Below are 72,089 nucleotides of genomic sequence, written 5' to 3' on the forward strand. Positions count from 1 at the left end.
CCGTTCATGGGTGATCGACCGTTTGAGTTTTTATGTGGTGGTGAACTTGACATGATTGATTGCTTCTCCATCGCCCCCGCCGATGATCATCTATATATTGCAAGGGGGAGAATGCAATTTTGGAGGTCCCTGGGGTTGTTCGCGTCCGCGAGCGAAGTTATCCCATCCCCGATCGCTCAAAAATTCTTTCAGGTGTCCCTGATTTAGCATTTGCACTACCTCTTGTTGCAGTCCTATGCAATCTTTGATTTTGTGACCCCTTTATTAGTGAAATTCGCAGAAAGCATTTGACTTCTGAGTGCTAGGGTCAGACCTCATCTTTTGCGGACATTGCACCATTGTACCGAGTTTCTCTAGTGCATACACTATTTCTGAAGGAGAAACACAAAAATTGTGAGCAAATAGGAGCGGAGGTATACCTTTCTCATGTCGATATGGCACTGCATGTCGATGAAGAGCATCCGTGTGCCACGGTGGAGGCGGGACAGACGTCCTGACGTAGGGCTGATGCCTTTCTTGACCGAGATGGGGCCCCGACTGATCTCTTCGATCGACATTGCGATGATCGTTCCTTGCTTTAGTTTGAACTGATGTTAACCGTTGTGTCAGACCATTGAGGTCGTCCTTGTCGGCTCTTACCTCGGTGCAGTAGGCATTATGTATTTCTTCCCAAGTGGTTGGAGGTTATTTCATGAGCCTACTTAGCAATTTTCTGGTTGCTCTCGACCCGTTCCTGTTTAGTCCATTCTGGAAGGCTGCTACTGCCATTCCCTCTAACACATTCGGCAAGCCCATTCTTACCCTGTTGAACCGAGCTAAGAAGTCCCTGGGTCCCCCATCGTGTATCTATCTTATGGCAAATATGTCGTTTACCTTGGCTTCTACCTTTTTGTCTCCTGCATGGGCAGTGACAAATTTGTCTACCATTTCCTCGAACATTGCTATCGAATGTGCGAGTAGTTGAGAGTACCATGTCAGGGCTCCCCATGTTAGGGTTTCGCCGAACTTTTTCAATAGCACCGATGGTACCTGCTCTTTTGAAAGATCGTTACCTTTTACGACTGTGACGTAGTAGATGCTATGATCTTCTGGATCGGTAGTACCATCATATATCTTTAGGTAGGGCGGCATTCTGAAGGTCTTTGGAATGGCGTAGGGGGCCACTTCTTCATTGTATGGTTGCTTGATGGATCGACCAACGTCCCATTTTGGCAACAACTTAGGGGTGCCTGGTATTTTGTCAACCCTCTCCTGGTGTTCCTTCCTCTGGTCACTGAGTGCCTTATTCTCATTTTCCATCTCCTCCATTTTCTTTAAAATGGCTACAAACGTATCATTACCTGCGTCATCATCAACATGAGTTTTACCTGTACGGGAGGGCACCTTGCTCATCAGCATTTGTCGTGACATCTTCATGTGCAACATTCCTGTTATCCCTTTGGCCATGTTTATCAAGTATGTTGTTCAAAGTACTTGTTATCCATTCTTCTAGCAGTCTTCTCACTACCGGTGGTGCCTCTCCTGTTGTAGATGTGGAGGCTTCCTTCTCGCACGGAGCAGTTAAGCTTTCGTGCGAGGGAGGTGAAACGTCTCCCCTGTGTGTGGCATTTGGTGTCCCGTTTTCGTTATCTTCCCTGTTGTCTTCGTTAATGGTGTTCAGGAGGTTGGTTGTGATGCCTGCTATTGCTTTTTGCCTTGCATCTCCTTTTCTTGTCATTGTTAATTTGTGCAAAGCTAGTAAGAGGTGATTATCCCTTTCAAGGGTCTAGATGAGACTAAAATCTTAGCTAAAGAAATCCCCACAGACGGTGCAAAATTGTTTGACCAAACGATATTGAAACCTTTTTTATTAAATCAATTAATGAAGATGAAGAGGTAAATCTCAGCCAAATATAATAAAATCTAGATTAAAGGATGCAAGAGAGGAATAAGGTGAATGATGCTTCCTAGGCGGTCGGAACCAAATGATTACTCACAAATGTGATAACCTCAAATGTAGAAAAATATTGCAATGAATGCGATTGGCCAAGATAAAAGATGATGTATGGATTTCAGATCTGTAGTAAGCAAAGTTGTCTTGTTTGCATTTACTTTCCCCCCTCTTTACAAAGTGTTCTCCCTCTATTTATAAGGGACAATCCCCTTTTAAACCCTAAAAAGGTATAACATAAAGAATATTCGAAAATCATATTCTCACTGTCTCTTACTACGTTTACACTACTGCAGACATCGTACGCCCGCTAACCACTATTGGTCGTCACCCTTTATAACGACCAAAGGACGCTACATCGTAAGGACCTCGTTCCTCGCCGTACTTAATAGTGGTCGTGGTCGTCCAAATTTGGACCTATACAAGCCCGAGTTCAGGCGAGATCGAGTTTGATCCCAATGGCCAGACTCGAGCTCGAATACAGGGTGCAATACCTGGAGATAAGAATACGAGGAATATCAAAGCCGAGTATGCTCGACCCCGAAATAATGCCGTTGTGGATTTCTAACAGACTGAGTGATATTTCCGCCACGTCCCCAAAATCTTGGCATAAATACCGAAATAGGATTGTACGATTCCGTACTAGGTGGTTAGACAGCTGTACCAATAATATTCTTTACTGTAAATGGAAATGTACCTTATTTTAGGGCTCCCCTCCTATATAAAGGGGACTCCAATCATTTGTAAAGATCATCTAATCATTGACAAGAATATACTATCCTAGTTTTCTCTCTTACTGTTCATCAGAATTGTCCTTTCATCCTTATCGCTCTCTTTTTACTGTTCTTGGTTCATCTCGAGGTCACTGAGCTCGAGGTCGATATTGGTTAAGTAACACTGGTTTTATTTATTTATTTCCTTCATCTATACTTCATAGTTCTTGATTATTAATTGGTATTGGACTAAATCACATATCTTTAAAATCACAAATCAAATATAGTTGTTACTCGTATTTTCGAGGTAAACAGTCCGTGGGGCTAAAGATAATAGTAATTATTTCATTACTGATTCTCATTACACATGTTATTTTTACACTTTTTCTTGTCAAGATTTTTGATTCTCAGTATGAAATATGTCTAGCTCACAAAACGCACATGTTCGTGACAACGACGGTCTTCGAGAAAGCAACAACATAGGGGTTGGTGTACCACCAATAAACCCTGGGGAAGTGCCAAATATGGAACCAGTTGATGTTAGCTCATGCATTACTCTAAATGTAGATTAAGGCACAGACCCCGGAGGGAGTATACACAGGGAGGCTCGATTTGGTGGCCAAGGAGCACAAAGAATGGGAGATGGGGGAATCAGCCTCCAAGTGATATTCGAGATACTGCAAGCTCAACAGATCGCCATCGCTCAACTTCAAAGTAAGAATAAGAATCCAAGTGTAGCTGAACATGAAAACACTCGAAGTACTGAACCAGCGCCAGAGAGGTCGAACAGAAATGACTCGGGGACTGACCCCACCATTATGAGTTGGAGTACCCTACGCGAACACGAAGAAATGCGGGGTTGGCAGATTTTCCCTTCGTGAATGTGAAGGAGGGGTTCTTGACTAGAGGAAAGTTGGTCATCGCAAACACAATGTGTTGATCGCGAACATGAAGCATTGGGAAGGAAGGCCTTCGCGAACATGATGGTATTCTCGTGAACGCGAAAAAGGTTCTCTTGGGCAGAATATAAGATAGCTAATCGAGATTTGGATCATTTCATCTTATTTCTTCCATTGGAGCCAATTTTGAGGCAATTTTGAAGGAGTGTTTTTATCATCCATCAGAAGTTAAGTGATTTCTACACATTATGAGTTAAATACATGAATTATTTATGGATTTGAACATGAAAATTGGTAGAAATTATGATGTTTTTGAAGAAGATCTAGAAATGGTAAACTTGGATTTTCACCACAAAATAGGACATAAGATTAGGAATAAATTATATATTTGAGTTCGTGGTGCTTTGAGTAATAATTATCTATGAATTTTTTTGAAATCCGGACCCGTGGACCCGAGGGTTGATTTTGTTGACTTTTCAAGTGGAGTTGGGAATTGTTATACATTTGTAAATTATGAGTATTTGAGTATATTTTGATTGTTTTGCATGTTGTTTGACTAGTTTCGGATATCTTGGCATTGATTTGAGGAGTTAGAAAGGCATTGGAGCCGATTATCAAATTTTGGAGCGAGCTAAGTCTCCTGTCTAACCTTGTGAGAAGAAAATTACCACATAGGTATTATATTTGTTATGTGCTACATGTTGTGGGGGGATATGCACGTATGAGGTGATGAGTGTCCGTGCGTATGCTAGAATTTTTGATTAGGTTCGGGTAGACTTAGGCTCACGCCATGCTTTAATTGTAATATTTAACTTATTCGTGCATGTTTAAAAGTTTTAATTTACATTGTTTCCTGAGACTGGACTAGCGTACAGTATCAGACTTAATATGTTAGATACATGGCGAACTACTTGATTAGCAGTAAAGATTATACTTTCTTTTACGAATTTCTCCTGTGTTGTACTAATTTGTCTCAAAGTTTTTGAAATTTCATAACTCACACATATATTTGTGAGCGGGGGGCCAGTGACCCGTCGAGTTTCACTATTCACATAGGATCAGGTAGAACATCTTAGTAGTATTATTATGGGATCGAGTCGTTCATTTTGGCAGTATTATGAGATGCATTTATGGTTCGTGCCTGTTGACCCTCGATAGTGTACACGATTATGGGATCAGGATAAATGCCTTAGTAGTACTATTACGAGATCAGGTCGTAAGCCACGACAGAATATCGTACCATTATTCTTATGGGATCAAGTCGCTTGCCTCGGTAGAATTACGCGTAGTACTTGATAAGAAATCAATGTACCTGTGAGTTTTCGTAACATTGAGATGTGACAGTTTATTTAGTGTTGACCTCTTTGTATTCCATTTGAGGAAGTACCCAATATTTGAGGACTTTGTGTTCGCTTTTCAGTTGAGGATTGTATTATGTACTTTATCTGTTCCCACTGTTTTACCTGTCATGCCTCATACCTATTTATTTTTATTATATTTGATTTTTGTGACGACTAGTAAGTGTCGATGTCGACCCCTCGTCACTACTTCTTCGGGGTTAGGCTAGATGCTTACTGGGTACACGTTAATTTATGTACTAATGCTATACTTCTGCACTGATTGTGCATGTACTAAGATATGTTCATTTGGTAGTCATCTTGGTGCATAGGCGCAGCTATTGAGGGGACTTTATGGTGAGCTGCATTCTATATTACGCTCTACAACACATGGAGTCTCCATCATATTCATTTATTTTATCATGTCTATTTTATATTCTAGACAGATGTTGTAGCAGTGTTGTATTATTCTAGTAAATACTTATGCATTCGTGATACCAGGTTTTAGGTGTTTCTAGTGGATATTGGTAGTTGTATTAAATATTTTTGTACTATCACTTCATTTTATGATTTATGTATAATCAGAAATTTGATAAAGAAAAGTATGTCTCTATGAGTGCTAGATTTAATTCTATTTATTTAATGAAATTCTTGATTTTAAATTTTTAATATGGATAATTAAGTGGAGGTTCACACATTGGCTTGCCTAGTATCACGACCTATAATGAGATTTGGGTCATGACACACTCATTTATATCCGGAGGCGAACCAGTGGCAGAATCCATAACAGTTGCCCTTCATAAAGATTAGAAGATTTTAATCTAAAAAGTAAAATAAAAATAAGTAAAAAGGAAAGAAGTTGCATTTGAAATTTCACTTCTCCGGGAAGGTGAGATTGTTTTCACTTAAAATATTTCGGGTTGGTACTCTAACGAACCTCCCGTACCATATATGATTGAAATCTTCCTCTATGGCAATAAGGGCGTGGATGCCCCGACTCGCCAACGTTATCATCGACCCCTTGTAAAGCTTAGGGTAGTAAATTTATATAAGATGTTTGAAAGTAAATTTTTCTCGCACCTTTTTTGCAAGGAACTTCATGCATGCCACTGATCATCATACACCTAGTTCCAGTTGACCTACACAAACATTGTGCCCCTTGCGAAAGTCCTTCACTACTAGATCGATTGCCAGCTTAATCCTAGGGTGAATGGGTAAGTAAACACAAACGAGAAACCTTCCCAATATATGATTATGTTCTTATTTGCTTCAGATAGGATGATCTGAACCTTATGTTTTCAAGCACAGTCTTTCAGGATCGCCGGAAGGTGCTTTTCCAGTAAAGCTTTTTCGGAGCACTGCTCCAGGGAACACAAAGACCAATGAAATTGATTACCTTGGGGAGAAACTCTACAAGTTTCAGTTCGTTGTGCTGTTTCTTGCCTTTGTCATCCTTTCCCTTTCTTGACAGGGACTGGAACCAATTTTGCTAAGGGCGTGGCAGCCTGAACAAAGCTGCCTTCATCAATAGGGCTAATGAGCCCTATTCTGCCATCGTGGTGGATTTGGTGGCCATACCTTTACTATTAAGGGTGAACGACTCATTCACCATCATCTCCTCAACTGCTGTGGTGATTGCCCATAGAGAAGCAATGACTATGGTCTTGAGGGTGGAGGTTACTTCATGAGCTCAGACTAGGTACCTTGAGAAGGCTTTAGAAGTGGTGATATAAGGAAAAATGAGAAATGAAAAAGTTGAAGGTTTCTTAGAAACAACAATGGAGTTGCAAGATAAATTTAAGATAAGAAGTTCAAGTAGTAAGGGCAAAGGAAAGTATCGGCTCTTATAGGCAAGATCATCATGACCTTGGTAATTGCTGTGGTGTCAAAACCAGTTGAAGACTGCCACATGTTCAGAGCTTTAAATGAAAGTGATGGGAAATTATTTTAGATTCAAAATAGATGACGGTTGCGTGGTAAATTTTGCCTAAAAATTTCTTCTGGAATACGCCAAAGATCATACCAATTTTCAATAATTCTCAAGAATTATCCGAAAAATGGAGGGACTATCTGTATTGTTAAAATCTGACTTTGACATGTAGATAGTTCACATGGTGACACGATGCTTCTTGGGATAAGTTTTGTCCAAGGGATGAACGAACAACAGATGTTTGCCATGACAAGAATTATCTTCGACCTGGTAGCTCCTTTCTAGGGAGATGGGAGCAGTGCCCGATAAAAGCATTCCAAAGACGGCTTTAGGGATCCATTGATGAATCTATATTTCGGAGTCTTGCTTGGTCTTCAACTGCCTCCAAATTATTCATGTTCTTCTTATATTTATTATGCCTAATGTTTATCCCATAACCGGCGAGTATATCTATCACGCCCCAAACCTGGGGAGGTGTGGCTGGCACTCGGTGCCGTGCTGGCCTGAGCAAACCATTATGCAACTCTTTTTTTTCTTTATGAATATAAGGGTTCGACATGGCCACAATTCGTAATGTTCAACTATAGGTGGGCAGCACTGTATCACTAAACCATTTTTTTGAGCATAAATGCATATAGGCCGTCAAAGCCTCTAACATACTATACATAATAAAACTCTGTCTACAAAGCCTCTAAGATTTATCTGACATCAAATGGGACAGGGTACCGGTCTACCCGTAAGTCTGTAGCAAACTCTAACATGATGACTCATACACTCGGCTGCACTCCGAATGAGGTGGAGTCCTACCGATCCTTCGGTGAATGCCAATCTTGTCTACTATGATGGCTCATCAAACTGATTACTTATACCTGCAGGCATGACTGCAGCGTCCCCAATAAAAGGACGTCAGTACGAATAATGTACCGAGTATGTAAGGCAGAACTGAAACATAACAGTAAGTCAACATTAATTAAGGACATGGAAGAACCATGGAGTAAAGGACTCAACCTGTAAGTCTGGATAATTCTATAAATCATGAAATGCTTATAGTGTCATGAATATACTTATGATTGTCATGTAATGCATAGGTCTGTACGTACATAACATCATTAAGCCTCTGAGGGCATCCCATCATATCATTTCAGCCATTGTAGTCAATATCATCATCGTATACCAGCTGATCAGGTGGTGGTGCGTATATAACTCCATAACCTTTCCCATATATATATATATATATATTGTACGCGTATATAACGCCATATGATCATGGGTCAATGTACATGTATAAATGTAACGACCCGACCGGTCGTTTTAAGAATTAATGCCCTGATCCGCTTTTAACTGCATTCCTCGTGTTTGTTTCTGCTATTGTGAGTTGCCGGGAGGATTTGTTTGGAGTTTCGGAGAGTTTTGAGACACTTTGTCCCTAAATGAGAGTTTATATTTTAGAGTTTGGACCATAGTCGGAGAAGCGTGAAGACGACCTCGAAATGGAATTTCTTTGGTTTTGTTAGCTTCGTTTGGTGATTTTGGGCTTAGAGGCGTGTTCGGATTGTGTTTTGGAGGTCCGTAGCTTATTTAGCCTTGAAATGCCGAAAGTTGAATATTTGATGTTTCGGTTTGATAGTGAGATTTTGATCTAGGGGTTGGAATGGAATTCCGAGAGTTGGAATAGCTCCGTAGTATTGAATGTGACGTGTGTACAAAATTTCAGGTCATTCGGATGAGGTTTGATAGACTTTTTGATCAAAAGCGGAATTTGAAAGTTTTGGGAATCCTTAGGCTTGGATTGGAGAGTGATTTGTGGTTTTAGCATTGTTTGATGTGATTCGAGGGTGGGAATAAGTTTGTATGATGTTTAGGACTGGTTGGCATATTTTGTTGAGGTCTCGGGTGCCTCGGGTAAGTTTCGGGTGTTTAATGGAAGTTGAATTGGACTTAGGAGAAATTTGAAGTTGGCTGAACCTGTCATAAACACACCTGTGTGTGTGGGACCATAGGTGCGGCGCCGCAGAAGCGGCTTGGTGACCGCATAAGAAAAATTTGGCCCATACTCCAGAAGCCGCAGGTACGAGAAGTCGAACGCACCTGCAAGACCGCAGGTGCGGAATTTTGGTTTAATGAAAAGTCGCAGGTGCAACATGGTCTCCGCAGAAACGGGACCGCACCAGAATCGCAGATGCAATTCCACTGGTCAGAAATAGGGCAGAAACGAGGGTTTAGTCTCAAAACCTTAGAAATTGATTTGGGAGATCGGGATTGGTGATTTTGGGAGAGATTATCACCTGGGTATTTTGGGCAAGTAATTCTTACTCGATTTTGATTAATTTCCACGAATCTATGCTTAAATTCATCCTTTAAATTCGAATTTGGGGTGAAAATCTGGAGGAAAATTGGATAAGTTCTTAGGCCTAATTTTTGAGTTTTGATAAAGATTTTGATGTCGAATTGGAGTAATTTCTGTATATATGAACTCGTAAGAGTGTGAGGATTCTGAATTTATAAATTCTACCTGATTCCGAGACATGGGCCCAAGGGGCTTTATGGACGATTTTCCTAATTTCATGTATTAGCTTCGAATCAATTAGTTGAATTAGTTACTTGAAGTTATATTTACATTATGCAAATTACTTTGAATAGATTTGGGCCATTTGGAGTCAGATAATCGTGGCAAGAACATGGTATTGAGTTGATTGAGCGGGTTCGAGGTAAGTGGCTTGTCTAACCTTGTATAGGGGAACTCCCCGTAGGATTTGGTATTTTTGTTATATGAAATGCCTTGTACTTGAGGGACGAGTGCGTACATATGTTAATTGTTGAAAATACTATTTTTCCTTAAGTAACTATAACTGTGTTTTCTTCCCTGTTTATACTACTTGCAATTTAAGCCTACTGTTAGCTTAGGAAAGCATGTCTAATTGACTTAATTGCTTTACTTGCTCAAAATGCTTTATTTGAATTTTGTGTAGCATGCTAGGTTAGAAATACCTGTTTTACCTTGGTAAGAAATTTGGATTTGAATTGAATATTCCTCGTGTTGCTGCTTTGGGACTACAGATTTGTATTCCTTTAGATCCCCCTGCACATTTATATTGGAACTACGGGACTGCACTCGGGAGATTCCCTCAGTGCTGGGTATTTACATTAGGACTACAGATCGGTATTTCGGTAGATCCCTGCGCATTATGAGTTGGACTACGGGACGACACTAAGGAGATCCACTATATATTTACATTTGGGGTCTACAGGATGGTATCTTGGGAGATCCCCGGTTGTTATCTTTGTGTTGAGCTGTATTCCTTCTGTGATTATTTCATCTCTGTGTAGTTGTTGCTACTCTTATTACCTTGTGTTACTTTAATACTGCTTCTTTCCTTATATATTATTGTATATGACCGGTAGGGCCCTGACCTTCCTCGTTACTAATCGTCCGAGATTAGGCTTGATACTTACTGGGTAGTGTTGTGGTGTACTCATGCCCTTTCCTGCACATGTTTTTTGTGTGCATATCTAGGTACTTCGACATAGCTCTACTACCCTTGAGGCGAGGTGATTCTCCAGAGACTTCGAGGTATATCTACCGCATCCGCAGACCGAGGAGTCCCTTTCCATTCTCTCTTGTAGTGATATCCCTTCTATATTTTCTTTTGTTTTAGACATTCCGGAGTTAGAGCATTATGTCGTATTCATAGCTTGTGATTCATGTGATTTTAGGTTTTGGGAGTTGTTCAGTTTTGATATCTTGTATTGGTATATGCTGAGCGACATCTTATACACTGCTATATTTGTTTATCATTGGTTTTTATTAGTTTTATTCGTTTTTTATTTCTTTTCCGCAAATTGTTAGGCTTAACTAGTCGTAGAGACTAGGTGCCATCACGACAGTTCACGGAGGGTGAACTTGGGTCGTAAAAAGTTGGTATCAGAGCTCTAGGTTCATAGGAGTCATGAATGACAAGCCGGTTTATTAGAGTCTCATGGATCGGTACAGAGACATCTGTATTTATCTACAAGAGGCTATGTAACTGTTAGGAAAATTCCACTTCATTTGATTTCCTTGTCGTGCGAGATTTTTGATATCACAATTCTAAACTTCTGTTATTCTCTCATAGATGGTAAGGACACGTGCTACCAGAGATGATCAGGCACCCGCGCACCCTACTAGAGCCATCAGAGGTCGGGGCCGGGGTTGAGGCCAAGGACGCACACGCGGTGCAGCTAGAGCACCCGCGCGAGCTACCACCGAGGAGTTACCAGCAGTTCCTGCTGGGGCTCAGACGCATGATACGCCTACTGCTAGTACCACTCCAGCTCTCCAGGAGACTCTTTGCACAGTTCATAAACGTGTACACCACTCTATCTCAGGCACGATTGCTTCCCCTTGCTGCAACCACATCTCAAGTCGAGGGAGGAGCACAAACGCCTACCGCCCGCACTCCTGAGTAGTGAGTGCATGTTGATTAGGTCCCAGAGATTATTCCTGTACAGCCTGCAGCCCCAGATCAGCCCATGGATAGGGCAATGACTTTCGAGGATGAGCAGTAGAGGCTCGAGAGGTTCAAGAAGTACAAGCCTCTCGTATTCAGTGGTCTAGCATCATATAATGCTCTGGGATTTTTAGAGAAGTGATACCGTATCCTCCGTACCATGGGTATATTAGGATCGAGCGAGGTTTCCTTCACTACCTTCCAGCTTCGAGGAGCTGCCTATGAGTGGTGGCATACTTATGAGTTAGACAGTCCAGATGAGGCAGCTTCCCTGACTTGGACTGAGTTTTCAGATATGTTCATGAGATAGTATATTCCTCCGAGCCTCAGGGACATGTGGCATGCAGAGTTTGAGCATTTGCGCCAAGGTACTATGACTGTCTAAGAGTATGCTGTTCGTTTCACTAGCTTGGCTAGACATGCACCAGCTTTGGTTTCTATTGTTCGCGAGAGGGTTCGCCAGTTTATTGAGGGGTTCATTCCCAGCATCAGGTCTAGCATGGCTCGTGAGTTGGAGATGGATATTTCTTATCAGCAGGTGGTGAGCATTGCTAGGAGAGTGAAGGGTATGCATGCTCGGGATAAAGAGGAGAGGGGGGCGAAGAGGTCTCGAGAGTCGGGCCATTATTTTAGTACTCGTGCTCCAGCTGTAGTTCATCATGGTAGGGGTTATATAAGTCACCTTATTCATTTAGCTCTTCTAGTAGCCAGTGGCATTCCATCTCCTCCTATACATCGGGAGCCTTATTATGCACCTCTAGTATCTAGTGCGCCTCCTGCACGGGGTGCTTTCAATAGTCAATCCAGCAGACCTGGCCCGAGCCAGTCACAATACGTCCTCCCAAATCTTGTTTTGAGTATGGTGATACACTCCATATGGTGAGGGATTGTCCCAGAGTTAGGAGGGGTGCACCTCCACAGACTTCTCAACCACAACATGCCCCATAGAGTTCTCAGGCTATGATTACAACACCAGTTGCTACCCCACCTACTCAGCTAACTAGAGGTGGAGGTCGGGGAGGTAGAGGTTGCCTTAGAGGGGGAGGCCAGGCCAGATATTATGCCCTTCCTACCCGTATCGACGCTGTCGCTTCCGATTCTATCATCACAGGTATTGTCCTGGTTTGTCATAGAGATGCACCAGTTTTATTCGATCTAGGGTCCACTTATTCTTATGTGTCTTCTTATTTTTCCCCGCATTTGGGTGTATCACAAGATTCTTTGAGTTCCCATATTTATGTTTCTACTCCCATAGGAGATTCTCCTATTGTGGACCGCATTTATCGGTCGTGTTTGATTACTCTTAGTGGTTTAAAGACCAGAGCTGATTTATTATTGTTCAGCATGGTAGAGTTTGATGTTATCTTGGGCATGGACTGGTTGACGCCCCATTATTCTATTCTTGATTGTCACGCCAAAATTGTGATGCTGGCTATGCCAGGTATACCGTGAGTTGAGTGGAGGGGTACTTTAGATCACACTCCTAGTAGAGTTATTTCTTTCCTTAAGGCTCAGCGAATGGTTGAGAAGGGGTGTGACGCGTATCTAGCATATGTGAGAGATGTCAGTATTGATACCCCTACAGTTGATTCAGTCCCAGTAGAGTGAGATTTCTCTAATGTGTTTCCAGCTAATCTTTCGGGCATGCCTCTCGATAGAGATATTGATTTCGGCATTGATCTATTGCCGGGCACCCAACCCATTTCTATTCCTCCATACCGTATGGCTACTCCTGAGTTGACGGATCAGTTATAGGAATTGCTTGATAAGGGTTTTATTTGGCCCAGTGTATCACCTTGGGGTGCTCCTGTCTTGTTTGTGAAGAAAAAGGATGATTCTATGCGTATGTGCATTGATTATCGTTAGTTGAACAAAGTTACAGTGAAGAACCATAATTTTTTGCCTCGTATTGATGATTTGTTTGACCATCTACAGGTCGCACAAGTATTTTCTAAGATTGACTTACGTTCAGGTTACCATCAGTTTAAGATTCGGGAGCCAGATATCCCGAAGACTACTTTTAGGACTCGGTATGGTCATTACGAGTTCCTTGTTATGTCATTTGGGCTGACCAATGCCCCAGCAGCCTTCATGCATTTGATGCACAATGTGTTCTGGACAAATCTTGACTCGTTCGTCATTGTCTTTATTGATGATATTATGGTGTATTCCCGGAGTTGGGAAGATCATGAGTAGCACCTGAGGATAGTGCTTCAGACTTTAAAGGGAAAGAAGTTATATGCAAAGTATCTAAATATGAGTTTTGGTTGGATTCCGTGGAATTCTTGGGCCAAGTGATATCAAGTGAGGGTATTCAGGTGTATCCAAAGAAAGTGGAAGCAGTGCAGAGTTAGCCCAGACCATCCTCAGCTACAGAGATCCGCAGTTTTCTTGGATTGGCGGGTTATTACCATCGATTTGTTGAGGGGTTTTCATCTATTGCAACACCTATGATCAGGCTGACACATAAGGGTGCTCCATTCCAGTGGACGGAAGAGTGTGAGGCGAGCTTCCAGAAGCTCAAGATAGCTTTGACAATAGGGCCCCAGTTTTGATATTGCCTACAGGTTCGGGGTCTTATACTATCTATTGTGATGCCTCGAGAATTGGCCTTGGAGCAGTACTAATACAGGACGGTAGGGTGATTGCCTATGCGTCTAGACAGTTGAAGGTACATGAGAAGAATTATCCTGTCCATGATCTTGAGTTAGCTACTATTGTTCACGCCTTGAAGATCTGGCGTCATTATTTATACGGTGTGCCTTATGAGATTTATACTGATCACTAGAGTTTGCAGCATTTGTTCAAGCAGAAGGACCTTAATTTTCACCAGAGGAGGTGGTTAGATCTTCTAAAGGACTATGATATCACTATTTTATATCACTCGGGCAATGCCAATGTGGTGGCCAATACTTTGAGTCACCGGGCAGAGAGTTTGGGGAGTTTGGCTTATTTACCTGCAGTGGAGAGGCCTATGGCAATGGATGTTCAGGCTTTAGCCAGCCAGTTTGTGATATTGGATCTTTCAGAGCCCAGTCGGGTCCTTACTTGTGTGGTTTCTTGGTCTTCCTTGTTTGATCGTATCCGGGAGCGTCAGTTTGATGACCCTTATTTGCTTGTCCTCAAGGACAAGGTCCTATATGGCGATGCCAGAGATGTGACTATTGGGTATGACGGGGTATTGAGGATGCAGGGTTGGGTATGTGTACCCAATGTTGATGGGCTTCGGGAGTTGATTCTAGAGGAGGCCCATAGTTCGCAGTATTCCATCCATCCGAGTGGCGCGAAGATGTACCAGGATTTGAGACAGCACTACTGGTGGAGGTGGATGAAGAAAGATATACTTGGGTTTGTAGCTCGGTGCCTCAATTGTTAGTAGGTAAAGTATGAGCACCAGAAACCGGGTGGGTTGCTTCAACAGATAGAGATTCCGAAGTGAAAGTGGGAGATAATCACCATGGACTTCGTAGTTGGACTCCCACGGACTTTGAGGAAGTTTAATGCCATTTAGGCGATTGTGGATCGGCTGACCAAGTCCGCACACTTCATTCCTATGTGTACTACCTATCCTTTAGAGCGGTTGGCGGAGATTTATATCCGAGAGATTGTTCGTCTGCATGCTATTCTAGTTTCCATCATATTAAATAGAGGTACTCAGTTCACATCACGGTTCTGGAGAGCCGTATAGCATGAGTTGGATACTCGGGTGGAGCTGAGTACAACATTTCACCCCTAGACGGACGGACAGTCCGAGTGCACTATTCAGAATCTTGAGGATATGCTCCGTGCGTTTTTGATGAAGTTCGGAGGTTCTTGGGATCAGTTCTTGCCATTGGCGGAGTTTGCCTAAAACAACAGTTATCCGTCTAACATTCAGATGGCACCGTATGTAGCTTTATATGGTAGGCGGTGTAGATCCTCGGTGGGTTAGTTTGAGTCGGGTGAGGCTAGATTATTAGGCACAGACTTAGTTCAGGATGCTTTGGAGAAGGTTAAGGTGATTCAGGATAGACTCCGTACAACCTAGTCCAGACAGAAGAGTTATGCGGACCCGAAGGTTCGTGATATTTCCTATATGGTTGGAGAGCGGGTCTTGCTTCGGGTTTCGCCTATGAAGGGCGTTATGAGATTTGGGAGGAAAGGGAAGTTGAGTCCGAGGTTTATTGATCCTTTTGAGATATTGAGACGTGTTGGGGAGGTTGCTTATGAGCTTGCCTTACCTCCCAGCTTGGCAATAGTTCATCCGGTATTTCATGTTTCGAAGCTCCGGAGGTATCACGGTGATCCGTCGCACATGTTAGATTTCAGTTCAGTCTAGTTGGACAAAGATCTATCTTATGTTGAGAAGCCGGTGGCGATATTGGACATGCAGGTTCGAAAGCCGAGGTCAAAGAATATTGCATCAGTGAAGGTTTAGTAGCGGGGTTAGCCGGTCGAGGAGGCGACTTGGGAGACCAAGTAGGATATGCGTAGCCATTACCCTCATCTATTCAACACTTCAGGTATGTCTCTATGCTCGTTTTAGGATGAACGAATGTTTTAGAGGGGGGAGGATGTAACGACCCGGCCGGTCATTTTAAGAATTAACGCCCCGATCCCCTATTAACTACATTCATCGTGTTTGTTTCTACCATTGTGAGTTGCCGGAAGGATGTCACAACCCAGGTTCACCCTCCATGAACCATCGTGATGGCACCTAGTCTCTACGACTAGGTAAGCCTAACAATGCAGAAAATAAACCAATTTGCGGAAGAAACAATTTAAAACCCGAATTAGTGAAATAAAACAGTCTTTTAAAGTGCCGCTTGGTATACACATTATCAACTCTCAAAACTACTAACATTTCCCAAAACCCGGAATCTCATGAACACAAGCCTTTGAATAACTACAAGCCTCTAGCTCCGGAATATCTAACAATGAAACAAAAGTACAGAAGGGCTAATACAAAAGAGAGAGTATAAAGGGACTCTCCGGTCTATGGATGCAACAGATATACCTCGGAGTCTCTACAAGCGCCTCACCTCACGTGTGATAAGCCTGAATGGAGGTACCTGGATCTACACAGGAAAATCATGCACAGAAAGGGCATGAGTACACCACAACGGTACTCAGTAAGTGCCAAGCCTAACCTCGGTTGGAAAGTGATGAGGAAGGTCAGGGCCTTACTGAGATTAAATGAAATATCAGGTATAACAGAATAAGATAAGTAGTACAATTGAAAACTAACAGTAAGAGTTAATATATGATAATAGGGATAACAACAACAACTGAAACAGAGAATAAAAAACAATCACAATGAAATACCACTCTTCACAAAGATAATAACCGAGGATCTCTCAGTATCCCGAGGATCTCTTAGTACCCTCAATATATGCCAGGGATCTCTTGGTATCCCAAGGATCTCTTAGTACCCTCAATATATGTTAGGGATCTCTTGGTATCCCGATGATCTCCTAGTATCCTCAATATATGCTAGGGATCTCTTTATATCCCGAGGATATCCTACTCAGTATATGCTAGGGATATCTTGGTATCCCGAGGATTTCCTAGTATCCTCAATATATGCTAGGGATCTCTTGGTATCCCGAGGATCTCTTGGTATCCTCAATGTATGCTAGGGATCTCTTGGTATCCAGAGGATCTCTTGGTATCCTCAATATACGTGCTGGGGATCTCTCGGTATCCTGCACTTCGTCTCAAATCATAAATGTGTACAGGGGATCTCCCAGGATGCCGTCCCATAGTCCTAAAGTAAAACACACAACAATGGCACAAGGAATACTCAAATAACTCATCTTCATACCAAAGTAACACAGGCAATTCTAACCTAGCATGCTTCACGTAATACAAATAAGGCAGTTAACGCAAATAAAGCAATTAAGTCAATTAGACATGCTTCTCTAAGCTAACAACATGTTTAAATTTCAAGTAGTGTAAGTAGGCTAGGAAAAACACAATTTAAGCTATTTTAGTGAAAATAAGATTTTCAATAATTAGCACAAGTACGCACTCGTTACCTCACATACAAGGCATTTCAATTATCACAATACCAATCCTAAGGGTAAAGTCCCCCATACAAGGTTAGGCAATCCACTTACCTCGAACCAGCTCAAAATCAATCCGAAATCACTCTCTTGCCACTAGTACTCGACTCCAAATGGCCCAAATCTATTCAATTTAATTGCATAATGTAAATAACAATTCAAGTAACTGATTCGACAAATAAATTCTAAGCTAATACACGAAATTAGGTAAAATAACCAAAACACCCTTCGGGACCACGTCTCGGAATCATGTAAAATTTATATTTTCAGAATCCTCACACTCTCACGAGTTAAGTCATACCAAAAGTACCGAAATCGGACCTTAAAGGCTCCCTCAAATCATCACTTAAAGGTCTCTAATTAGTCAAGCCCTAACCCCCAAATTACCACTGATTTTCGTTGAATTTTCATGTTTATAATGATAAAAATCACCTCAATAACAAGTTTAGGTTCCAAGAATCTTACCTCCTCGAAGTTCCCTTGAATTCCCTCTGAAAAACCTCCCTAAAAGCTCACTTCCCGGATGAAAAATGGTGAAAGAATAGCTTAAATTCGCGAAGGCAACTATTTATATGTTCAGCCCAACAATCCCGCATCTGTGGTCCACGCAACGCATCTGCGATACCGCTTCTGCGGTTAGGGAACCGCTTATGTGGTTCTCACTTAAAACCTCTCCGCCGCACATGCGACCCAGAATCCGCATCTGCGGTCTCGTAAGTACGGTACATATGCCGTTTCTGTGGTTCCTGGCCCCTTCCTCATCTACCGCTTCTGCAGCTGCATTCCGCATCTGCGGGAGTTGCACCTGCGGTCTCTTAACCGCAAATGCGGTTATGACAACAGTCATAGCTTCAGCTGCAACTCCAAACTCCAAATCCGTCCGTCAACCATCTGGAATCATCCTGAGGCCCCCAGGACCTCAACCAGAAGAACAAACAAGTCCAACACCCTTGTCCAAACTTATACCAATCTTTAAAACACCTAAAACAACATCAAAATGACGAATTAACCACGAATTCAAGCCTAAGAACTCCAAAACTCTAAAAATGCGCTTTCGATCAAAAAGTCTATCAACCTCGTCCGAATGACTTGAAAGTTTGCACACACGTCACATTCAACACTACGGAGCTACTCCAACTTTTGGAATTTCATTCCGACCCTCGGATCAAAATCTCACTATTGAACCGGATACTTCAAAATTCGACTTTCGGCATTTCAAGCCTAAATTAGCTACGGACCTCCAAAACACAATCCAAACATGCTCCTAAACCCGAAATCTCCCAACGGGGCTAACGGAACCATCGGAATTCCATCCCGAGATAGTTTTTACACTGTTCCGACTACGGTCAAATTTCCAAAACTTAAGCTCTCATTTAGGGACTAAGTGTCCCAAAACTCTCTGAAACTCCAAATAATTCCTCTAGGCAACTCACAATAGAAGGAACAAACATGGGGAGAACAGTTAATGGGGGATCGGGGCGTAAATTCTTAAGACGACCAGCCGGGTTGTCACATCCTCCTACACTTAAACATTCGTTCATCCTCGAACGAGCATAGAGACATACCTGAAGTAGTGAAAAGATGAGGGTAACAGTACGCATACCCTGCTCGGTCTCCCAGGTTGCCTTCCCGACCGACTGACCCCGCCACTGAACCTTCACTGATGCAATGTTCTTTGACCTTAACTTTCTAACCTGTCTGTCCAATATTGCCACTGGCTCCTTAACATAGGATAGATACTTGTCCAACTGGACTGACCTGAAATCCAACACGTGCGACGGATCATCGTGATACCTTCGAAGCATCGAAACATGAAATACCGGATGAACTCCTGCCAAGCTGGGAGGTAAGGCAAGCTCATAAGCAACCTCCCCAACACGCCTTAATATCTCAAAAGGACCAATAACCCTCAGACCCAACTTCCCTTTCTTTCCTAATCTCATAACGCTCTTCATAGGCGATACCTGAAGCAGAACCCGCTCTCCAACCATATAAGAGACACCACGAACCTTTTGGTCCGCGCAACTCTTCTGTCTGGACTGGGATGTACGGAGTCTATCCCGAATCACCTTAACCTTCTCCAAAGCATCTTGAACCAAGTCTGTGCCCAATAATCTAGCCTCACCCGGGTCAAACCAACCCACCACAGATCTACACCGCCTACCATATAAAGCCTCATAAGGTGCCATCTGAATACTGGACTGATAGCTGTTGTTGTAAGCAAACTCCGCCAGTGGCAAGAACTAATCCCAATACCCTCCAAACTCAATCACACACACACAGAGAATACCCTCAAGAATCTGAATAGTGCGCTCGGACTGTCCGTCCGTCTGAGGGTGAAATGTTGTGCTCAACTCCACCCGAGTACCCAACTCATTCTAAACGACCCTCTAGAACCGTGATGTGAATTGAGTACCTCTATCCGAAATGATGGAAACTGGAATACCATGCAGACGAACAATCTCCCGGATATAAATCTCCTCCAGCCGCTCTAGAGAATAAGTAGTACACACAGAAATGAAGTGCGCGGACTTGGTCAGCCGATCCACAATCACCCAAATATTATCGAACTTTCTCAAAGTCCATGGGAGCCAATTACAAAGTCCATAATGATTTGCTCCCACTTCCACTCCGGAATCTCTATATGATGAAGCAACCCTTCCGGCCTCTGGTGCTCATAATTCACCTGCTGACAGTTGAGGTACCGAGCTACAAATCCAACTATATCTTTCTTCATCCACCTCCACCAATAATGTTGTCTCAAATCCTGATACATCTTCGCGGCACCCGGATGAATGGAATACCGCGAACTATGGGCCTCCTCTTGAATTAACTCCCGAAGCCCATCAATATTGGGTACACAAATCCGACCCTGCATCCTCAATACCCTGTCATCACCAATAGACACATCTCTGGCATCTCCGTGTAGAACTCTGTCCTTGAGGACAAACAAATGAGGGTCATCATATTGATGCTCCCTGATACGATCAAATAATAAAGACCGAGAAATCACACAAGCTAGAACACGACTGGCTCCGAAAGGTCCAATCTCATGAACTGGCTAGCTAAGGCCTGAACATCCACCGCCATAGGCCTCTCCGATACTGGTAAATAAGCCAAACTCCCCTAAATAGTGATATCATAGTCCTTTAGCAACTCTAACCACCTTCTCTGACACTAATTTAGATCCTTTTTCTTGAATAGGTGTTGCAAGCTTCAATGATCAGTATAAATCTCACAAGGCACACCATACAAATAATGACGCTAGATCTTCAAGGCGTGAACAATGGAATCCAACTAAATGTTGTGGACAAGATAATTATTTTCATGAACCTTCAATTGTCTGGATGCGTAGGCAATCACCCTACCGTCCTGCATCAAAACCACCCCAAGGCCAATCCTCGAGGCATCACAATAAACGCTATAAGACCCCGAACCTATAGGCAATATCAAAACTGGGGCTGTAGTCAAAGCTGTTTTGAGCTTCTGAAAGCTCGCCTCACACTCTTCCATCCACTGGAACGGAGCACCCCTTCTGGGTCATTCTAGTCATAGGGGCTGCAATCGATGAAAATCCATCCATAAAACGACGGTAGTAACCCGCCAAACCAAGGAAACTGCGGATCTCTATAGCTGAGGATAGTCTGGGCCAACTCTGCACTACCTCTATTTACCTCGGATCTACTCGTATACCCTCACTCGATACCACGTGACCCAAGAAATCCACGGAATCCAACCAAAACTCACATCTCGAGAACTTTGCATGTAACTTCTTTTCTCTCAAGGTTTGAAACACTGACCTCATGTGCTGCTCATGATCTTCCCGACTCCGGGAATATAGCAGAATATCGTCAATAAAGACAATGATGAACGAGTCAAGATACAGTTGGAACACACTGTGCATCAAATGAATAAAGGCTGTTGGGGCATTGGTCAGCCCAAATGACACAACAAAGAACGCGTAATGACTATATCGAGTCCTGAAAGCAGTTTTCGGGATATCTAGCTCCCGAATCTTCAACTGATGGTAACCTGAGTGCAAGTCAATCTTAGAAAATGCCCGTGCGCCCTAAAGTTAGTCAAACAGATCATCAATATGAGGCAAAAGATAACGGTTCTTCACTGTAACCTTGTTCAACTGGCGATAATCAATAAACATACGCATAGAACCATTCTTTTTCTTCACAAACAAGACAGGAGCACCCCAAGGTGATACACTAGGCCGAATGAAACCCTTATCAAGCAATTCCTGTAACTGATCCTTCAACTGCTTCAACTCAAGAGGAGCCATACGATACGAAGGAATAGAAATAGGCTGGGTGCCCGGCAATAGATCAATACCAAAATCAATATCTCTATCCGGCGGCATGCCCGAAAGATTAGCTAGAAACACATCGGGAAAATCTCGTACTACTGGTACTGAATCAACTAAAGGGGTATCAATACCGACATCTCTCACATAAGCTAAATACACGTCACACCCCTTCTCAACCATTCGCTGAGCCTTAAGGAAAGAAATAACTCTACTGGGAGTGTGATGTAAAGTGCCCCTCCACTCAACACGCGGTACACCTAGCATAGCTAGCGTCACGGTTTTGGCGTGACAATCAAGAATAGCATAATGGGCCAACAACCAGTCCATGCCCAAGATAATATGAAAATCTACCATGCCGAGCAACAAGAAATTGGCTCTGGTCTCAAAACCAGTAAGAGCAACCAAACATGACTGATACATGCGGTCCACAATAAGAGAATCTCCCACAAGAGTAGAAACATAAACAGGGGAGATCAAAGAATCCCGAGATACACCCAAATACGGAGCAAAATAAGAAGACATATAAGAATAAGTGGAGCTTGGATCGAATAGAACTGATGCACCTCTGTGACAATCCAGTACAATACCTATGATGACAGAATCAGAGGCAACAACATCGGTAAGGGCAGGAAGGGCATAATATCTGGCCTGGCCTTCCCCTCTAGCTGGTAAGCAGGTGGGGTAGCAACTGGTGCTGTGATCATAGCCTGAGAACTCTACAGAGCACGCTATGGCGGAGAAGTCTGTGGAGGTGCACTTCTACCAAGTCTAGGTCAATCCCTCACCACATGGCGTGTGTCACCACACTCAAAACAAGCATTGGGAGGACATGGCAGTGGGAACTATGCGGTACGGGTACTCCAAGACCCCTGAACACCTAAAACACTATGTGAAATCTAAGATGCAAACTGAGCTGACTGTCCCACAAAACCTCTAGCATGCCGTACTCTTCCTCCAAAATAGGTACCTGTGGATCTCTGTAGTCTACGAGGTTTCCTCACTTCCCTATACTCTCTCTCCTGACCTCGTCTATCCTCTACTTGGTGAGAGGTCCTCACCACCCACTGAACTGGGACTACAGGCTGTGTCGCTATGACACCTGGAACCCGACCAATGAGAACTCGCTACTCTGGAGTGGGGGTGGCAGAAGTCTGGGTCCCTTACCTGATCTGTGAAGTAGTTGGTACAAGCTAAATCAACCCCGCCTGAACTAATGTACCAAACATGCTCAGGAACTGTGCTAATGTCTCCTGAAGTGCTGGAGTAGTAGTAGCAGTAGGCGTATCCGATGCCTGGGCTCTAGATGGAACTGCTGGTGGCTCCTCAGTGGTAGCTCGTGCGGATGCTCTGGCTGCACCGAGTGTGCGTCCTTGGCCTCTACCCCGACCCCGACCTCTAACAGCTCTCGCAGGGGGCGCATGTGTCTGATCATCTCTGGTAGTACGTGTCCTCACCATCTATGAGAAAATGGAAGACAGAGGTTTAGGATTGTGATGTCAAGAACCTCACACGATAGGGAAATCAAATGAAGTGGAATTTTCCTAACAGTTGCATAGCCTCTCGTAGATAAGTACAAACGTCTCCGTACCGATGAGCGAGACTCTAATAAACCGGCTTGTGATTCATGACTCCTATGAACCTAGAGCTCTGATACCAACTTGTCACGACCCCGGTTCTCCCTACGTGAACCATCGTGATGGCACCTAGTCTCTACGACTAGGTAAGCCTAACAATGCGAAAAATAAACCAATTTGCGGAAGAAACAATTTAAAACTCGAATTAGTTAAATAAAACAGTCCTTTAAAATGACGATTGGCATACACAATATCAACTCTCGAAACTAATAACATTTCCCAAAACTCGAAATCGCATGAACACAAGACTTTGAATGACTACAAGCCTCTAACTTTGGAATATCTAACAATGAAATGAAAGTACATAAGGGCTAATACAAAAGGGAGAGTAGAAAGGGACTCTCCAGTCTGCGGACGCGGTAGATATACCCCGGAGTCTCTACAAGCACCTCGCCTCACGAGTTATAAGTCTGAATGGAGGTACCTGGATCTGCACATGAAAAACATGCGTAAAAAGGGCATGAGTACACCACAACGGTACTTAGTAAGTGCCAAGCCTAAGCTCGGTTGGGTAGTGACGAGGAAGGTCAGGGCCCTACTGAGATTAAATGAAATATTAGGTATAATAGAATAAGATAAGCAGTACAGTTGAAAACTAACAGTAAGATTAACACAGGATAATAGGGCTAACAACAACTGAAACAGAGACAAAAAAACAATCACAAGGAAATACCACTCTTCACAAAGATAATTACCGAGGATCTCTCGGTATCCCGAGGATCTCTTAGTACCCTCAATATATGCCAGGGATCTCTTGGTATCCATAGGATCTCTTAGTACCATCAACATATGCGAGGGATCTCTTGGTATCCTGAGGATCTCCTAGTATCCTAAATATATGCTAGGGATCTCTTGGTATCCCAAAGATCTCCTAGTATCCTGAGTATATGCTAGTTATCTCTTGGTATCCCAAGGATCTCTTGGTATCCTAAATATATGCTAGGGATATATTGGTATCCTCAATGTATGTTAGGGATCTCTTGGTATCCTCAATATACATGCCGGAGATCTCTCGGTATCCCGCGCTTTGGCTCAAATCATAAATGCGTATAGGGGATCTCCCGGGATGCCGTCTAGTAGTCCCAAAGTAAAACACACAACAATGGCACAAGGAATACTCAAAGAACTCATCTTTATACCAAAGTAACACAGACAATTCCAATCTAGCATGTTTCACATAATGCAAATAAGGCAGCTAACACAAATAAAGCAATTGAGTCAATTAGACATGCTTCTCTAAGCTAACAGCAGGTTTAAATTCCAAGTAGTGTAAGCAGGCAAGGAAAAACATAATTTAAGCTATTTTAGTGAAAATAGGATTTTCAACAATTAGCACAAGTATGCACTCGTCACCTCACGTACAAGGCATTTCAATTATCACAATACCAATCCTAAGAAGAAAGTCCCCCACATAAGGTTAGGCAAGCCACTTACCTCGAACCAGCACAAAATCAACCCGAAACCATGCTCTTGCCACGAGTACTTGACTCCAAATGGCCCAAATCTATTCAACTCAATTTCATAATGTAAATAACACTTCAAGTAACTGATTTTTCAAATAAATTCTAAGCTAATACGCGAAATTAGGTAGAATAACCAAAATGCCCCTCGGGCCCACATCTCAGAATCATGTAAAATTTATATTTCCAGAATACTCACACTCTCACGAGTTCAGTCGTACAAAAATCGAACCTCAAATGGTCCTTCAAATCATCATTCAAAGGTCTCTAATTAGTCAAGCCCTAACCCCCAAATTACCACTAATTTTCCTTAAATTTTCATGTTTATAATGATAAAAATCACCTCAATAACAAGTTTAGATTCCAAGAATCTTACCTCCTCGAAGTTCCCCTGAGTTCCCTCTCAAAAACCTCCCCAAAAGCTCACTTCCTAGATGAAAATGGTGAAAGAATAGCTCAAATTTGCGAAGGCAACTATTTATATGTTCTGCCCAGCAATCCCGAATCTGCGGTCCACCTATTGCATCTACGATACCGCTTTTGCAGTTGAGGAACCACTTCTGCGGTTCTCACTTAAAACCTCTCCGCCGCACCTGCGACCCAGAATCCGCATCTGTGGTCTCGCAGGTGCGGTACATATGCCGCTTCTGCGGTTCCTGGTCCCTTCATCATCTGCCGATTTTGCGGCTGCATTCCACATCTGTGGGAGTCGCACCTGTGACCTCTTAACCGCAGATGCAATTATGATAGCAGTCGTAGCTTCAGCTGCAACTCCAAACTCCATTGATGATTTGTTTGGAGTTTCGGAGAGTTTTGGGACACTTAGTCCCTAAATGAATGTTTAAGTTTTAAAATTTGAACCGTAGTTAGAGCAGTGTGAAGACGGCCTCGAAATGGAATTGCATTGGTTCTGTTAGCTCTATTGGGTCGGGCTTAGGAGCGTGCTCGGATTGTGTTTTGGAGATCCGTAGCTTATTTAGGCTAGAAATGATGAAAGTTGAATTTTTGTAGTTCCGATTTGATAGTGAGATTTTGATCTAGGGGTCGAAATGGAATTACAAGAGTTGGAGCAGCTCCATAGTATTGAATGTGACGTGTGTGCAAAATTTCAGGTCATTCGGATGAGGTTTGATAGACTTTTTGATCGAAAGCGGAATTTGGAAGTTTTGGGAATCCTTAGGCTTGGATTAGAGAGTGATTTGTGGTTTTAGCATTGTTTGATGTGATTCGAGGGTGGGAATAAGTTCGTATGATGTTTAGGACTGATTGGCATATTTGGTTGAGGTCCCGGGGGCCTCGGGTGCTTAACGGAAGTTGAATTGGACTTAGGAGAAATCTTAAGTTGGCTAAACCTGTCATAACTGCACCTGCGTATGTGGGACCGCAGGTGCAGCGTCGCAGAAGCGGCTTGGTGACCGCAGAAGCAAAATTTGGCCCAGGCTCCAGAAGCCGCAGGTGCGAGAAGTCGAACGCACCTGCGAGACTGCAGGTGCGGTAAGGAAGTCGTAGGTGTGGAATTTTGGTTTAATGAAAGGTCGCAGGTGCGATATTGTCTCTGCAGAAGTGGGACCACAGGTGCGGTCCCAGAGCCGCAGATGCAGTTCCACTGGTCAGAAAAAGGGCAAAAACGTGGGTTTAATCTCAAAACCTTAGAAATTAATTTGGGAGCTCGGGATTGGCGATTTTGGGAGAGATTATCACCTGAGTATTTTGGGTAAGTAATTCTTACTCGGTTTTGATTAATTTCCACGAATCTATGCTTAAATTCATATTTTATATTCGAATTTTGGGTGAAAATTTGGAGAAAAATTGAAAAAGTTCTTAGGCCTAATTTTGGAGTTTTGATCAAAATTTTGATGCCGGATTGGAGTAATTTCTGTATATATGAACTCGTGAGAGTGTGAGGATTCCGAATTTTTAAATTTTACCTGATTCCGAGACGTGGGCTTGGGGTCTTTTTGGGCGATTTTCCTAATTTTGCGTATTAACTTCGAATTAATTAGTTGAATTAGTTACTTGAAGTTATATTTACATTATGCAAATTACTTTGAATAGATTTGGGCCATTTAGAGTCGGATACTAATGCAAGAATATGGTATTAAGTTGATTGAGCGGGTTCGAGGTAAGTGGCTTGCCTAACCTTGTGTAGGGGAACTCCCTTTAGGATTTGGTATTGTTGTTATATGAAATACCTTGTACGTGAGGTGACGAGTGCATACATGTGCTAATTGTTGAAAATCATGTTTTTCCTTAAGTAACTATAACTATGTTTTCTTCCCTATTTATACTAGTAATTTAAGCCTACTGTTAGCTTAGGAAAGCATGTCTAATTGACTTAATTGCTTTTCTTACTTGAACTGCTTTATTTGAATTTTGTGCAGCATGCTAGGTTTGAAATACCTGTTTTACCTTGGTATGAAATTTGGATTTGAATTGAATATTCCTCGTGTTGCTGTTGTGTATTTACTTTGGGACTACTGATTTGTATTCCGGTAGATTACCCTGCACATTTATATTGAAACTACGGGACTGCACCCGGGAGATTCCCGTACTGGGTATTTACATTGGGACTATGGATCGATATTCCAGTAGATCCCCGCGCACTATGTGTTGGACTACGGGACGGCACCTGGGAGATCCACTGGATATTTACATTTGGGGACTACAGGACGGTATCTTGGGAGATCCCCGGTTGTTATCTCTGTGTTGAGTTGTATTCCTTCTGTGATTAATTTTTCTCTGTGTAGTTGTTGCTGCTCTTATTACCCTGTGTTACTTTAACGCTGCTTTTTTTCCTTATATTATTGTATATGACCGGTAGGGCCCTGACCTTCCTCGTCACTATTCGACCGAGGTTAGGCTTGACACTTACTGGGTACCGTTGCGGTGTACTCATGCCCTTTCAAGCACATATATTTCATGTGCAGATCCAGGTACTTCGACTCAGCCCTATTACCCTTGAGCGAGGCGATTCTCTAGAGACTTCGAGATATACCTGTCGCGTCCGCAGACCGAGGAGTCCCTTTCCATTCTCTCTTGTAGTGATAATCCTTCTATATTTTCTTTTTTTTTAGACATTCCGGAGTTAGAGCATTTTGTCGTATTCATAGCTTGTGATTCATGAGATTCCAGGTTTTGGGAGTTGTTCAGTTTTGAGATCTTGTATTGGTATATGTCGAGCGACATCTTATACACGGCTTCATTTGTTTATCATCGGTTTTTGTTAGTTTTTTTTTCGTATTTTGATTTCTTTTCCGAAAATTGTTAGGCTTACCTAGTCGTAGAGACTAGGTGCCGTCAACATAGTTCACGGAGGGCGAACTTGGGTCGTGATAATAAATGCATGAAATGTATATCAAATATGTTAATAAAATCTCTCGATATATCATAAGACCATTATGCCTCTGATTAATATCGTGAAACAAATTTTATCAACTTACGTATCTTCTGAGACCCATGAACAGTCGATAGAATAATAAGACATATGGGAATTCAAGAATATATGCACTTCTAATACTTCTATAAATAGAGTTATTTATGGAAGTTGTGCATTTTTTCGTTTTGTTTGTATCGTACGGATCATGCCAAAAGAAAAAAAAGGGATAGCCTTAACATACCTAGAGTAGGGAAAAATCCATATAATGTTCTTGGAAAAGATTGTACCATCACTATACCATATCACGAACCACTTCAAGAAACATAATCCTAAAGAAGTCATGCATGTCCTAGTGGGCACCGAGGGTTTCCAGGACAGGGAGCACGAAATATACTTAAAATTTTTCCTTTTTTATAAAAGAAATTCACTAATCGAATCTCGAACAGATATGCACACCACACACTCCACTAAAATACCAAAGCATGGTTCACCAATAAGATTTCAAACTTGTGACATGCACCAACCACATATCCTGCAATGTACCAAAGCCTTGGGAATTTTTTTCTCATTGTGATTGCAGGTACGCACACAATCAGATTCGCAACAAGAAGAAAAGGAAAACATCGAAAAAAAAGCCAACAAAGCTTCAGAAGTAAACATGAAGGACATACAGACATCAATGGTTATACGAATAAACGTGTCATGTGATTATATTGCCACATAATCCAAAGTGACTAAGAGTCACTTGTTTGGAAAGTGATTGTTTCCACGTAATCTCAAACTTTATGCAATAATCAATTAGGTAGTGTCCCGTTATCCGGTAATTGATCAACTACCCGTATAATAAAGAATTTTCTTAAATTATTTAAAATACTACTTATTTTTAATACACTTTATACATCGTACTATTACGTTCATGTGGTACCATATAAAATTAATATATATACTATTATTTCATTAAAATATCCATATAAAAATACATATATTTTCTTAACTTCTAATTTTCCTAATTTCATATAAAGAGTACAAATTTTCGTATGCTTAATTCTTAAAAAATGGTAAAAAAATAACTTTCTTTTCTCGTGAGAAAATAATTTATATCTTTACAATAATTCGGTATGTTTTTCTAAAATAAGTTACTTTCATCAAATACTGCAATAACCGTATACTATTTTGTTTTAACCAATATAAAGAAGCTATTTTTATTTATTAAAACTACTATACTAAGTGACCCAGTCTTCTAAATCAATCACATTTATGTGTATTCACAAAGATCCAAATTTTACCATTGTCAGCATATCTTCGTTGTTTAAACAATGAAGCTTTAAGCTCTTGATCTTTACCTTTGCAATATGTTGGATCTATATGTGTCACACCCCGAACTTGGGGGCGACACCGGCACCCAGTGCCTTACCTATTCTTGCGTACCACCTTGCAATTAAGGGACTCAGAACATATGATGTCATACCTTTGGCCATAGGCCACATTGCAAGACGACAGCGAATGCTGACTAAATATCAATTTAAAACTTGGTCGACAAGGCCGTCATATTTATTACAGCTGACAAACCAACCAAATATACATACAAGGTCTGAAAGCCCATCATACTGCACTAACTGACAAGATATGTCTACAAGCCTCTACTAATGGATATACTGTGATCGAAATGGCTCTCCGACCTACTCATGACATATATACGTATATATACAAGATATACATAAGGCTCTAGACCCGGAAACTCCGAAAGGTATGGAGCTTACCAATCAAGCTGAACTCGGGCAACACTTATTGAAGAGGCCTACTCGTTTGTCTGCCTGACCTGCATGCATGAAATGCAGCGCCCCCAGAAAAGGGACGTCAGTACGAAATAATGTACTGAGTATGTAAGGCAATATACTGAAAGCTGAAGCTGAATTGATAATATAATAACTGCAAGTAGCTGGAAGTCAAAGATAATCTGAAGATATGCTTACCTGCTGATACTGACTCAATTCTCTCAATATAGTAAGTAAAATAGTTGTCCGGCCCTATAAGGCTCGGTATACATATATTTGCTCTGCCTTAGTAGGCTTGCTCATAAGCGCTCGGCCATACTAGGCTCTGTATCTCGACCAACTGGGCTCGCTCATTTGGGCTCGGCCACAGTAGGATCGTCATATAACTTACCATCTGATCAGAGGTTGCCCAATAGGGTGCTGCCCATCGATTATAACACGATGATAATGAAAATACTTTTAATACTATATATATGTAACTTCTCTGGTCTTTTGACTGGAAGAAGGAAATACTCAACTGAATATGAATTCCGCATAAGGAAAATATTATAACTTACAACACTAGAAAACATACGCAATTTGCGAGACTAGCAAAATATACGTAAATTTCGAGATGTAATGTAATGACGAGATCATGCGAAATAAATAAAGAGCTTAGCCTTAACATACCTGGAGTAGGAAAAAATATCTGTATGATATTCTTGGAAAATGATTACACCATACATCCTTAGAATCGCAAAACCCCATTACTATTACGCAGTATAATTTTGTATGAATTTTTTTTGTTGAAGCAAAGTCACGTCAATCTATCTCATTCTAACAGTGATCATCAGTCAATTGTTGAGTGAGGAACCAAAATGTGGTTTATTTTTACTCAAAATACTCAAATAAGTGTAAAAAAAAGTTACCAAACTATATATAACGCCACTAATAGTGGCGTTATACAGTAACGTTAACTGTACCGTTACTGTATAGCGCCACTATTAGTGGCGTTATACTGACAAACCTTACATAGCGCCACTATTAATGGCGCTATACAGTAATTACCTGAAGACATAGCGCCATTAATAGTGGCGCTATACCCCTTAATACAAATCCTCCATCTTCTTCTTCTTCGTTCCATCTCCCTAATTTTCATTTCTGGTCCCCCCCCACCACCACCGATTCTGCCCCCATTTAAAAAAAAAAAAAATTTTTTTGGGTCCCCCCGTCACATAAAAGTTTAATATTTGTGGTCCCACTGTCGAGTAGAGCTTCGTGTTATTGTGGATTCACTCTTCCGGAGTCAAAATTTCGATCTATCTACATTTCGAAAATTCTAAATCGAGGTATTTCGATTTATTTTAAGTTGAAACTTTTATAACAATGCATATTACTTGATTTGTATGTGTTCTATTTCGGTTTGTGTTTATTTTTTCCGAAACTAGCATGTTAAATTTTATCCGGATTTAATTTTAGTATTGTATAAAAATATGTAAATTAGTCTAAAAAATGTGTTTGTTAATATCCTCATGTATATTTATGTATTTTTATGCCGTTTAGTTTAGATTATTTTTTAGCGTAGTAAAATGTATACTTTTTTAGCATAGTAAAACGTAGACCTTTTTAGCGTAGTAAAACGTAGACCCCTTTAGCGTAGTAAAATGTAGAGCCTTGTAGCATAGTATTGTGTAGTAATTGTTTAATTATATTATATTCTAGCACGAAACCCATATATATCTAATTATGGTATATATATATATATATATATATATATATATATATATATATATATATATATATATATATATATAATTCTTACAATTAATTTATTAAAAAATATGAATAAAAATTATAAAAAAACATAAAATTATTAATGATAGTTTGGTACTACTGGGCCTCAGAAAATCTAGCACGAAACCCATAATTATAATATATATATATATATATATATATTATTTTTACAATTTAGTTATTAAATAAATATGAATAAAAATTATTAAAAAAACATAAAATTATTAATGATAGTTTGGTACCACTGAGCTTCAGAAAATCTAGCACGAAACCCATAATTATAAAAATTATATATATATATATATATATATATATATATAATTTTTACAATTAAGTTATTAAAAAATATGAATAAAAATTATAAAAAAACATAAAATTATTAATGATAGTTTGGTACTACTGGGCCTCAGAAAATCTAGCACGAAACCCATAATTATAATATATATATATATATATATATATATATTATTTTTACAATTTAGTTATTAAATAAATATGAATAAAAATTATTAAAAAAATATAAAATTATTAATGATAGTTTGGTACCACTGAGCTTCAGAAAATCTAGCACGAAACCCATAATTATAAAAATTATATATATAATTTTTACAATTAAGTTATTAAAAAATATGAATAAAAATTATTAAAAAAACATAAAATTATTAATGATAGTTTGGTACCATTGGGCCTCAGAAAATCTAGCACGAAACCCATAAGTATATATATATTTTTTACAATTAAGTTGTTAAAAAATATGAATTTAAATTATAAAAAACACACATAAATTTTAATGATAGTTATTAAAAATTATGAATTTGCAGTTGACGACATGGATGCACCTATACATCCCGGCCCTCGGACGTCGGAGCTACTACCCCTACAGCCCCAGCATAGATCCGAGCATATATGGGGGGGAGAGTTGCTTACGCAGACTTTTCGGGGCAGGAGAGTGGATTTATTGTGGGAGTTTTTGACTCCTCCCCGCGTTCTACATCCCCGTGTGGTCCATCACCTGGAGGAGATGGGATTATATAGGATCATTAGCATTGGCCGGATACAGCTCGACTATGCTTTGATCACGGCGTTGATTGAGCGGTGGCGACCGGAGACGCACACTTTCCATCTGCCCATCGGCGAAGCCACCATCACACTCCAGGACGTCGAGATTTTATATGGCCTGTCCACCGATGGCTTGCCAGTTTTACTGCCTGGGAACATGAGATATTTTAACCGGGCTTCATATATGGATATGCTGCACAGGCTCACGGGCTTCAGGTCCGAGGACCCAGATGTAGCAGTTGGGAGCAGTCGTATGCAGTTGGTCCCCATTAGAGACCACTTGGTGCAGATCCACAATACTATCACCGACGACTCAGTGGAGGTGGATGTGGAGTTGTTGCTCCTTCTATTTGGTGGGGTCTTGTTCCCGAACACTTCGGGGAACCTAGTGAGCCTTCGTTTTCTGCATCATATTGCGGACTTTGATGATACAGTCAGCTACAGCTGGGGTGGTGTTGTCCTATCTTTTTTGTACAGGCAGATGTGTCGGGCATCCATGGGCACACAGAGAGATGTTTCTGGCTTTCTGCCACTTTTACAGGTGACAACTTATTCAAATAATTTGTCGTTTAGTTCCAATTCTACCTAGTTATAGTTAATCTTTACGTCAACTTTCTGTTTTAGGTTTGGGTGTGGGAGCGATTTCTACAACTTCGGCCACCTCTACCACAACTACCGGCTAATGTACATATTCTTGATTTCCCTCTAGCTTGTAGGTGGATATTGCGTCGTAGACTTGCACGAGAGTATCATGGCCATCATAATCTGCCCTTCTGTAGGGATGTGTTGGATTTTTTGGAGGATGCACAGGTGAATATCTAACTAAACTTACCAATTATTTTTTAACTAGGTGTTGCGCATACTAACGGTTTGTGTTATTATTTGATAGTTCATCTGGACGCCGTACAGCGAAGAGCTGATAGGTACCCTGCCAGCGTATTGCACGCACGGTCGCCATATTTGGAGGGCTTCAGTCCCTCTCACGTGCCTCGATATTGTTGAGCATCATGCCTCAGAGCGAGTATTTCGTCAGTTTGGATTTTCGCAGTCTATACCGACTCAGCCTGCATGGGATCCTTTACATTATGAGAGGGATGATAGGATGAGAGTGGACGACACATTTATTGAGTGGCTGACAGCGCAGTTGGGTATTTGGGACAGCCGAGGGGACTTGACCCCAGCTCCGCAACACTTTCCTATCGAAGTTTATATGGCATGGTACCGCATTGTTTCCCGACTTTTTAACGGGAACCCAGTTCATTAGGTAGATGGTCGATACGTCTCATACGCCGGGAGACATGAGGCTCTGGTATGTTTTCCGTTATTATCAATTACTTTAATAGTAATTTCTAGTCAAATACGTAGTTTATATTAAAAACCTTTGTGCAGGCGATTGGATTGCATACCGTATATCGTATGGGGCAGCAGATGCAGAGTTATGTCCACGACCCTGTGATCATGCAGGACTATAGTCGTCGCTTAATGGATGTGGCTGCCCAGACACTGCAGCGAGGCCGATCGGATCAGCGTTTGGCACACCAGCCAGATTATGTTGACCCAGCCACATACCAGCGAGGTCGTGGTATGCCACGGGGTGGTGGCCGCCGAGCTGCTGCTGCTCCACGATGACATGCTGGTGTTGGACGACGTGGTCGTGGGCGGAGAGGAGGTCCCCAACAATGGGGCTTTGAGGCTCCTTCTGAAGATGTTGCTGCTGATATGGGAGGTGGCATGCATGAGACCGACATGCCGTCTTACAGCCTTGGCATTTATGACACTCCAGGACGTCACAGGTGACCCCATCGGGTCAATTCTTGATCATGGGCTCGGATTTTCAAGGAGTGGAGTTGGGTAGATATTTCCCTGGCCCGTCTACCACTGATGAGTCTCGACCGATCCGAGATTTTGATAGTGGGCACCGACTGAGTTATGGCAGCTCATCACATGCGCAGGTATGAGTTTATTAGTATTAATTTTATTACTGTTTTTACTATAACTTATTTATTTTCTTTAACTTTATTAATTTACTTTTTTAGGCTTCATGCGATGCTGCGACAGATGACTACATTCAGGATCCAGACACGATTATGGTAAGACAATATAAATTTTTGTGAATTGTTATGTAGTTTTCTATACTAAGTTTGATATTATTATGTAGCCTTCTACTGGACCTGACAGCACCGCCGATACATGTCATCTTGTGCCGCATCCGACCATAAGGAGACGACTTGATGATGATGATCCTGATAGCGTACCCGGGCGGCAGGAGATGCGCCTCAGGCCAACGGCTACTTTGAGACACACCGGATGCGGGACACATTGATTCAGTCTTCCATATTTTTGTTTTTTTGGTGTAAATAATATTTTTGTGTACATTAACAACAATATTTAGTCGAATATGACAGTTACTTTTTTTTAGTTCTCATTTCGTTTTATAGTTTTTGGTATAGTAACACAACAACTTAAACTTAACTTCCACTTAAATTAAAATAAAATTTAGTACAACAAACAAGGAAAACATTACTACAACACAAACACAAACATAACAGGCCAACATAATAAAAATACATGACATATGAAAATGACACTAAACACATACACGTCAATGCTCCATCCTCAGTTGTCATTTATTCTTCGCTCCAACCACTTAAATCGTTCTTCCATTTGTTCTTTTTCTTCTTCTAACTCTTTCACTCTCGCCTTCACCTCCGCAAGTTCCCGTTTATATTTTTCGTTGCGTTCCTTGTGTGCTTCACAATTCCATTCTGCTCTCCATTTTTTATCTTCCACCTCCTTCAGTTTCTCCCTCATTTCTGTAATAATTCTATCTCCCTCCTTTTGTATTCTATGCTGGTATAACAACATATTATGAAATTCCTGTAATCTATCCCTGTAGCTTTCCTGATAACATGGTTCCTCAGCCCATTCATCAAATTCACAAGTAGGTTCGTCGGGTTGCTTGTACAACTTGTTCATACAGCACCAATAGCGGCGTCCAACGTTAGCACCTTCCCACCCACAATCCATCATGCATGGTTTTCCACATAAGCAAATTGGTGGACGACCAGGTTGAGCCATTTGTGAACTATTTGCTTATAATAAAAACCTTACTTACTTTTAATGAAATATTTCTTGGGGGAAATTTTTAGCACACAAAATAACTACAATGACCCCATTATTTATAGGCTAAACAAGACACATATAGCGCCATATCTAATGGCGCTATATTAGATAGCGCCATATCTAATGGCGCTATATTAGATAGCGCCATATCTAATGGCGCCATATCATGATGTTGACGAGACGACTTTATGTCAGCCGGTCACACATATCTAATGGCGCCATATCATGATGTTTTCAGCTTTTTCAGTTCGACAAGACAAGACACACATAGCGCCATATGTATATTTTGTGTATTAAATATCGTGATAGCGACAAGACAACACACATAATAAATATACCGATAATTATATTAAATTATTATTTAAATAGGTAAAAAGGGAAAGTACAAATCATAATTAACAAACAAGAAAATATTATTTCATAAATACTTAAATCGTATACATAACAACTAATTATTACAACATGAACTCATGGGTAGTTAGGTACAATAGAAGAACACCCGCCCTGAGCTTGATTATTGTTGCCACCCAAAGGACATTTTCTACGGTCGTGGCCTGTTTGCGAGCATATACCACATTTGCGTGCATATACGATATCACTAACATCCATTTGGTTCCGTATACGCGTTCTCTTCTGCACCTGTCTTTTACGCAAATAGGACTTGTTACACACCATTTTAAATGGTTCTGGGGGCCAGTAATGCTCAGAACCCACTGGTTGCAACTGACCACTATATGTGTTTAGGTATTTGGAAACACTATATTGTTGATCAATATTGTTGGTCTCCGCATAACCAACACGTTGAAAATACTTGATGGCATGTGAACAAGGCATGTGGTAGGTTGACCATTTCCCACATGAGCATAACCTTGTGGATTCATTTACAGTATGTACATTATTACCCCGATTATTATGGATAGCGGTGAGAACTTCAAAAATACCTCGTTCGTTATCATATTGCAAAAAGGAATGCCAATGTGCTCACCGTCTGTATTTCTCTAATCTCTTCATAGGCATTGGCATAAATTCAACACCCCTTTCCATCAATTCCGTTGCAGCTGCAGACCGTTGTACAAACCTCTCCGCCATCTGCTTGAACAACATACGCACCATGGCTGTGACGGGCAATCCTCTTGCCGACTTTAATAACCCGTTGAAGGATTCTGACACGTTTGTAGTAAGAATTCCCCAGCATCTGCCACCATCTGCATGCAACTTCCACTTTTCAGGATCATGTCGCATTAACCAACGATATGCTGCATCATCTTCTTGCCTGATAGAATCCATATGCCTCCGGAATTTATATTGTTGGTGGTCTGTTGCTGCCATCCACATCAAATCATGTAGATCTTTTTGGGATGTGCCTTCTTGAAATTGTCCTTAAAGTGCCTCACACAGTAACGATGGTATGCATAAGGTTCTTGCTAGGCAGGAAGGTTCTCCACAGAACTTAATATACCCCCGTGCCGATCAGATATTAGACAAATACCTGAACGATGTTTGACAACGTGCTATTCAAGTGGTTCGAAAACATTGTCCACGTCTCTGTGCTTTCATTTGCACAAATAGCAAAGGCTAGATGAAATATCTGTCCATTAGCATCCACAGCCACGACTATCAATAGCTTGATATCGTACTTTCCATAGACATGAGTTCCGTCTATGGATATTACGGGCAGGCAATACGGTAAACCATCAATTGCTGGCTTAAACTCCCAGAACACGTAATTGAATATATATTCTGGTTTACCCGGACTCCGCTCAAGCTTCCATTCAATAACTGTTCCGGGGTTAAAGTGCTGCAGTGCAGCTATGTAGCTAGGCAGATCTGCAAATGACTTATCCCAGTTACCATAGACTATTTCAAACGCTCTTTTGCGCCCAAGATATGCCTTTCTTTTAGTAATTGTGTGGCCATATTCCTGGTAGACTGCTGTAATGCACTCTTTGATTTTATACCTTATGGACGCTTCGATGTGCGGAATAAGTACAAGAGATATCAAGTCAATATCCAAGTTGAAGTGATTCCCGTTGAAAGTGTCCATTTCGCATGTGTGGGTGGGAATGTATTTACCCACTTTCCACATACCTGTTTTCTTCTTCGACGCACGCAACATCCAATTACATGGCCAAAACCACCTGCGGCAAATAGCCTTGTATACCGTCGGACTTGACTCCGATACCTGCATCTCACGACACTCTTTAACATTGTGCATTTTACAAGCCCTGCTTACGCGTGCTTTATCAGGAAAAAGCATCCCCTTTGCAAGCACCGTTGGTCTAGACTCATCCCACATTGCTGTCCGGATTTCATCAAAATCCCTTGTGAGAGCTTCCACATCCGGCACGGCTGGCAAGTTATCAATATAAGGAATCTCCCTTGAATGAAACGACACTTCAGACTCGTTCACTTTTCGTGTATGAGGGGCTCTCTTCAAATCGGGTCCTTCCTCCTCGTCCTCTTCATCACCATCCTCACGAGCAAATGGTGTCTCGTCTCCCGATTCATCGGCATTGCTATCGTAATCGCTGTTCTCTTCCTCACTCTGTTCATCTGCCAGATCCTGATGTAATACGTCGTTTTCGGGCAATTGAGTGAGTACGGGTAGTTCAACTTGCTCGTTTTCACTGCACATTTCAACAAAAATATAAGCTACTAAATTAATAAATGCTTTATATATGGCTGTAGCTTTTCACTTACAAGTTGTAATGTGATGACATTCCATGCCTAACTACCGGATGGGCCACTTGTAAAATTCATATCCAGCCGGTACCCCCTATTAAATATATGAGCGTTAAAATTAATTCAACCGCAAAAATATACATAATTAACACAAATGAAAATTGAAGTTTACCACTCTTCTTGTGAATTATGGAAAGTAGGGTATAAATTATTTTCTCGCTGCTCATTCGCCGACGGTGATAAATTTAAATCAAGAAAAATTCTTTCATCTGGAACATGTCCGGCAAAAACTGATCCAGAATAACCACCCGATGACTGGGGGTTATCTCTACTACGCACAACCTCATTTTTTGGAACGTCTTCGACCTTCACGTACATCTCCAACATTGTGATTACAAGAAATTCCCGGCATTCGTCCGGAGTCCTCAAGAAATCACTCAAAGTGTCATCATCGTCGATGTTAAACTCTGAGTAAAAAGCAACCCCTTGCGGCGTAACGGAATACGGATATCTTCCGGTTACTTTGAGTATCACTGAACGTTTTCTCACACTCATTTTCTTGCATAACAACGATATCAATGTTTCGTACTTCATTGAAAGTAGCAATTTAACATTACACTTAGCAGGTAAACTGTAGCCCACAGAGTTATTCTCCATCACAACCTCACCCCCCAATATAATGATACTCTTATTCTACGTTCTTCAGACATAATGAAAAAATGCTGGAGAATTTAACAACAATAGAAACCAACAAGAGTTAAAAAATTTTTTTGAATGAAGTTGTGGAGATTCTACGATGTTTATATAGAAAATGGCTAGTCGGGTTATTTTTTTTTTTGTATATAGCGCCACAAAAAGTGGCTTTATACGCATTTAAATTATTGAACCCAGACATTATTGGTGGGGTCAGGTAATTACTGTATAGCGCCATTAATAGTGGCGCTATGTAAGGTTTGTCAGTATAGCGCCACTATTAGTGGCGCTATACAGTAACGGTACAGTTAACGTTACTGTATAGCGCCACTATTAGTGGCGTTATATATAGTTTGGTAACTTCTTTTTTTACACTTATTTGAGTATTTTGAGTAAAAATAAACCACATTTTGGTTCCGCACTCGTCAATTGTTGGGTTGAATGAATTATCTGATGAAGATCAGTGTCCGTCAATCCATAATCAATATAGACATCATTGAAATTCTCAGCTTGTGGAGGCCTTATAATATCTTTAATGGCAATCAGTTGTCATTAATGGCAATCAGTTGTCATGACACAGAAGCTTTATCTCTTGTAGTGTCCTTTCTCTTTTCTAAATTGTAGTAGCAATTTTTCCAGAGAATTTTTTTGGGAAAGGACGTGTATGAACTTATTTCCAAGATATATGAAATCCTTACCTTTAAGATTTGTGGTCCCCACTTTTGGGGTTTAATTAATCAAAAATTGCCCTACACATGCCACATAATTATCAATACCAATTAGTCATAATTACTTCAAGAGCTTGCTGCCACGTGGTTGATTTAATTCTTATCCAAATATTTAAATTAATTATCCACTAATCACTTGATTAACTTGTTAATCTCCAATTAACCAATAATTAACCAATTACCCACATAATTAAGATTATCTCAAATTACTTAAAATATTACCCACTTTTAACATACCTTATACACCTTACTATCATGGTCATGTGGTACCTTGTATGGCACTAGTCCATAAATACCGATATTTAGCTCGAGCCGTATTTTATCCCAAATGCCAAATTTCAATGGAATTCATTTCATTTGATTTTCTTACCCTCTCACCTTCACGAATTTACTTATCACCTATTTGAAATATCATAATCTTTTTTAATCTCCGAATAATCTTTTCCTTGGACTGATGTCAATTACCTTACTACAAATTCAGCGTACAATACTATAGGGTGTAGTATCGTCATAACTTAATACTGCAAAGCGTCACATCATCGTAATGTAATACTGCAGGGCATAACATCATCGTAATATTGCGGGGTGTAACATCATTCCCCCCTTTAGAACATTCGTCCTCGAATGTTGACTGATGCTTTTATCATTTTCATAACTTATAGCTCTTGTGAATACCTTAATACTCTCCTTGCTATTTAAGCAGTTTCTCTCTGAATAAATCCAAGGTCTAGGGTACTCCTCCCCTTAGTCTTTTTGCTTATATCATGACTTATGGTCGAAATCTTTCTAATCTCACAACTGTTGCTACCTCCTACCATGCTACATGTATGACCCTGGCTTTGTAAGTGCGCTTGTGCGATTCACCTTTCTTTTTTCCTTTTATCTTTTAGTCAATCTCTAGGCTTTACTTTGTAAACATATATAAGGCTTAATAGGATGCCTCTCTAGGCATCTATAGGTATACTGAAGTTCTTTGATCGGTACTTTGTATATCTTGCGAATATAGCCATATCTTATTCATAGATCTGATTATTTATTCGTATGACTTTACTGTAACTATATGGGTTATACTATACCATAATTTTCACTTCAATATATCGTTATTGAGGTATGCTTACCAAGTCCGCAGTTACTTTTGTTGCCTATCCTTTATGTATAGATCTCAGTCTTTTAATGCTCCTTCATTACCGTTTGTCTTAAGAATGATGGCCTAATCTCATGTCATACTTTGTAACTTGTATTTGTCCATTGTTAATTCACCTCAATGTTAATCTACGATCCTCTACTTGAATACTTGAAACTTCTTACGTAATACATTATCGCTAGGGCTTACGTTGCATTGAGGAATATTTGAAGTGATTTTCAGAATCGTATTTCATAGTGTCTCAGTGTGATTCACCTTATGGGGTATCCTAATTTTGTGCCACCAGCAAAACCTTTTCTCATTCTCTTCTTTTTTTTTGTCAAATCATTATTCAAATGAAGGCCCACACGTCATTCTTTATCTATCACAATTATACCCTCATTTTATTACCAGGTCAGCATTTCATTCTTTCGAAATGCTATTAAGCTTAGACTCCTTTGAGTTCATTCAGGCTATAGTGAGCTTTTTATAATTTAGAGAAGCCATCTACTCTTCTTATTTTCATGGGCTTAATCCTGAGGACTTATCCATTTTGTTATTTTCCCATTCGCATATTCTTATCCTTGCTCTTGTCTTCTAGAACCTTGTCGCTTTACCATACAATAACTTGTGACCTACACATCTCTATTTATATTACTTGCAACCTTTCAACTTGCTTGCATCATAGATTATCTTTTGTCATTTGGAACATCAAGCGAGACATCACATCATCTCTAACTCTTCTTTACTTCTCTAAGTCAAGCTTTTCGATACCTAGACCATAGGCTGGAAGGTATATTACTGATGATGCTGCTATTATTCCTAGATAATGAATCCCAGCACTTCTAGCCTTCTATCCGAAGTATGGACTATTCACATATTCTGCCTTTGAGTATCTCGTACGTTGTTCACCTTTTCCTTACATACCTTAAAATCTCGCATCATATCTTGTACCTCTTTTATAACCTCCCTTCTATATAGGTATGATTCACACCATAACTTGAAGCTCTATTATAATACTATAATCCGGTGGGAGCTTCATACTGACTCCTTTTGGAGGCTGTTACTTTTTTTAACTAACTTTATCATAGAGTCGTTATAGACTATGGTTGTTGTACTATTTCTCTCATACCTATGATTTTAAGGGAGATCCTGCAATGTTCTCGATCACAATGTTTCTATTTTTCTAGGTCCAATAATCAGACTCCTGATTTACTTGGGTAATGTAACTCTTTAGTTTCCTCCTTCTTCTGATCGGCTTTTTCGTCGGCTTAAGCTATCTTCCAATCTGTGGCTCCTAGTATCAATTATTACCTTAACCTTTCATGGGCGTTATGGAATATCCATGACACAATCTTCTAACAATTCAATCCATTGTCTATGCCCTGACTCAATTCTTTCTTTTAACTTATACCGGAATTTTCTATGGCTGTATGATTGTCAACAAATATGCTGCCTCGATAATGTTCCAAAATCTTGAGTGTATCCATAACATACTAACTCTGGATCATTGATTGAATGATTCTTTTGTTCCCTCTTAGCTTTCTTTCAACATAATCTATTACTTTTCCTGGTCTTTCTGTCCCTTGTTGCATCCATACTTAGCTTATCTTAGTGCCTACACTTGCCAGAGTTTTCATACAACTCATATGATCTCGAATATTACTTTTAATTCTTACTTCCCGTTCATTAGCCATGGTAGGTGCCATTTTCCTTTGGAATGCTTACAATGTTGTTGCGAGATTGTTATTATACGACCATTTCCTCTTTAGGTTGTTGTGCTTAGGTTGAGCCTTCTTTCTTATCTCCTTAGATAATCTTTCGTTGTAGTACTTAGGGAGAAACCTTGACTTTTGTAACGCTGTGAGTTTATTACGGACCTTTTTGATGTCCTTACTTGCCTATAATCATCCGTAGTTGCTTACTTCTATGCCCTGGTGCTTGTATGGTTTCTTCTAAACAGATATTTTGACTGCCTTCCTAGTGGCACTTTCTTTTATCCCCATAACACTCATACGGTATCTTTAGCTACCCCGACTCTTGTTTGAATATATCTCAAGTATTATAATAATATTCTTCGAGGCTGAACTCTCCATGTTGGGTTCTACTATGTTTATCTCACACGATCTGATGACTCGTCTATAACCTCATGTTTAGCCATAACTAGGATCTTCCTAACCAATTACTAACTACTCGTTAGCCCATGATCATATCAATATTCCTTGTAATCTTTCTTGGGTTATTTCCTTTGTCTTAACTTATGTCTCGCACTGGCTCCTTATTTATTAATAACAGCTCGGGCATGAACTTTACTTCCTCTCCTTGACGTCGTGCTTGCATAATATTTTTGAATCGTAGCATATCTTTAAGATTTGGATAAGTGGCATCTCATTCCTCTTTCATTTATCGTATTCTTCTTTTACCATTCCATAGTCACTAGAACCACTTAATTCTGACTTAATACCATATCATTCCATATTCTCCCCTTTAGGGAGTGTACTAAGAGCTGAAGCCACGACGATCTACCTATAGATGTTTTCCCTCTTCATCCTTGGCGTCGTTTCTCAACATAAATGATCCTTACTCGCCTTGCAACAATTCTCCTGTAAAAAGGATGACAAATTCCCTTACTCGCGAGGGTGACACATAGCGTAACTGGCACATACAGTCTCTTAAACTTAACTTTGCTCACATTGCTTGCTCTAGGGAAGCTTCTCCCTGAATGTCTTTTCTCTGAATTCATCGTGAATATTCTTCTGTGGTCCATTCTATTTCTACCGGAACAAAATTTGAAATTCCCATGATGCCGAGTACTTTCCAATCATTCAGCCCCTAATTCATATTTAGTTTATCTTGTTTACCAGTCCATACTGATTTCTATTACTCTAGAGATTAACTCTCCCCTCTGGTAGTCGCGTTGGAGTCACAAACTTATTTCTCCAAATGAGGATATAACCTTATGACTTATGATCTTTCGTTGTCTTAAGGCCCATTACCTTTTGTCTCTTCCTTCATTTGACTATAGGTTCTGTAACAATCTACCGTTTTCATCCATGTATCACACCATATTCATAATGCTTCCTTATCTCTTTTCTCATTACTTTGCTAATATTTTGTGTATCCCTTTTCTTGTGAAAACTTCAATACGACATTCTTTCGCTTTTAGCTTCCCTTTGCTCCATCCAATGGCTCTTTGGGTTGCCCAACATCCTCGCTCTACTAGGGATGAGAGCCACACTTAAGGTAATATTTATCCCATCCAGGCTTTTACTGCCTATCTTCTGAATGCTAGTATTCACATCTAATCGTAATATTCTAGTGTGCACCATCGGGGTGTCTCACAGGAAGATCTATTGGCACATTTGTAATACCCTCCGAAAATGCCAACAAATGAATGTAATCCATTTACCAATTTGGGTTACTCTAACCCCAGTAGGATCTTGATATCCCATCCTTCTCTTAACTATACCTGTTAGCCCTCATAGGGCATAACTGAGATGGGTACGGCCAATTGTACATACCTCTGTTACTATTGAGGGTAACTCTTAATGCTTATATTTTTCTGCCGAAACTGTAATACTGATAATCTTCATTAACTGGGCGCCCCATATCCTTCTTTACCTTGCTTCTTTTGCTTGTTGAAACTTGTATTTATCTTCTTAATATCTCATTGTCTTTCACCATAAAGGTGGATAGGCATTCTTGCCTTAAGGCTTCTTATCAGGAAGCTTACACCTTTCAGTACACCCATGGTGTGCTAAAGACCTCATATTTACTTTATTGAAGGCATCATACAAAAATCCAATTCCTCTAACTCAGCTCGTCCACAATTATCTCTCTTTCCAACCTTTATTCCGGATGTAGGTATCGTCTTACTACGAATAATAAAAAAAAAATCGGAATTTGAATTCTTACAAGTGAGCTCTACCACACCATCTAGAGTAAGAATAAAAAGTGACAATCCTAAATGCCCTATAGCCTCCTGCTTATAAGTGTGGTGCACGACACACCCATAAACAAGACTTTACTAGACACGGGTTCACTCCCTAGGACAAAACTACTCTGATACCACTTTTGTCACACCCCGAACTTGGGGGGAAACACCGACACCCAATGCCTCACCTATCCTTGCGTACCACCTTGCAACTAAGGGACTCTAAACATATGATGTCATACCTTTGGCCATAATCCACATTGCAAGACGACAGAGAATGCTGACTAAATATTAATTTAAAACTTGGCCGCCAAGGCCGTCATATTTATTACAGCTGAAAAACCAACCAAATATACATACAAGGCCTGAAAGACCAACATATTGCACTAACTGACAATATATGTCTACAAGCCTCTACTTATGGATATACTGTGATAGGAAAGGCTCTCCGACCTACTTATGACATATATACGTATATATACAAGATATACATAAGGCTCTAGACCCGAAAACTCTGAAAGGCATGGAGCTTACCGATCAAGATGAACTCGGGCAACACTTATTGAAGAGGTCTACTCGTTTGTCTGCCTGACCTGCACGCATGAAATGCAGCGCCCCCAGAAAAGGGACGTCAGTACGAAATAATGTACTGAGTATGTAAGGTAATATATTGAAAGCTGAATCTGAACTGATAATATAATAACTGCAAGTAGCTGGAAGTCAAAGATAATCTGAAGATATGCTTACCTGCTGATACTGACTCAATTCTCTCAATATAGTAGGTAAAATAGTTGTCCGGCCCTATAAGGCTCAGTATACATATATATCTGCTCTGCCCTAGTAGGCTCGCTCATAAGCGCTCGGCCATACTATGCTCTGTATCTCGAACAACTGGGCTCGCTCATATGCGCTCGGCCACAGTAGGATCATCATATAACTTACCATCTGATTAGAGGTTGCCCACTAGGGACCTGCCATCGATTATACCTCGATGATAATGAAAATACTTTTAATACTATATATATGTAACTTCTCTGCTCTCTTGAATGAAAGAAGGAAATACTCAACTGAATATGAATTCCACATAAGGAAAATATTATAACTTACAATACTATAAAAACATACGCAATTTGCGGACTAGCAAAATATACGTAAATTTCGGGATGTGAATATAATGACGAGATGATGCGAAATGAAAGAAGAGCTTAGCCTTAACATACCTGGAGTATGAAAAAATATCTGTATGATATTCTTGGAAAATGATTACACCGTACTTCCTTAGAATCGCAAAACCTCGTTACTATTACGCAGTATAATTTTGTATGATTTTTTTTGTTGAAGCAGAGTCACGTCAATCTATCTCATTCTAACAGTGATCATCAGTCAATTGTTGGGTTGAATGAATTATCTGATGAAGATCAGTGTCCATCAATTCATAAACAATGTAGACATCATTGAAATTCTCAGTTTGTGGAGGCCTTATAATATCTTTAATGGCAATCACGTTGTCATGACAAAGAAGCTTTATCTCTTGTAGTGTCCTTTCTCTTTTCTAAATTGTAGTAGCAATTTTTCCAGAGAATTTTTTTGGGAAAGGACGTGTATGAACTTATTTCCAAGATATATGAAATCCTTACCTTTAAGATTTGTGGTCCCCACTTTTGGGGTTTAGTTAATCAAAAATTGCCCTACACATGCCACATAATTATCAATACCAATTAGTCACAATTACTTCAAGAGCTTGCTGCCACGTGGTTGATTTAATTCTTGTCCAAACATTTGAATTAATTATCCACTAATCACTTGATTAACTTGTTAATCTCCCATTAACCAATAATTAACCAATTACCCACATAATTAAAAATTATCTCAAATTACTTAATATATTACCCACCTTTAACATATCTTATACACCTTACTATCATGGCCATGTGGTACCTTGTATGACACTAGTCCATAAATACCGGGTATTTTAGCTCGAGCCGTATTTTATCCCAAATGCCAAATTTCAATGGAATTCATTTCTTTTGATTTGCTTACCCTCTCACATTCACGAATTTACTTATCACCTGTTTGAAATATCATAATCTTTATAATCTCCGAATAATCTTTTCCTTGGACTAATGTCAATTACCTTACGACAAATTCAGCGTACAATACTACAGGGTGTAATATCGTCGTAACTTAATACTGCAAAGTGTAACATCACCGTAATGTAATACTCCAGGGCGTAACATCATCGTAATATTGCGGGATGTAACAATATGCATGCCTAGAAATATTGACTATATGGTCTTCCTCTTAAGCAAAAACAACGTAACTAATGGATATCTTTCAGAAAATACTATCTACTCTTATAATGATAACTTTTCTTATGAAAAAATACTATATACTCTTATAATAAAACCTCATTTATAAACTCCCACATGTCATGTATTTAATTTAAAACATATCACATCCATATAAAATCATATCTATCAGCTTTACCGAAAATGGTTTACTTCAAAGAAAATACATATCAAGCCAATATATAGTAGTTCCGAAATTCTTTAAACTTACAGGGTCTTACATTTATATTTTCATATATAACCTTAATCCCTTCCAACTCATATGTTATTACTTCGACGAATCCTAACGTTAAAGTACGGGATGTAATATCCTTCCCCTCTTTAGAACATTCGTACTCGAATGTTAACTCTTCGAGATTTTGCAAAATTTTCACTAGAGTCTCCTCTGTAAATTAAACTTAAAACCCAAATTATTTTTGAAGTCTTGACTATTCACAACTTTTTGTACTTGAGTTTCTTGTATCTTTTTCACCTTTACCTTACTTACTTTTCAATCTCGCATCGTATCTTTTGTTTCTTTCATAACCTCCCTTCCACATAAGTAGAAATTACATCTACGCCTTAAAGCTCTATTGTGATAGCACCTCTAGTGCATATAAAATTTGGTGGAAACCTTATACCGACTTCTTACGACTTAGCTCATGGCATGATCTGAAAACAAAAGAAGGATAACATTTCCTAAATGCCTTATAGCCTCTCAATTATAAATGTGACACGCAACACACCCATAAGTGAGACTCTAGTAGGCACGACTTTGTAGACTTCTTAGGATACGACCCGTTCTGATACCACTTTGTCACGCCCCAAACCTGGGGAGGCGTGACTGGAACTCAGTGCCGTGCTTGCCCGAGCAAACCATTCTGCAACTCTTTTTTTTCTTTATTAATATTGTGGGCCTACATAGCCACAATTTGTAATGTTCAACTATAAGTGGGCAACACTGTATCACTGAACCATTTTTTAGAGCATAAATGCATATGGGCCGTCAAGGCCTCTAACAAACTGTACAAAATAAAACTATGTCTACAAAGCCTCTAAGATTTATTTGACATCAAATGGGATAGGGTACCGACCTACCCGTAAGTCTGTAGCAAAACTATGACATGATGACTCATACACTTGGCTGCACTTTGAATGAGGTGGAGTCCTACCGATTCGTCGCTAAATGCCAATCTTGTCTACTATGAGGGCTCATCACACTGATTATCTATACATCCAGGCATAAATGTAGTATCCCCAACAAAAGGACGTCAGTACGAATAATGTACCGAGTATGTAAGGCGGAACTGAAATATAACAGTAAGTCAACATTAATTAAGGACACGTATATAACGCCATCTGGTCATGGGTTAATGTGCATGTATAAATGCATGAAATGCATATGAAATACGTTAATAAAATCTCTCGCTATGTCATAAGATCATTATGCCTCTAATTAATATCATGAAACAAACTTTATCAACTTACGTATCTTCTGAGACCCATGAGCAGACGATAGAATAATAAGACATATGTGAATTCAAGAATATATGCACTTCTAATACTTCTATGAATAGAGTAATTTATGGAAGTTGTGCATTTTTTCGTTTCGTTTGTATCGTACGGATCATGCCAAAAGGAGAAAAAGGGATAGCCTTAATATACCTGGAGTAACGAAAAATCGGTATGATATTTTGAAAAAGATTATACCATCACTGTACCATATCACGAACCACATCAAGAAACATAATCCTAAAGAAGTCATGCATGCCCTAGTAGCACCTAGGGTTTCCAGGATCGGAAGCACGAAATATACTTAAAATATTTCCTTTTTATAAAAGAAATTCAGTGTTCTAATCTCGAACGGATATGCACACCACACACTCCACTAAAATACCAAAGCTTGGTTCACCAATAAGATTTCAAACTTGTGACATGCACCAACTACATATCCTGCAATGTACTTGTCACGACCCGGATTTTCCATCCTCGAGAGTCATGATGGCACCTACTGGTGAAAGTTAGGCAAGCAAAATTATTCTAATTACTTAACGTTTTTCAGTTTTAAACCATTATCAGTAATGAGTAGATATCATACAAATAGCAGAAATAATTAAGCGGAAGACAAAATCTGATAATTTATCTTAATACAAACTGCGGAAGTCTAAATATAACTCTACCCAAAATTTGGTATCACAAGTTCACAGACTGTCTAAGATTACTACAAATAAAGTCCGAATAAAAGTACATGAATCTGTCTCTGAATAAGTAGAAACAGAAAAGAAATGATAAAAGGATACGCCAAGGCCCGAGGACACCTGTAGGACTACCTCGGGTCGCCTGTTGGACTGAAGGTAGCAACCTCACTATGGTCCAAACGCTCCGGTACCAGTATCTGCACACAGTGCAGAGTGTAGTATCCGCACAACCGACCCCATGTGCTGGTAAGTGCCTAGCCTAACCTCGGCTAAGTAGTGACGAGGCTAGGACCAGACTATCAAATAAACCTGTGCAGTTAAATCATATACAACGGAAAATAAAAATTAGAATATACAAATAAAGCTGGGAGGGGGGAAACATGCTACGGGGAAATATCATTACCAACAGTAATTTAAGAGAAAGGCATAAGGACAATTTAGAATTTACAGCAAAACAATAAGGAACTCGTAACCAGTCTATAAGCACTTTGTATTATCTATTGTTGCGGCGTGTAACCCGATCCCAAAATATAATAACACTGTTGCAACGTACAACCCGATCCAAATATAATATTGTTGCGATGCGTAACCCGATCCAAATATAATATTGTTGCGGCGTGCAACCCGATCCAAATATAATATTGTTACAGCGCGCAACCCGATCCACATATACAACTCAACACCAATCACAACGAAAATCCCGGCAAGGGATCAATAAAGAAACAACACTATCCCGACAAGGAAAAATCAACAGTATAAGTAAATATGTCCCGGCAAGGGAAAAATCAGCTATAACCAAACTTGTTCCAACATCTAACTTCCTCAATTAGCACCAATACTCAATCATAAGTAATTTTCACGAGAACAATCATAATCCTTGCTCAACACAGAGAATCAACAACTTAGGCATTCGTAGTATTTGCTAAGAACACAACAATTTCAATTTAAAACTCACGGTCATGCTTGACACCAATGTATAGATACTCGTCACCATGCCTATACATCGTACTCAACAAGTAACATGTAGCAAATAGGACACAACTCCTAATCCCTCAATTTAAGGTTAGATCAAACACTTACCTCGAACTTCCACGGCCAACTCAAGCCTCAAACACCGCTTTTCCTTTTGAATTTGGCTCCAAATCAATTGTATCTAGACATAATCGACTTAATAACATCAATAAACGCTAAATAATCCAATTTCAATTGCTCAATTATAGATTTCCTATCATTCTTCCCAAAAGTCAAAAATTGACCCCGTGCCCGCATGTTCAAAATACAAGGTTTGGACGAAAACCCAATCACCCATTCACCCACGAGCCCGAATATGTAATTAGTTCCAAAATCCGACCCCAAAATGAGGTCTAAATCCCAATTATATAAAAAGCCCTAATTTTACCCAAATCCCTAATTTTCTACCCTTAAGAACATGATCTAGGCCTAGAAATCTAATGGGTATTAATGAAAATTGAAGAAAATGAGTCTAAGATTACGTACCTATGGATTTGTGGTGAAGTTTTCTTTCAAAAATCTCCCAATTTGAAGTTTGGAAGAAGAAGTTATGAAATTTTGGTGAAATCCCGTATGTTATGTTACTGTTTAAAAATTACTGGGCAGGCCTTCAATGCATTCGCGATAGGCCTGTTGCGTTCGCGATGGGTCAGGCATAGCTGACCTTCGCATTCACGTTCAACGGCGCGCGTTCATAGAGCTTTAACTACTGGAGCCTTCGCGTTCGCGGTCAGAGGGCCGCGTTCGCGTAGAACATTTGTGAAACCCCTCCCCCAGGCCTTTAACCTTATGCATTCGCGAGTGCCTGGACGTGTTCGCGAAGGTTACTCACCCCACAGCCTCGCGTTCGCATCCCAAGCTCCGCGTTCGTGAAGAGCAAACTGGCAGTTGAGGAAATTGCCTTACGCATTCGCGAGTGGAACCACGCGAATGCGAAGAACAAAACCTCTATGCACTGAGACAACAAAAAACCTACAATTTTTTCCTAAGTTCAAAACCTTTCGAAACTTACCCGAGCCCTCGGGGCTCCAAACCAAACATGCGTACTAACTCAAAAACATTATATGAACTTATCCGTGTGATCAAATCACCAAAATAAACTCTTAAACAACGAATTTAGCATAGAAAACTAAGAAAAATCTCAAAACTTTCAAAGTATCAATTTTCACAAGTACGGGTCTGAATCACCTCAAACGACTTCCATTTCTTACAAAATTTCACAGACTCATCTTAAATCACATATAAGACCTGTACCGGCTCCAAAACTAAAATACGGGCCCGATACCATCAAGTTTTAAACACGTTTCATTTCCAAAACTCATAAATAATTCCAGAAAATAATTTTCTTTAAAAATTCATTTCTCGGGCTTGTGACCTCAGAATTCGATTTGGGGCATACGCCAAATCCCATATTTTCCTACGGACCCTCTGGGACCATCAAATTACGGGTCCGAATTCGTTTACCTAAAATGTTGACCGAAGTCAACTTAAATCCATTTTAAAGAAAAAATTCATCATTTATCACAGATTTTCACACAATGGCTTTCTGGCTACGTGTACGGACTACGCACACAAATCGAGGTGAGACAGAAAGAGGTTTTTAAGGCCTCAGAATATATTATTTATTTCTAAAACAAGTTATGACCTTGGGTCATCACAGTACTAGTTTTTTTTCGTTGAACCAAAGCCTTAGGAATAATGCTGTGCGGCCGCAGTTGGTTTTGTGCGGTCCGCACAGGGCCCTGAGAATAGTATATTTAGATGGGATTTTCAGTTATTTTTCATTTTTCAAAACCCCAAAAACATAAGAGGCGATTTTTCAAACAACCTTTCTTCTCCAAAACGTTGGTAAGTGATTTCTAACTCATTTTCTTCACTCCTTAACATCTTTTAACATGATTTCAACTCAAAATCAATAATTTTCATGGGGAAAATTGGGTGTTTTGGGTAGAACCTAGGTTTTTCAACAAATTGGGGATTTGGACCTCAATTTGAGGTCCGATTTCAAAACAAATTATATATTTGAGTTCGTGGGGAAATGGGTAATCGGGTTTTGGTTTGAACCTCGGGTTTTGACCATGTGGGCCCGGGGGTGATTTTGACTTTTTGGGTAAAACTTTGGAAAATACATTTACATGCATTCAAATTGATTTATTTTGCGTTTATTAATGTAATTAAGTAACTTGTGACTAGATACGAGCGAATTGGTAGTGGAATCAAGGGGTAAAGCTATAATTGAATCGTGAATTGTGTTCGTGGCATCGAGGTAAGTGTTTGGTCTAACCTTAGCTTGAGGGATTAGGAGTTGTGTCCTATTTGGTATTTGCTTCTTGTTGAGTACAACATATAGGCATGGTAACGAGTATCTATACGTTGGTGTCAAGCATGACCGTGAGTCTTATATTGTGATTTTCATGATTTCGTTGTATTATTCATGCCTTGGTGAAGATTTCTAATTATTGTATAAAGTTTGTGGAAGGAATTGTGACCTATGAACATTGAGGAGCGTTGGCTCAAGTTGTATAGCGAAATTGTGAAAATATAAGTGACAATTGAACTTTTAGAGTATTGGCTCGAGTTGTAAAAGTATAAGTGATAATTGAAACTCTAGAGCATTGGCTCGAGTTGTGAAGTGAATTGTGAAGTAAGAGTGAGAAAAAGAAGAGTTCATTATGTTGCGCCCTTGCCAGGCTATTATTGAATTGTGGTTCCCTTGCATTCTGTTCTTAATTGATATTACAAATGCTTAGATTGAAGATTCTTTGTGTTGGGTAGGGATTATGAGTATAGCTAAGGTAGTTAGGTGTCAGAATGAGGTTGGTTATAGCTGAGGTAGTTAGGTATGGTGATGAGTTTGGTTATAGCTGAGGTGGTTAGATGTTGTAACGAGTTTGGTTATAGCTGAGGTAGTTAGGTATGGTATCAAGTTTGGTTATAGCTGTTTCTCCCTTGCCGGGACGTGATTACTTATGCCGTCGAATCCCTTGCCAGGAAAGTGTAGGCCTTATTGATCTCTTGTCGGGACTCTCGTTATAATTGTAAATATTATATATGGATCGGGTTTCACATCGCAACAATATTATATATAGATCGGGTTGCACGCCGCAACAACATTATATATGGATCGGGTTGCACGCCGCAACAACATTATATATGGATCGGATTGCACGCCGCAATAATATTATATGTGGATCGGGTTGCACGCTGAAATAATATTATATGTGGATCGGGTTGCATGCCGCAAAAAAGATATAATGAAATGAGAACGGGTGGTACACCTACCACAAGATATAATAAAATGGGAGCGGGTGGTACGCCTATCACAAGACAAGTGAAATGGGAGCGGGTGACACACCTGCCACGAGATATGAAAAGAAAGTGAAATCTGCCTTTGTTCCCTTTTTCGTGTTAGTGGGTGGTTTTGATTCCTTAATAATTCTCTTGATATTCTGTTTTACCTGCTATTCCCCGAAGCATGTATTCCCCTCCCAACTTTACTTGTTTATTTCTGTATTTCTTTCCCGTTGTATATAATTGAACTGCACAGGTTTATTTGGTAGTCTAGTCCTAGCCTCGTTACTACTTCGCCGAGGTTAGGCTAGGCACGTACCAGCACATGGGGTCGGTTGTGCTAATATTATATTCTGCACTCTTTTGTGCAGACCCTAGTGTTATGGACTTTGGACCGCAGTGAGATTGCTGATTCTTGATCACCAGGCGACCCGAGGTAGTTCTGTAGGCGTCCGCAGGCCTTGGCGTTTCCTTCTATCTGCTTTCCTATTTCTTACATGCATTTCCAAAAAAAGTGTTGTAATTAATTCTTTCAGACCTTTATTTGTAGTATTCTTAGACCGTCTGTGAAACTCTGACACCAGTTTTGGATAGTCGAGACTCAAACAGTTGTAATAGATATTCTTGTTCAGATGGCTTATTATTTTCTTCCGCTTATGTTATATTCCGTTGTTTAAATGTTATTTCTTCGTAATTGTTAGAGAGAATAAAATTGGTAAAAAGGTAGATGGTTCAATAATTGGCTTGCCTAGCTCACATTAGTAGGCGCCATCATGACTTCCGAGGTGGAAAATTCGGGTCGTGACACGTACTATTACGTTCATGTGATACCATATAAAATTAATACATACACTATTATTTCATTAAAATATCCATATAAAAATACATATATTTTTTTAACTTCTAATTTCCCTAATCTCATATAAAGAGTACAAATTACCGTATGCTTAATTCTTGAAAAATGGTAAAAACAAAATAACCTTTTTTTCTTGTGAGAAAATAATTTATATCTTTACAATAATTCGGTATATTTTTCTAAAATAAGTTACTTTCATCAAATACTGCAATAACCGTATACTATTCTATTTTAACCAATATAACAAAGCTATTTTTATTTATTAAAACTATTATACTAAGTGAACCAGTCTTCTAGATCAATCACATTTATGTGTATTCATAGAAATCCAAATTTTTCTATTTTCAGCATATCTTTGTTGTCTAAACAATGTGAAGCTTTAAGCTCTTGATCTTTACCTTTTCAATATGTAGGATCTATGTGCATGCATAGAAATATTGACTATATGGTCTTCCTCTTAAGCAAAAACAACGTAACTAATGGATGTCTTTCAGAAAATACTATCTACTCTTATAATAAAAAAAGAAGATAACTTTTCTTATAATAAAATACTATCTACTCTTATAATAAAATCTCATTTATAAACTCCCACATGTCATGTATTTAATTTAAAACATATCACATCAATATAAGTTCGTATCTATCATGTTTTACCAAAAATGGTTTACTTCAAAGAAAATATATATCAAGCCAATATATAGTAATTCCGAAATACTTCAAACTTACAGGTCTTACATCCATATTTTCATGTATAACCTTAATCTCTTCCAACTCATATGTTATTACTTCGACGAATCCCAACGTTAAAGTACGAGATGTAATAATATCAGTGTCACAACCCTAAACTCGGACCCGATCGTGATAGCGCCTCTCGTGAAGATAAGGCCAGTTGACACTTCCCATTTCAGTATTTAACAATTTAATAGTAAGAAACAGTCTAAAGCATGATAAAATAATCTAAGATTTAAGCAGATGATAGTATAATATACGGAATATAATCCAACACAGCCCGATATCGGGGTGTCACTAGTCATAAGAATCTAAACAATCCGGAATACTTAGAGGAAACTACAAGGTTTAATAAAGAAACTAAGAACTGAAGAAATATGATAGGGAAGAGCTCCGGGCTGTGAACGCCGAAAGCTACCTAGAGACTCTTCGCATCCACCTAAGCTAGAATTGATCAGCACTCGGGAGCGGGACGAGATGCGTCTGAATTTGCACACGGGGTGCAGGAAATAAAGTGAGTACTCCAACTCTGTGAGTAATAATCATAAATAAGGACTGAAAGCAGAAAATTACGTAAATCACATTTGCAGACTATAATGAAGCACTAAAACCAGTAAAAGATAAGTGAAAGTCATTTAACTCAAATTAAACTTCATGAAATCATTTTTCAACAATTTAAGTAGGTAATTGAGAGGCAATCAAGGAAAATAAATACATAAAGGTTCGCCCCTCGGGCACAGTATCCACAAATTCGCCTCTCGGGCAATATCTCAGAACAATACCAGCCCCTCGGGCTGTATCTCATATCACAATGGGTACCCGCGCTCACTGGGGGTTTGCAGACTCCTAGAGGGGTCCCTTATGGCCCAAGCACAATATCAAGACATCTCTTGGCATCATCACTAGGCCCTCGGCCTCATATCAACAAGCCACCTCGTGGCGTACATATCTCAGGCCCTCGGTCTCATAATCAATATCAAATGTTTCCTCACAACATAGTCCCTCGGCCTTATTCTGTCAAAATCCTCACAAGCCACTTGGGAAATAGTAAAAACACGATTCCTAGCCCAAAATAGCATTTAAAAGATCATTTAAGTGTTAAAATAGAGTAAACATGGCTGAGTACAAAAATAGTGAAATATAACATGACTGAGTTCAAGTATAAAGTCAAAACAGTGAGGAAATATCAATAAAAGTCCCCTAAGGGTTCAAATAGTTGGCACGAAGCCCAAATATGGCATTCATCCCAAATAATGATAATGGCAAATAGATTTCAGTCAAATTCACGGCAAAATAGTCATTCGGGACGGACTAAGCCAATATCCCCAATAGTGCATGACCCCACGCTCATCATCAAGCGTGTGCGTCACCTCAATATAGCACAATGATGTGCAAATCCGGGATTTCATATCCTCAAAACATCATTTACAATCATTATTCACCACAAACCGGTCGAATCTCTAGCTCGCGATATCTTTGTCCCTCGAATCGGCCTGCACTCGCGTCGAATCTATCCAAAATCAGAATCACGGCGTCAAAATATGCTAAGGGAACGAAGCCCAAGCAAAAATAATCAATTTACAACACAAATCCCGAAATTACCAAAACCCGACCCCCGGGCCCACGTCTCCAAATTCGATAAAAATCACATCAACAGAATCCTTATCCTCCCACGAGTCTATACATACTAAGAACACTGAAATCGGAGTCCAAATGAACCCTCAAATTCTCATTTTAAAGTCTCTTAATCTCAAGCCCTAATTCCTCAATTTTTGGCTTAGATTCCATGATTTATTAGGTAGATTTTACAATAGAATCGGGTTTTACGTCCAAGAATCTTACCTCCAAGTGATTCCTCTTGAATCCCTCTTCAAAAAGCTCCAAAAACGACCAACAATGGAGGAAATAAACCCCAAATTCGCGAACAAGACGACTATTTAAACCTTCCGTCCAGGCCTGAAATCCTTCTTCGCGAACGCGGTCAAAGCCTCGCGTTCGCGAAGCACAAAAATTCCATTGACCAAAACTCTTCTTCACGAACGCGATCTCACCATCGCAAATGCGATGCCTCCACTTCACCAACCTACGTGAACGCGGCCAGGCCTCTCACGAACGCGATGCCTACCATTTCGGCCCTTCACAAATGTGAAGGCCAAACCTGATGCCTCCCTTCCTGACCCTTCGCGAACACGAGAGTCCACTCGCGAACGCGAAGAGCAAAATTCCTGCAACAGCTGAAACCAAATCTACAACTTTTCTTTAACTTAAAATGATCCGTTCAACCCTCCGAAACTCACTCGAGGCCCCCGGGACCTCAACCGAAGGCACCAACATATCCCAAAACCTTATTCAAACTTGTACCAATCTTCAAAACACCTCAAACAACATCAAATCAACCAAAACATATCAGATTCAAGCCTAAGTTTCCAAAATCTTCCGAATTCCGCTTTTGATGAAAACCCCAACCAAACCACGTCTGAATGACCTGAAATTTTGCACACACATCCCAAATGATACAATGGAACTACTGCAACTCTCGGAATTCCATTCCGACCCCTATATCAAATTCTCACCAACAACCTGAAATCGCGAAAAATCCACTTTCGCCAATTCAAGCCTAAATCTACTCCGAACCTTCATAACTCATTCCGATCACGCTCCTAAGTGCCAAATCACCTCCCGAGGCTAACCGAACCATCGGAACTCACATCCGAGCACTCTAACACATAAGTCAAAATCCGGTTGACTTTTCCAACTTAACCTTCCTCAAAAGAGACTAAGTGTCTCAAACTTTACCAATTCCTTTCCGAACCCTAACCAATCAACCCGATCACATATAGAACCATTATACAAATCAATAAGAAGTAGAAATAGGGAAAACAGAGCGGTAACTCATGAGACGACTGGCCGGGTCGTCACATCCTCCCCAACTTAAACAAACGTTCGTCCTCGAACGAGTCAAGAAACATACCTGAAGCCTTAAACAGGTGAGGATATCTGCTCTGCATCTCCCCCTCAGTCCCCCAGGTAGTCTCCTCCATGGGCCGACCTCTCCACTGCACTTTTACTAAAGCTATATCCTTTGACCTTAACTTTCGAACCTGACGACCCAAAATAGCTACTGGCTCCACATCATAGGTCCAATCATCAGCCAACTGAACCGTGCTGAAATCCAGAACATGAGACGGATCCCCAATATACTTCCGGAGCATAGAAACATGAAATACCGGATGTACACTCGACAAGCTGGGTGGCAAAGCAAGCTTTTAAGGCACCTCCCCAATCCTCCGAAGCACCTCAAAAGGCCCAATGAACCGAGGACTCAATTTACCTTTCTTCCCAAATCTCATGACACCCTTCATGGGCGAAACCTTCAACAGAACCTTCTCACCAACCATATAGGACATATCCCAAACCTTCCTGTCAGCATAACTCTTTTGCCTCGGCTGCACTGTACGAAGCCTCTCCTAAATCACCTTTACCTTTTCTAAAGCATCCTGTACCAAGTCTATCCCCAATAGCCTAGCATCACCCGGCTCAAACCAACCAACTAGAGATCTACACCGTCTCCTATACAAAGCCTCATATGGAGCCATCTGAATACTCGACTGGTAGTTATTGTTATAAGCATACTCTGCAAGTGGTAGAAACTAATCCCATGACCCTCCAAAATCAATGACACAAGCACGCAACTTGTCCTCTAATATCGGAATAGTGTGCTCGGATTGCCCGTCCATCTGAGGGTGAAAAGTTGTGCTCCACTCAACCTGAGTACACAACTCTCACTACACCAACCTCCAAAACTGCGATGTAAACTGAGTGCCCCTATCTGAAATGATGGAAACGGGGACACCATGCAAATGAACAATCTCCCGGATATAGATCTCTGCCAACTACTCTGAAGAATAGGTAGTACACACAAGAATGAAGTGCGCAGACTTAGTCGCCGATCCACAATCAACCAAATAGCATCGAACTTCTTCAAAGTCCGTGGAAGTCCAACTACAAAGTCCATAAGGATCCTCTCCCACTTCCACTTTGGAATATCCATCCGCTGAAGCAAGCCACCCGGTCTCTGATGCTCATATTTCACCTGCTAACAATTGAGACACCGATCTACAAACCCCACAATGTCTTTCTTCATTCTTTTCCACCAATAGTGTTGCCTCAAATCCTGATACATTTTTGCGGCACCCGGATGAAAGGAACACCGCGAGCTATGGGCCTCCTCCAGAATCAACTCCCGAAGCGCCCATCCACATTGGGCACACAAATCCGACCTTACATCCTCAACACCTCATCATCACCAATAGTCACATCTCTAACATCATTGTGCTAAACTCTGTCCTTAAGGACAAGAAAATGTTGATCATCATACTGGCGCTCTCTGATGCGATCATATAAGGAAGACCGAGAAACCACACAAGCCAATATCTGACTGGGCTCTGAAATATCTAACCTCACGAACCGATTGGCCAAGTCCTAAACATCAACTGCAAGAGGTCTCTCCCCAACTGGAATATATGCCAAACTCCCCATACTCACCGCCTTTCGGCTCAAGGCATCGGCCACCTCATTGGCCTTTCCCGGATGGTACAATATAGTGATATCATAATCCTTAAGCAAGTCCAACCACCTCCGCTGCCTCAAATTGAGATCCTTCTATTTGAACAAGTGTTGGAGGCTACGATGATCCATAAACACCTCACAAGACACACCATACAAGTAATGCCTCCAAATCTTCAACGCGCGAACTATGGCAGCCAACTCCAAATCATGAACGGGGTAGTTCTTCTCATGTGGCTTCAATTGAAGAAAAGCATAAGAAATAACTCTGGACTCCTACATCAATACACAACCAATGCCATCTCTCAAAGCATCATAATACACAGTATATGAACCTGAAGCTGATGGAAAAACTAACACTGGAGCTGTGGTCAAAACTGTCTTGAGCTTCTGAAAACTCTCCTCATAGTCGTCCGACCATACAAATGAAACACCCTTCTAAGTCTACTTGGTCAAGGGCGATGCGATAGATGAGAATCCCTGAACAAAGTGGCGATAATAACCCGCCAAACAAAGAAAGCTGTGAATCTCTATGACTGAGGACGATCTGGGGAAACTCTGAACCGCCTTTATCTTCTTCGAATCAACCTGAATACCCTCGCTGGACACCATGTGCCCCAAGAAAGCCACTGAACTGAGCCAAAACTCACACTTGGAGAATTTTACATAAAGCTTCTCCTCCCTCAAACTCTGCAACACAACTCTTAGATGCTCTGCGTGCTCCTCCTGACTACACGAATACACCAGAATATCATCAATGAAGACTATGACAAACGAGTCGAGATAAGGCTGGAACACACTATACAACAGATGCATGAACGCTACAGGGCATTGGTCAGCCCAAAAGACATCACCAAGAACTCATAATGACCATACCGGGTCCTGAAAGCTGTCTTAAGAATATCCGAGTCCCTGATCTTCAACTGGTGATAACTTGAACGAAGATCAATCTTGGAGAACACTCTCGCTCCCTGAAGCTGGTCGAATAAATCATCAATGAGAGGCAAAGGATACTTGTTCTTAATTGTTACATTGTTCAATTGCCTATAATCAATGCACATCCTCGTAGTGCCATCCTTCTTCTTCACAATCATTCTTTCTATTGGAACCTTCGAGACAATAGAAGTCTGACCTTCCCATCTTCATCTATCGGCTCAGGGCCTCATTAGCGTGCTCATCTGCGAGCTATGATAACGGGTTGTTCAAAAGGATTCCCCGTCCTTCCATCAAATATTTTGCTTTTTCCTAGATTTTCGTGTTCAAATACCCATGGATTCGCTGTTTACTTACTGGCTTCATATAATTCAGAAAACATAAGTTTTCTCGAAGCTTCTTGGGACTCCTGGTCTTGATCGAACCAAAGATTCCAACAACACGGGGAATCGGCAGAAAGAGATGGGTCGGATACTGGAATCTGCCCAAAAGTTCGGACTTTTTCGATGTAGGGCTTCGACCCATATCTGGCCAACTCCTCAAATTGCTGGGTGCGGCATATTCATGGACTGAAGACTTTGCCTTCGACCACCGAAGTTCCTTCCACGGGTGGATTCCCGGGAACCTGCAGTAGCCCCTCTTCATTTTTTTCACTTCGTTCAAATAATAGTTGTACTCGTACGAAATTCTTCTGTTTCTCAGTATGATCTCTATCATCATCTCTATTCCCCTTATCAATTCTCCTATCTTTCTAACCTCTCAGTAACCAACGATCAGGCGAGGCAGAAATTATTTAGTTCAGATTTTTCTGGTAAAAAAGAAGATAGGATTCCTGATTATTCAGACCTTAATCGAATCACATTTGTTGTTCAGTATAATCTCGTATATTCGCCTATTCTCCACGAGAATTTTGATTTATTGTCAAAAAGGCGAAGAAAACAATTCATCATTCCACTGCACTCGATTCAAGAACTCGAGAATGAACTAATGCCCTGTTCAGGTATCTCGATTGAAATCCCCGTAAATGGTATTTTTCATCGAAATAGTATTTTTGCTTATTTCGATGATCCTCGATACAGAAGAAAGAGTTCGGGCATTATGAACCCGAAAAGAGAAGAGCATTGTCTACTCATACTGACACACCGACAAGGACTTTCACTTTCTAAATAGAAAGGAAGAGGTCAGACCCACCTTCACAAGAGTAGAAGCTATTGAGTAAGGTAAGGCCTAAAGCCTATCATTGACCGAATAGCAAACTTAGCTTCAATGCTTGAAGTGAAGGCTTTACCTTTCCTTTAATCAAATCAATGCTAGAGAATACATCGGAAGCTAATTAGTGTGTAGGCAGCACTACGCCATCTGTTGTACCATTTTAGAGAGAATTTGAGTTAAGAGACTAATCCAAAAAAAAGAAAGTGACCAATCTTTCTGCGGAGGCAGCGAAGGGATGGTAAGGCTTTGAAGCCAAGCAAACAACTATTAGAAAGAAGTTGAAGCTATAACAGCAGAAGGGGAGAAAAGAAATGACCTAAGAGGTATCCTATTTTAAACACAAATGGTATTAAACCTCAATTTCTTCTTTTGAATACTACTTATAGATAGTCTTCAGAAGAAGGATTGGTTGCATACCTGCTATAAGAAGGGTGCCCCACTGAATCTGTCTCCAACTAATTTCATTTTAGTTTCCTTGCGGGCCAGAGCTCCTTTTGATTCTGTTTTATCTTAGTCAAACTCTATTTGCTAAATAGAAGCACATTTAACGCTTCAGCGAGGAGCTCCATGCGTGAGAAGCGACTAAGGGGATCCCCATGGTTTTAGTAAAAGGGAGGGGAATTTTTTTTTCATCCGGGGGTTGGCTAATTAGTGAGGTCTTAAAAACGTTGTAGAATTCATGATCGGCCGTACCCCGGTTGTCCTCTCAGAAATTTCATAAAAAGGGCTTTCTAGAGATCCCCAATGACCAATCCTCGCATGATTTGCTAAGGATCCAATAAGTCCAACATTGATTCCTTCAGATGTGTCAATTGGGCAAATACGTCCATAGCATTGTTGAAAGAGGAGAGTCGGTCTTGCACACTAAGTCATGAGTGAACCTAGGCTCTTCAAGACCAGCCTTTCATTCTTCCATTTCTTGGTTCGAACTGGTACTTGAATTATTTCTTGATTTCATCCGTTTATTCATTCAATTCACAGTCACAAGGGGCCGGAAGGACATCTAGTCTATTAGAATCCCCTAGAGTAGTAAAATATATCTTTAGTTAATTTCATATATAACTAGGAATTTTAACAAATAGGATCAAGAATCATTACTCTTTCGTTTCGACATAAGAAAAAGGGATTTTTCTACACTCCTTTCTTGTGTCGAAGACTAGGAAGACAAATAATCCCTCCTAGATTCTCGTTCTTGAAAATCCACACTTTTCCAAACCCAGAAAACTGACGGAATTCGAGGATTCCTCCTGGAGGAAAATACTTTTATGTATACCTCCTCTGGTTGATCCACAAAATCCTCTATTCTCGTAAGATTTAGATTGTATGAATTGTTATTGGTTTGATACCAATAATGGTATTCGTTTCAGTATCTTAAGGATACATAAGTATCCACTGTTGATACCCAATTTTTCCCTGTATATTATATATATGCAAAATACTTTCAAAATAGCATATATATATATATATATATATATATATGCATATATAAGTATGCCCAAGTGTTTTAGTATTTTTCCTAATTTTTAAAGATTTTTAAATCAACTTATTACCCTATTTTAACAGTACAAAAACCAATAATTGTTCCTCAAATTATCATTTTAGTGATTAATGTATTTTATTCTCATATTTATACCAAAATATAGCTAATGTAATTTTTGCACATTTTTACAAATTTATTTAGTATTTCTAAGGCTAAATTGCATATAATTGCAATTTTAGCCTATTTTAAGATTTAATTGCATTTTATACTTATGAAATTGTTCCAGTATTTTTAATTTAATATTTATATATTATTAATTAAGATAGCACCTTTAATTTATTTTCAGAAATTGTTTTACTATTTTTTATACAATAAAAGGGAGAAAGTGGTTATTTAAATGCTAGCCCTATTTCATTTCAATTATAAACTAAATCAACCCCCCAATTAACCCAATTTCAAATCCCAAATTGACCGACCCAATTTCAATTTAACCCGCCCCTGACCCAACTAATCTAACCCGCCCGACCTCCCCTTTTGATCCAGGCCGTTGATCATTGTGATCAACGGACACAATCATTCCATTCCTTTTTTTAATTCATAAACACCCAACCCTAAAATCATTTTCCCCTAACCCGCCGCCTCTAAAATCCTCTCCTCTCTCAGACTCTCTCGAACATTCCCTAACCCTATCCCCTCTCACCATCTTCAAACCTTGAAACCACTGGAATCCATGGCTTCTCAGGCCATGGGAGTCTTAAACTCACCTCCCTTTGCTCTTATACACTTGATACTTGAAGATTCGAGGTCTGACCTCGAAGGTTTTCGCTCAGATATCCGCCGATTCAAGGTTCTACGGCCATCTCCAGCCTTGCTCCGACATACAATGGTGTTTCGAGCCTGGTTCTGACTTCTCCGACTCAGATCGGACCTTTTCCCAAGCCTTTCTCATTTATAGGGCTCTTCTAAAACCCAAACTCTTCGAGTTTTTCTCCGATCTTTTTAGATCTGTTATGTTTCTATGCTCTATTTGAGTTTTCAAATGATTTCCCCAACTTTTCTTTCAAAAATTACTTTCAAAATCACTTCTTTCTGATTTAGGGTTTTCTAAAAATGCGTAAGGTGTTTCTCTGACTTTTCTTTTCCTTTTCCTTTGTGTATGTTTGTCTCTATTGTGTTCTTATGTTCTTCTTTTACCACGTATGTTCTTCTATTGTGTTTCTACACTATGTGCCTGTATGCTTTTCACTATGCTCTACTATTTTCTTCCACTACGATTTGATATGCTTCGCCTATTGCTTCCTTCTACAATGTTCTTAAGTGTTCTTACTATTTTACCTTGTTTAAAATTTCTTCTAAAGACCTGCTTAAGCATGTTTTCTTCTCATGTTGCTTCTACTATCAGTTGTTCTCTCATTATGATTCGAATTAGTTTCTTTACTCTCTTTGCTTTGAATCTTCTACTGTGTTTGCGTGCTTTCTCATGAGTTTCTGAAAGAAATCCCTAAGCATGTTTCGACTAATTGCCTCCTTATCTTTGTATTTGATTCAAGGTGGAAACCCTAGAATTTTGGGATTCTGCCAAGGTTTGATTATGTGAACTAGGGTTTTATCTTTTTAGAACCCTTAATTCTTTCATGACTGATTTTGAGTCCGAACTGAGTTTGGACATCTTTGTTTTCGTACAATCTGAACTTTTTCTAAAACTCTCCTACACTGGGCTTTCTACTGATTTTGCAAGGGCATGACAAAGTTCTTTCATGTTTAAACGTGTCTGTATGCTTTTTATATGTGTGATGATTCTTTCTTCAAAGAGGTTTTCAAACTAGTGATTGATTTAGAATTCCTTTTTAATAGGTCTAATTGATTGTTACTGATTTTCCTTAAGTTAAAACCTTTTCCACCTTTCTGACTTGGTTCATTCATACCAAATATTTGATCTCTGATTTCCTTGCCTTATTGGCACAAACCGTGTACTGTCAAGACCCTGTCCTTAAATAACCTTTATATATTTGCCTCTAATTTACTACTTTGCACAAAGTGTATGACTAATTTCTTTCCTTAATTAGTTTTACCCGTTTGAATCTGAATCCCTTAATTAAGGGAAACCTTGTGTAATTGATTGACAATCAGTCTTCAAACTATTTTCTTACCTTATTTCTGCTTGCTTTCTACACTATAAAAGGCACGACCCCTTTTTACCACTACACACTTCAGACTTCACAAGCTCACAACCTCTTCTGAATTCATACTTAGAGTGTTCTTACTTCTTTTCTGCACTTTGGCTTTTACAAGACTAATGCTTTCTTCTTTACTTGTCCCTTTGAAACTGGTATGTTCTAACTTAATTTTCGGCATCACCCCAATGTGTTTACTTACAATCTTCTATCCATGTCTACTTTATTATTTTCTGTAAAGTTTAGCATCTAACTTAATATGCCTATGTGCTACTGCTTGCCTCTTTTTGTGAACACTTGTTCCTTATCTCATTACCCCTATGGTTTGTAAGTCGAGACTTAGGGCATGGCAATAAGAATTGTTGTCTATGAACTGAGTTTTGATCCCTTGAGGTCTTAACTTCTAAGTATGCTGGAGGGTGTGCCAGTATGTCTCATTGCTGGGTATGACTCTTTGCCTGCTCTTCCTGTAAATTCCCCACTCCCCTATACACATATGTGCACTGGCTTTAAGTTACTTCCTTCTCATTTCCCCTTTTAGAATTCCCCTTCTGCACTTGCACTCACTCTTAGCTTCTAAGTTCTGCCCCTTCCTGTGAGCCTTACCTTGGGACCTTGAGTTCCCTCTAAACTTGGACAATTGAGGGCTGGCCCTTCCACATTGCACTATGACTTAATCCTGCAATGCATTTGGGTGTGCGCACTGCTCGGAGTCTATTTAAGGCTCTTAGGGAACTCTGAAACATCCAAATGAGAGGAAGGCTTTAAATCTTGATCTTTGGAGTTAGTTTACTTCATGTTTCAGAGAGGAAGTCTGAATCAGGCTCTCCTTGGTTGTAGTTTTTTAATTTCTGATGTATTTTTCTTATTTCATTCTGTGTTGTAATAACTTTGTAATAAACTATTGGGGATGGCTAGTGAAAAGTGGGAGGGGTAACTGTATGCAAAGGGTAGATATCCTGCCTATAGGTTTACATATTTCTGCACTCTTATCTGTAGATATCTTATTTATAGGTTTACATGATTCTGCATTCATATAGACATCATGCCTATAGGAGTTCTGCACCTTCACATATAGATATCATGATTATAAGAACCTCTGCACCTTCATGGAGATGCCATGTTTATAGAATTTTGCACTTTCATATGTTACCATGTCTGTAATTACTCGAAACCTGAATCCTGCATATGCATCTAGAAAACATGTTTATAGGCCATTCTGAATTTTACATATACATCTGTTACTAGGTAAATGTGTTCATAGGTTTAATGAAGTACAACATTTAGTGCCACGCCGCAAAACCGAGGAGCGTGCCCGACGCTCAACCGAGTAAACTCGACTGAGCAAGCCTGTTAGATTTCATTCTACCCAAAGTCATTCTTAAATAAAGAGGAGATATACTCCATTATTCAAACTCTGAAAATATTTCATTAACAACTTTCACTTTGGTTCCATTAGCAGTTTCAACCAGAATATCCAAAATATTACAAATCTATAGTTTCTTTAAAAACACTTGATTTTCAAATACCAACATTTCTACTTAAATACCCAACATCAAACACCACCCACAATCTGTCTACGGAGCCTCTAATTAAAACTGAAGATTAATATGGAAATGTCGGTAACAAGGCTCCAGTTATACCTCAAATACAATGTACATAATAAACAGATGAAACAGGACCCCGAAACAAAGTGGGGATCACCAAGTCAGCTGAAAGGATGATGCGGCACTAGCTGTGACCAACACTGCTTGCTATAGAAACACCTATATCAATTTAAAGACATAGCGCCCCCGGCAAAAGGGACATTAGTGCCATCGAATAGCACTAGTATGTATAACTAAACACCATCTAATTAGAAAGAACTATCATACAAAAATAAGGAAATCACAAGTACAACTCAAAAGCTTTAAACGATCACAACATTATCAATATAAAAGAATCATATAATTTTCGCATCATGTTTCCATAGCCTTTAGTTTGGGGCATTTCATATTGTTCATCATTGTTCACAATACCACCGCTAGCTTGAGCAGAGTCCGATCTCGACCCGATCGGCTAGGTTGCCTCACTTGAGACATACTCTTCAACCACAATCTCAGTTTCCCTTTTTATCCGGGATTCAATATCATCACAATACCACCATATGTGTGCATGGCGTCCGATCTCGGCCCGATCGGCTAGGTCGCCTTACCAAGGCATTTCCCTTTTCCATCAATCATCTCAATTCAATATTTATTTCACATATGTCATTTCATAGGCACTTGGGGCCACAACTATCACGTCATATATTTGGCACTAGGCCTCATTTCACATCATTCCCAATTTCAATGTTAGACTTGCCATTTAGGACAGTATGTGCACACAAGAGCAATTTAAAATTGTGAGCATAGATAAGACTTCACATAGATGGCACATTATATGCAGCTTCAATCTCAATTTAAGGTCTAAGCATTTCAATACATAATTCATATCTTTTCCCCTTTCAAGTTATCAAGATAGCATGTTGATCATGTTGAGACACATCTTTCACGCATGTAAGGTTACAACACCAATTCATGTAAAATAACAATCGATGCAACAATTCAACTTTAATCTTAACATATTCATACAAACATCGATGAAGCTCGATTTCTAAAAGACAGAGTTTTAGCCATACATACCTGAAATTTGCCCCTTAATGATACTACAATGATCCAATACACTTAAGCAACTTCAATCTACAATACAACATTCAATAGGGCCAATATTAGTAATAAATTCCATAACTTATGCCATTTAGGCATATTATCAAACACCTTGTAGGTATATATCTTTACATCTCATAACCATAGTATTAGTTCATCCAACTATCACTATTAACCAACAATTTATTCCACCATCGTTCCTAACCAATTTATAACTTCCATCAGCATATGTATGGCCATCCATTCACACCTAACCATCAACCTCCTTAATTAACCCATTTCACAATCTCTACTACACCAAATCAATCTAGGTTAGGCACTTATGGCTTCCAATCACCATCCCATGAGTTCTAACGTATATATATCATACATAAATAATCACCATAGAGTAGTTAGAGGTGATAGACATACCTCTTGTTGTAAGAATCTTAAGAATTCCCACTTGTAGTGTTCTTGGTCTATTTAGGGATTTGAATGGTAATCTATGGATTTTCAAGATCAATCCTTGTTAATATAAGTGTTTAGGAGTAGTAATTAACTCAAAATACTCCAAAAACCTTACCTTGGATTATAGGAGGGAAGTATGGGACGGATTCCCCTTGATAGAGCAAGCCCTTGCTCAAAAAATGACTTAGAGACTCTCCATACCTGGTCTTGGGGTATTTAGAGATATGCTACTAGCGCACCCGCGCTAATGGCCGTGGTAAGGCCGCACTCCGAGGCAGAATACTTCCCAATATGCGCGGCCGCGCTTCCGCCGTGCACCTGGGCGCACATATGACACATGCCAAGTAAAATAGTCGTAACTATCTATATACACCTCCACATGACGAACAGTTTGGTGCGTCAGAAACTAGACTCAAAGAGATTTAATTTGATAGGTTGTGCATCACACAACACCTTATATAATTGGAGATATGATTGTCCAAAGTAAGGTATTGTGCGTACTCATTCACAACTTTAGTCCATTATGAAATTTTCCAACTTGGCTTAGACTGAGGCCTCTCCTTGAACCCGAATTCACTTATAATATGACTTATACACTTATTAACATATCCAATTGATATCCATAATTTCATGAATCCTCACTTGTACACAAAATAAAATAATTAGCCCACCTTGGCTCCACGAAATCTTAAATTACTTAGCAAAATTTTCTGGGGCTTTACATTTAGATGCCATGCCTATAGGATTTTCTGCACTATTGTTGCGTCTATAAAAAAAGTTTAAAATTAACAATTCCTAGAAAGCATGCCTATAGGAACCATCAACCAAACCGGAATCGTTTCACTTGTTTATAAGCCTAAAATCAGTTACAATGATGCCTAACGTCTGCGAAACTTATGCTCTTTTACCAAAACTCGCCTTTCCTGATTGACTGACAATTTTTTTTCCTAAAATCAGCATACTTCTTTTTTTTAGACCAGTAGATATCATGCCTATAGGTTTTGTCTAACACTTAGGCAAGTCATAAAGTAAACTTGTAAAATGAATCAGATTTTAGTTAATTACAACCAGCAGGCAGGCCTGATTCGGATTTCTTATCTGAAATATGTAATAAATCAATCTGCCTCAACCCTTTAAGTTTAATTCGACCTTAATCAGTACGTGCAAGACATGCTAAACTATATGCTTTCTTTGATTTAAGGAGGTCTATTTGAGCCTTATTTGTTTATGTGCCTCCCCATACTTGTTATACATGTTTTTTATTGTCGCCCTAGAAATTTTTACCTTTGAAACCATAGTCCCAAGTAGCTCCGGGGCTGATAGGATTGGGGCGGGTAATAACATGCAATAAGTAAACGAGATTATTCTGCGCTTTAATACCTTAACGAAGCGGGAAAGGGTAGATATGGATATAATGACCACGCGATAACATCTCGTGTAGCCCCTCATTGAGGAGTGATTACCGGATATTGTGTGAGGTGATCCATATTATTTATAAAACTAGGACCCCCTTTCCTTTACTTGTTTATCTGATTGTTTACTTTCAAATTTCCAATTATTTTCTCAAAATTCAGCTTTTCTTTTATTTTCTTTTAATTTCATCTATTTGTAACCCTTATGTGCAAATCCCCTCTTATTTGAAGTCTTACTCGCCTTCATGTTATTTACACTTAAAGTCACAACCATAGCCTGGCCGGGAACCACACTAGTGGATCCTGAGGGGTGCCTAACACCTTCCCCTAGGGATAATTTCAAGCCCTTACCCAATCTCTGGTTTCCTAAATCAAATTCTTCTTAGTGTCCTAATGCACTCAAATCATTAGGTGTTGACTCTTCAATTCAAACCTAATTCCCGAAAGGTAACGAGTTGTCCTCCCAAATGTCATGAACCCTCTTCCGCGAGGAAAAAGGGGGCGCGACAGCATGGCGACTCTACTGGGGATTTCTTTTAGGCTTTTACCATTTCAGGCTATTATTGTGACTTTACGCTTCTCTCTATGTCTTTATTTGCTTAATGCCTTTAAGTATTTAATTCCCTCTCCTATTACAAAACTGACTTTTCTTTTGTTTCTTTCCTTTATTTCTTTTACTGCTTTTCTTTATTACTGCTTTAAATTATGAAGAATTGCTATAATTACTTCATAACGTGCAAATACGTGACAACTTATTTTAATTATTGCATAAGCATGTTTTCAACATCATATTCCACTCGTGACAAACAAATACCATAGCAATGCTTATAATGAGTGGTTGCGCTCTTCTGATATTATCACCCTTTAAATTGAGAGAAGGCGTATTTGCGGTAAAACCAGTCGATCAACAGTGTAGTCGACGGTCCCGTGCCTTTTCCCCTTGAGTTGTCCGCTCAAGGGTACCAGTCTAAAACCCCGTAGAAACCTTACTCTATTTAAACAGTGCATGCATCATGGTCAAACCTAGCCAAGTCAGTTATGTTGTCCGTATAATGACTCTTTAAGATAGCCTTGTCCAAAGTCCACTGGGTTTCCCCAAAACCCAAACGGACACTACCACGTTCTGTGCATTTATTTGGAGAACTAAATGCTTCATGCTAATTGTTGATGTTAAATAGTCTAGTTTGGTGGGGGTAGGGTCTTAACCCTTTTGTTTTGCAGAAAATGAAAAACGAGGTCCCCAACTTCGGTATGGTTAACATACCCTCACTCTTTCTAGACTGGTGGAGGAGTCTTCCATCAAATGATCAAATCAATGAGTGGAAAGAGAGGGCCGCCAAAGCTAGCGAAAAGTTGGAATATCTGGAATACAGTCTGCTGGAATTGGAAGGAAAAGTGAGGAAAAGAGTCACCAACTGCCAGAACGCCGAGCGAAACAAAGGAGAACACCTGGCAAAGGCATTTATACTGGTGAACCTACGCGAACTGGAGGATTTGATCAATGAGAGCATTCAACCTGAGGAAGGTCCTTCTGGGACCAAATAGATAGGAGTTTTTCTTTTGCTTTAAGAAATGTAATAAGGCTAACGGCCACTAGTGATATTTTATTTCCTGTTATTTAGTGTCGATTTGGGATTCGTCTACTTTTTATCAATAGAATGAGGCATTTAGCATTCTAAGTTCTCCAAATCAACTTGTCTCTAGGCCTACCTCGGGCACAACGAGGCTCCCAAATTAGGACACGATTTACA

Source organism: Nicotiana sylvestris, chromosome 9 (assembly GCF_000393655.2).
Source record: "Nicotiana sylvestris chromosome 9, ASM39365v2, whole genome shotgun sequence".
Lineage (NCBI taxonomy): Eukaryota > Viridiplantae > Streptophyta > Magnoliopsida > Solanales > Solanaceae > Nicotiana > Nicotiana sylvestris.